The 60,948-nt window shown below is 41.4% G+C and overlaps 2 protein-coding genes across 3 annotated transcripts; one reads left to right on the forward strand and one right to left on the reverse strand.

Moving 5' to 3' along the window:
* Positions 1-37,077: 37,077 nt before the first annotated feature.
* On the reverse strand, positions 37,078-42,423 carry LOC110522078 (paired box protein Pax-1). Of its 2 annotated transcripts, none has more exons than XM_021600164.2 (5): positions 42,140-42,423; positions 40,984-41,610; positions 39,893-40,026; positions 39,517-39,718; positions 37,078-37,666 (listed from the first exon to the last, which is right to left on the reverse strand). In XM_021600164.2, exons 1-5 carry the CDS (start codon positions 42,141-42,143, stop codon positions 37,578-37,580), a joined length of 1,056 nt encoding a protein of 351 aa, XP_021455839.1. In that variant the 5' UTR covers positions 42,144-42,423; the 3' UTR covers positions 37,078-37,577. The 2 variants fall into 2 exon arrangements, with proteins under 2 accessions (XP_021455839.1, XP_021455838.1); XM_021600163.2 differs by lacking the exon at positions 42,140-42,423 and adding an exon at positions 41,739-42,126.
* A 13,175-nt stretch (positions 42,424-55,598) lies between these two features.
* On the forward strand, positions 55,599-58,114 carry LOC110522079 (homeobox protein Nkx-2.2a-like). The gene is made up of 2 exons (XM_021600165.2): positions 55,599-56,302; positions 56,793-58,114. The coding sequence occupies exons 1-2, from the start codon at positions 56,059-56,061 to the stop codon at positions 57,341-57,343; spliced, it is 795 nt and encodes a 264-aa protein (XP_021455840.2). The 5' UTR covers positions 55,599-56,058; the 3' UTR covers positions 57,344-58,114.
* The last annotated feature ends 2,834 nt before the right edge of the window (positions 58,115-60,948 follow it).

Raw genomic sequence — 60,948 nt, forward strand, 5'->3', positions numbered from 1 at the left:
GAAAATCAATAAGAATATAAAGAGAATAGGCTGTAAGATGAGAGCCTTCTATGCTACCCTCTCCGTCCCTCTGCTGTTCGTGCTCTACTGAGAGGTATGTCAATTGTGGAAACAGGACCGCCGGTTACCCCCCCCCCCCCCCCCCAAATGAATGATAGATGTGAAATGTTCCCTCTAAACACAAACATCTTCAGTGTTTTCAGCTGTAGACTATTCACCCGGGAGAAGTAGAGACCACCGCAACGGCCGAACAGGGACTTTTTTTTCCATCTATTTTTACAACTTCCATTTACTTCCCTCACGGATCGTTTGACTGCATGTGAAGAAAGGCCGCTCGGCCCTCACAAGATGTTCCCCTGCCCTGAAACTCTGTCTCTCTGCCTGGCTTTGCTGCAGGTGCCTTTTGTCAGTTAACTCATGTTATATGTCAGTAACAAACTGTGAAACACGTTAACAAGTTAGTAACAACCTTACTTCCGTTTAATAAGCTCAATCATCACAGTCCTCTTTCGAAGGAATGAAATAGTCCCTCCTGCACTGTGCTGACTGTTTTATGTTTTATTTATAGCATTCTGTGAATAGCAGAAATTGTACAAATGGGATCCTGTAATAGTGGGATAATACTTTCAATCATTTAAAGCAAAAAAAATATTCTCAGGAGTCTCGTCTACTCTCTATCTGTAAAAGTGGGAAGAAATAGGAATGAATACAAAAGTTTGAGCGCAGAGGTCTTTACCTTTGCCTTTGCCAGAGGGACATTAAGTGATTTTCCAGGAGCTTACCTGAGTTAATTGAGCATTTGCCTGGGAGAGTTCAAACCGACCAAGCATCAGGTCCCTTGGGAGTTTAGCCATGTCTTTTAAAGCATTAGAAACTCCAATAGAGCCTATCACTGCTGAAGCTCTGGACAAATAGTTATTGTCCACCACAGAGCTATCACATTGTCAGATCTAGGTTCCCACCAAAGTGTTACCAAACAAAAACATAAAGGCCTCTAACCAGGCATATGTTAACAGGATTTGTATTATTAGCTGGAATATATATATAGAATGTGTTCCATGATTTTCATCTCTCTTTCAAATATATGTATATATATATATATTTAATTTCTATCCGATGCATTTATATCATAAGATGTTGTGTACTGAATCTGTCTATCATTTGTCAAGTTTTTATATTTTCCGCACAATGCAGAGGATGATTTGAGATGGACAATCTGAAGCCATAACTTTAAACAGTAGATGGCAGTGTTGCAGAGGAATGACACACATCCCACCTAAGCGGGTGTTCAATTTAAATCACCCTGACACTCAGACCATAAAGAATGACACACATCCCACCTAAGTGGGCGTTCAATTTAAATCACCCTGACACTCTGACCATAAAGAATGACGCTTTGGCCAGATATGACCTTATATTACTTTTGAAATTGTGCTCATAGAAATGGCTGTTTAGAGCATGCTGTTGTAGTCTGGTTCAGGTCCTATTAGGACTGTTTGAGGGGTTGTCTGTCTGAAGTGCTGTCAGGAGGCTACGGTCCTCTGGAGCTGGGCTCAGTCTTCCAGTAGCAGCTCTGTGGTCATGTTGGTGTTGGCAGCAGGGCCTTCTTCTCACCTGCAGGGCTCTGACTGCGTCTCAAATGAAACTCTATTCCCTACACAGTGCACTAAAATTGGGAATAGGGTCCCATTTGGGATGCACCTATGGAGTTATGGTATGTGGAAAAAGGAGCTGCACTCTCCTCTCCTCCTGTGAAGTCATTTGTTTGTTGTTCAATGAAAAGATAAACAGCATTTTTTTTGAGAAAAGAAAAATCAGGTCAGGAGGAAGCATTAGTCAATTGGGGACTTTGAATTGTGGACCGCAAAGTAAAAGGTCACTGTCGAAATGCTCCTGTTGAAAAATGTGTTGTATTCCTTTGGAAACAGTATTTGCTTTCTGTGTAGTGTTGATGTGGTGTATGTATATTTGTGTCAATTAAATAATGTCTACCTTGATTATTTATTAGGCCTACATGTGTTTCGATGATGTGTTTTATAAAAAGGGTCAATCATATTAATATTGATTCCGTCGTTCACTGAAAATGTATTTGCATTTAAGGCATGCAATGTTACAAATGACAATTTAAGGGTAAAAAAAACAATATTTAGCATGTTTTACCATAGCCTTTTCACATGACAAACACTGTAAAAACTTCTCGTCTTATCCATTACACTTCTTCTGTGTGAGATTTGGGGGCAAGGATCAGATTATCCACATAGGGTGAAATGCTACATGCATGACTGTCCCTGAAAAATGGAAAAAGCATCTCCGCACCACGTCAAACAAAAGCCCTACATGTCCAGACCAAATGATTTGGAATCAAACCCTCATAAGAGATACATTCCTATCTCGCACGTCTACATACTTTACGACAAAATGGTCTTCTAATCCGGCCCTTTGAAAATAAACATACAGCCATATAAGGATGTAATAGTGATTTATCATTTGGCTGAAGTTTTGTGATGTATGGTAAAAGAACTAGGCTACAGAATTTCACCCAGAATAAATACTATAGAGCGAAATTATGTTCACATACTGAGTATAAATTCACTACATTTTTCATGAAATGATTCCTGAACGGTAACTGAAAAGGTTATTTAAAGTGTTTGTATCATTTCTGATGGGATGTAAGGCTCATTAGGATTTCTCAAACCTTTCTGTAACAGGATTTGGAAAGGCAACCCGTTTTCTCATTCACAATAGGTTTACAAAATACTTTTGAAGCACCCCAACGGAGCACCTAGAGAGATTGTTTTTATTTTGAGTCACCTTGCAGTTCTCTAAGTTTGGTTCCACATTTCAGTAGAGTGAGTGGCAGGCTAGGTGAGACGATGGTGGGGTTGGAGACAGAAGGCGCCAGTCCTGCTTCTGCTCAGCAGCTATTTGGCTGGGAGGAGCCTTTTAGCACAGGGAAATGTGGCCATTCACTGGTAGCCAAGCGTAGAAATGAGCAACATTAGCTGTCTCGCCATTGTTTTAAAAAATGGTTTCCTTTATCGTTGTCACGAAGGATGGACTGTCTGTGTCTGTGTGTCCGCCGAGGACAAGTGTCTGATCTAATGATATGACGTCACCTGGTTGACACTATCAATTAACTGCACATCTAGACCAGATATACGAATATATCAAATAAAACATCATTCAATTTAATACTACTGTAATAGACAATGCTGAAACTTTTCATCATGCTTCTGGTTAAGATTGTACTCTTATTTAACTATAGCAATGAAGCCATTCATGTTCTTATGGCCAGTTGAACTAAAAACACAATTTCTCTATGGATGACATCATTGTCTGCTCTTCGTCGTTTTAAAAAAAAAGTGCATTTTTCTCCACCCACCTATTGCCTTGAGCAAATCAAATGTGTCTTTTACAACAAGTTCATAGTATATTGCTTTTCGACTTTCTATTGATGTTGTGTGTGTGTGTGTGTGTGTGTGTGTGTGTGTGTGTGTGTGTGTGTGTGTGTGTGTGTGTGTGTGTGTGTGTGTGTGTGTGTGTGTGTGTGTGTGTGTGTGTGTGTGTGTGTGTGTGTGTGTGGGTGTGGGTATGTGTGTGTACGTACTCCCCTTGGACCAGGTGGCCATCAGTCACACTCCTGCCTTCAGCTCTGGCCACGTTCCCACTAGGTTAACTGACTCTGTGTGACTCCTATGATCTCTATCGGGAGCGCTGCAAGAGCAGATGTATATTTGCTTCATTCAGCTGGACTGGCAAATTATGTTTGCTTATTAAAAGGGAGAGTTCATCTTAAACCTATTAGAAACAGCGGGATCAGTTTTCCTTATAAAGCTCATGCTATGCCTTTGGTCATGCTAGTTATTGCGTATATCTTAATAAAAAATGAAGTGCTCTAAATCACAGGTGAATGTATTATCTAGATGTGAAAGTGTTGCAGCGCAAGCCTATATGTTCCAAGGTGTAACGGCCGTTGGTGGAAGAAGGTGAGGACCAATACAAAAACATAGAAAAAGGAACAGAATGCCCACCCTAGTCACACCCTGGCCTAACCAAAATAGAGAATAAAAGCCTCTCTATGGCCAGGGCGTGACAGTACCCCCCCCCCCCCCCTCCCACCAAAGGTTTGGACAAAACCTGACTCTAAAGGGGAGGGTCCGGGTGGGCCTTCCTTACGGCGACGGCTCGGGTGCGGGACGTCCCAGCGGGCCCCGGACTGAAGACACTCGTAGAGGGCGCCACTGGACTGAGGGGCGCCTCTGGACTGAGGGGCTGCGATTCTGGCAGCTCCGGAGTGAAGGGCGACTCTGGCAGCTCCGGAGTGAAGGGTGACTCTGGCAGCTCCGGAGTGAAGGGCGACTCTGGCGCCTCCGGAGTGACGTGTGGCTCTGGCGCCTCCGGACTGACGGGCGGCTCTGGCGCCTCCGGACTGACGGGCGGCTCTGGCGGCTCCGGACAGGAGGGCGGCTCTGGCGGCTCCGGACAGGAGGGCGGCTCTGGCGGCTCCGGACAGGAGGGCGACTCTGGCAGCTCCGGACAGGAGGGAGACTCTGGCAGCTCCGGACAGGAAGGAGACTATGGCAGCTCCGGACAGGAGGGAGACTCTGGCAGCTCCGGACAGGAGGGAGACTCTGGCAGCTCCGGACAGGAGGGAGACTCTGGCAGCTCCGGACAGGAGGGAGACTCTGGCAGCTCCGGACAGGAGGGAGACTCTGGCAGCTCCGGACAGGAGGGAGACTCTGGCAGCACCGGACAGGAGGGAGACTCTGGCAGCACCGGACAGGAGGGAGACTCTGGCAGCACCGGACAGGAGGGAGACTCTGGCAGCACCGGACAGGAGGGAGACTCTGGCAGCTCCGGACAAGAGGGAGACTCTGGCAGCTCCGGACAGGAGGGAGACTCTGGCAGCTCCGGACAGGAGGGAGACTCTGGCAGCTCCGGACAGGAGGGAGACTCTGGCAGCTCCGGGCTGGAGGGAGACAGAATGCCCACCCTAGTCACACCCTGGCCTAACCAAAATAGAGAATAAAAGCATCTCTATGGCCAGGGCGTGACAGTACCCCCCCAAAGGTGTGGACAAAACCTGACTCTAAAGGGGAGGGTCCGGGTGGGCCTTCCTTACGGCGGCGGCTCAGGTGCAGGACGTCCCAGCGGGCCCCGGACTGAAGACACTCGTAGAGGTCGCCACTGGACTGAGGGGTGCCTCTGGACTGTGGGGCTGCGATTCTGGCAGTGCCGGGTGACATACAGGCAACCTCTTCTTTGGCCGAGGCACGGGATACACAGGGCCGTGGAGGCGCACTGGCGGTCTTGACCGCATAGCTGGCCCCACCCATTCTGGCTGGATGCCAGCTTCCACCCGGCAAATGCAGGACGTTGGCACGGAGCACACCGGCCTGTGAATGCTCGGCCGAGAAACAGTGCGCATCACCCCATAGCACTTGGCCTGATCAGTCACATGCTCGACCCGGTAAGCACGGGGAGTGGGCTCAGGTCTCCAACCTGACTCTGCCACACTCCCTGTGTGCCCCCCCTAAAAAATGTTTGGTGCTGCCTCTCGGGCTTCCTCGCCAGCCGTGTTCCCTCGTAACGCTGGTTCCCTTCTCCTGCTGCCTCCACTCTCCTGGTTGCCTCTACCTGTTCCCATGGGAGGCGATCCCTTCCAGCCAGGATCTCCTCCCATGTGTAGGATCCCTTCCCGTCCAGAATGTCCTCCCATGTCCATTCCTCCTTTTCTCCACGCTGCTTGGTCCGTTTGTGGTGGGTAGTTCTGTAACGGCCGTTGGTGGAAGAAGGTGAGGACCAAAGCGCAGCGTGGTACGTGTTCGTCGTTTAATAAATAGAACTGAACACTAAATACAAAGTAACAAAAAGAACAACCGAAACAGCTCCGTCAGGTGCAAAACACAAAACAGAAAGCAATTACCCACAAAACCCATGTGAGCAAGAGCTACCTAAGTATGGTTCTCAATCAGAGACAACGATAGACAGCTGTCCCTGATTGAGAACCATACCGGCCAAAAACAAAGAAATTCAAAAACATAGAAAAGGGAACATAGAATGCCCACCCTAGTCACACAAGGTCTAAATATCTTTGGTTATAAATGTATTTCGTTTAGCATCGCTAGAGTGTGGACTATGTTTTTATTAAGCTGTGCAATGTTGTACTGTAAAACTGCAGTCTTCTCTTATGCTGAACCTCATCATTTTATCCTCAGTCGAAGCAACTGAAGACTTAGTATTAAATATGAATATCTCAAAGGTAGGACAAAAGGCATTCATTCACAATAAAATACAACTCCAAAAGGCTTAACATACCTTAAAGGTTTTCGGCCTGAAGAATACGGGGCACTGTCAATATGAAAACCAGTGGTGGTGAAAAGTAGTGCACTATATAGGGAACAGGGTGCCATTTGAGATGCAGTTATGGAAACTAAAGAGCTCTGCTCTTTATTCCAACTCTAAATCTAGTCTTGGAGTGAACAGTTTGAGGAGATCATGTATTATACAAGACACCAGACCTCTGTTTTATTAGGAATGACTGAACATCCAAAATAAATCATTTTCATTTGTTGAATGAGGACAGGATGTTCATCTTTAATTTACAGGTTGCTGTAAAATGCACGGTTTGTAACCAAATGCATAATGAGCATAGCCAAAGCATCCTACTCTGTATGAGTGTACAGCAAACATATCGAATACCCCATACTAATTTGTCCTTATACTACGTGCAGTGAGATCATCCGTGGGTGATTTGGATGTGCATACTCATCACATATAGCCGTCATGATGGTCTTCAGCTGTCATTGAGCACTGGGATTGATGTAGCTCTGTTCCAGGGCCTTGGTGTGGCTCGCTACTGCGGAGCCTAGCTCTGGACAAACTAACGCCCTGGACCAGAGCTAGGGTTGATTTAGCTAACCAAGATAATGTTGGAAGTTGAACGATTACAGTCATCAGGATAGAGGAATAGTCTGACTTGACAGTATCCCTTATGATTTTCATTTTCAAACGTTGCCTCTTACCTGAACACACCACTGCATGGCAATGAGAAACATGTGGATGTACCATGTATTCAACCATTATTCAAACATCATCAAATGAGTAGAAGTAGGACCCAGTCTTGATATACTGTAGATGGCTTTTTATGGGCCCCTTAAAAGTCATGGAATGCTTTAAATTCACACAGATTTGCAACATGTGTACATGTGACTCATACTGTAGTTGACTAAGGTCTTATTTTTTCTTCAAGCTTTATTTTAGCTACACACTTTCTTATTAGAGCAGGATAATATTTATATTGAAATTAGGGCTGTAACCGATTAAATAATTTAATCAAGTTAATCGCAGGATTTGCTATGATTAATCATGATTACTCGCAAATTCAGCTTTAATTTAAAGCAGCAATATGAAACTTTTTGGGCAACCGATCAAATTCACATAGAAATGTGAGTTATAGATCTGTCATTCTCAAATAAGTCAAGTCTAAGAAGCGGTAGATATGTTCTATGTGCGCTATTTCTATGCTTCCTGTTCTTAAGTTTCGTTTTTGCATCTTTTACTTTGTACACCAGTTTCAAACAGCTGAAAAATATAAGATTTGGTTATGGAAAACATATTTCACAGCAGTTGTGATGGTACAATGATACTCTACACAATGGCTGCTTGTTTTGTCACATAAAATTTTTGCAACCAGGAAATGCCGGTGTTATTTCTGCTTATTGCATCTTTAAGATTTTTTTGTACAAAAAGCATTACAAAAATATTGACGTCTTGATTTTGTCCAAAGTAACAGTTAGCAGAATAAAGCACACTTTCTTTAACCTCAATGTCAACTTGTTTTGACATTGCATTGTTGTTTTCAGCTGTATAGATGATATATTTTGGATGTTTCTATTGCATTTTGAACGCTTCAGCCAATGCAATTAATCACAATAAAAAAATGGGTACACTATAATTACTAAACATTAACTCGAGTTAACTGATTAAAGAAATATTTACCTGTTTTGAATATTATATCGTTCTTGCTCATCTCTGAGCGATTTTCAATCGATTTGCGGGGTCATTTCCGTTCGGTATGCCGATCGGCATACCGCATTACACAGGCTGTGACAATTAGCGTTTTGAAAGTTCTATATCTTGAAGATTTGATTGCTGACATGCACAACGTTTTGGGACTGTATGGAACAAATAGCAAAAAAAAAATCTAAACAGTTTTTGAGTGGATTATTCCTTAAACTCTGGCAGCCCTAGTAAATAGATATATTTGCTTTGGAAGCATATTTATATCTCCGCGTAATAATGCATTTATAATGGATGAGTGAATAGTTTATTCATCATTTATTAATCATTACTCTCACATGTTTAAATATTAGTAACCTAGTTATTCACACATTTATAAACAACTTTGAAAGTATTTAATAATTATCCATAAAACCATTTACTAATCATTAGTTAAGGCCTCATCTAAAGTGTGGTCTATTTATACGTTTTAAATACCTTGTGTTTTGAGTAACCAGTGTAATTTCTCACAAAAAGATGGACATGCCATTAGTAGACATTCCAGCAGTACCTGATGCTCCTTAATTAAGGTCTGACAATGGAGAGGCTGCGGTTACGGATTTTCTGGAACTAGACTTGCTGTTGCAGAAAATATGGAGATTACCTCCTTTCAGCTGCTGCTCAGTGCTCGGTCACTCCGTGACTCCGCTGCCACTTGTAAACAAAACAGTTCCAACGTAGTTCTATTACAAACATAAACACAAACCGGTTGTCTAGCCATTTCATGTTTGTTTTTATCAGAAGGGGAGTTACATGCAGCTATTTAGGCAAGCTACTGTATAGCATTCACAGCATATCATACAAGCAAGACACAGACAGGCGGTTAATAGCGATTTAATGTTCATTTTTAGTCATCGTTGCAAACATTGGCTAAACAGGAGGCAGACTGCTGGCTATATGGCAGCATAACAATAAACAATACATCGTCACACAAGACGCAAATCGTTTTGCGCAATTGCAATGTGAAAACAGCGTATTGCTTGTGCTATGGCAATATCCGTTACAACAGAGGTCGTTGCCTTCATATATTTTTTGGGAATGTTCGTTCAAATTGCAGCTGTTCAGAAATACGAGGCAGAGAGATAGGCCACAGAGGGTTCAGAACATGGAAGAGAAACACATGAATGTGGGTAAAATAACACATGCGCAGAACGTGATTCGAGACCAGAGGAGCGGGACTGGGGCGGGGGTGAAAACTCCGTATTCGTAGCCTCGGCCTAAACAATGAGCACACAATGCTGAGTTTAAGAAAAAAAAAATATAGATATTTATTTATTTATTTTAATTTTTAAAACAAAGTTTTATTTAAAAAAAAGTCACACTGTTCTAATACTTCAGACTCATTATGCTTAGTAAATTAAAGTTTTTAGTCCCGAAAATTTTAACATAAGCCTTTCTTGGCAGTGATTGTTCTACCAAAACCAAAAATGTGGATTGCAATTACTCCTTGGAACAGTCTAATTTCAGTTTAACCCTGAACTAAAATCATGCAAAATATTTTGGGACTATATCAGCAATTGACTAAAGAAACAAATACCAAAATATAGTTTTGTTGTGGAATTTTCACAGCAGTTTTTGTGAATAAAATGTTAAATAGATTTCCTTTAACATCCTGTATTGTGTGAGCAGTGGAAACGTGAGGTCCATGCAGAAAGGGTTTGTCGAGATCTGTGTGGAAGAACTTGATTGGCCTGTACAGAGCCCTGACCTCAACCCCATCGAACACCTTAGTCGTGAATTGGAACACCTACTGCGAGCCAGACCTAATCTCCCAACATCAGTGCCTGACCTCACTAATGCTCTTTTGCCTGAATGGAAGCATGTCCCCGCAGCAATGTTCCAACATCTAGTGGAAAGCCTTCCCAGAAGAGTGGAGGCTGTTATAGCAGCTAAGTGGGGACCAACTCCATATTAATGCCCATGGTTTTGGAATGATATGTTCAACGAGCAAGTGTCCACATACTTTTGGTCATGTAGTGTATGTTTTATTTTGAGACCTTAATAAGGAGTATCAGTTACTGCTGTTCACCAATGGCATGGCCATCTTTTTGTAAGAAATTACACTGGTCACTCAAAACATTTCTAAAGTATAAATAGCCCACACTTTAGATGAGGCCACGCAAAAAAAATGATGACTAATGATTAGTAAATGGTTTATAAGGACCTATATTAAACATCTTATCAATGGAGTAATGATTAATAAATGATCAGCAAGGATTTGCTAATCCATTATAAATACTTTATTACGTGGAGTTATTATACCTTTCTGTTTTTCCAAATAAAAATTATTCAACCATTGTTATTGGTAAAAGCTATTTTATCTATCAATTCCAATTTGTTTTATGTTAATCTTACCACCTTCACATATGCAAAACTGTTTTCTTTTTGGTATTTTTCAGACCAACTTCTCCTCTCACTTAAGCCATAACATGTTGTATATTTGTCCACTGTAATTTTCAAAGCGTTTGATACTGCTTCAATGAAAATAAACAGAGTTTTCAAATAACCCTATTACACATTTAAGTGGCCCGAATTAGTGAACTGCTGTGACCCACATGTAAGCCCTGGAGTAAACAATCCAAATAGCTGACTAGGTTATGTAAACAGGCTGGAAATTACCCTGCTGGAACTGCCCACCACTCTCTTTACAGTAGCTGCCTGCAGCCAATCCCAAGGGAACCCAATTTTAGATTATAAGATTACCAACACAGACCTGGGCAATAATAAACTTGAACTGCTGCTTTGTCTAAACTCACTCAAAATCATGCACAGTTGGATCATGGACATCAAATCAAATTGTGTTAGTCACATGCACCAAATACAACAGGTAAAACCTTACAGTGAAATGCTTACTTACAAGCCCTTAACCGACAGTGCAGTTTAAAAAAATACGGATAAGAATAAGAGATAAAAGTAACAAGCAATTAAAGAGCAGCAGTAAAAAAAAAAATATATATATATACAGGGGGGTGCCGGTACGGAGTCAATGTGCGGTGGCACTGGTTAGTTGAGGTAGTATGTACATGTAGGTAGAGTTAATTACAGTGACTATGCATAGATGACAACAGAGAGTGGCAGTGGTGTGGAGAGGGGGGGCAATGCGAGTAGTATGGGTAGCCATTTGACTAGATGTTCAGGAGACTTATGGCTTGGGGGTAGGAGCTGTTTAGAAGTCTCTTGTACCTAGACTTGGCGCTCCAGTACCGCTTGCTGTGTGGTATCAGAGAGATTGACTAGGGTGGCTGGAGTCTTTGACCATTTCTAGGGCCTTCCTCTGACACAGCCTGCTATAGAGGACCTTGGATGACAGGAAGCTTGGCCCCAGAGATGTACTGAGCCGTACGCACTACGCTCTGTAGTGCCTTGCAGTCTTAGGCCGAGCAGTTGCCTTACCAGGCAGTGATGCAACCCTTCAGGATGCTCTCGATGGTGCAGTTGCAGAACCTTTTGCGGATCTGATGACCCATGCCAAATCTTTTCAGTCTCCCGAGGGGGAATAGGTTTTGTCGTGCCCTTTTCACGACTGTCATGATGTGCTTGGACCATGTTAGTTTGTTTGTGATGTGGACACCAAGGAACTTGAAGCTCTCAACCTGCTCCACTGCAGACCCGTCGATGAGAATGGAGGCATGCTCGGTCCTCTTTTTCCCATAGTCCACAATCACCTCATTTGTCTTGATCACGTTGACTGAGAGGTTGTTGTCCTGGCACCACACATTTAACTAGCTCTTACGGTTCTCTGTGTTCTTTTGCTTATTCCTCTACACCATTCATTCTATTCAGATGGGCAAGGACTGAGGACAGAGGAAAGGCAATGGCATCAAGGGCAGAGGGGAAAGGCTAATGTTCAGTTTGGTATTAGACCTGGGCTGTGTCCTAAATGGTACCCTTTTCCTTTTATAGTGCACCACGATGTGGAATAGGATGCCATTTGGGATGCACACCTGGTCTATCAGGCGGTTGGTTATCTCTTCTGACTGCCTCTCCAGCTCTTACCCAGATTATGTGGTTATGTGCTCTGTGGTGTGGATCATCACTTCTGCCACCGTCTCTAGGCCATGTGGGTTTTGCTGCCAGGCTGCCAAATTTGTAGATGTCCTCACATGTTGAATGAGAGGTTTCCTGGAAGATCTTGAAAACTCAAACCCACGTTTGAAGTATGTACTTTGTGATGAAATTAGACTAAATTGCTGAGACAAAATGCTTTCTCCCCGGGTTATGGTGGGGCTATACATCATATTCCATGGTTCTCGCATCCTACAAGATGTTAACAACAGAGAGAGACGTACACACTATTTTCCATCAGGGTCTGGGTTAGTCAACATATTACAGATAGTGTTCAATCAAGACCACAATAGATCTTATGTTAGAGGTCATATAGAAGATTCACAGAAGGCATTGAGTTTATCAGCTAAGTCACTTATAACTTGCTATCCCAAAAACGGGGAAAACAAAGTTATTCTATTCTAATGTGTTCTATTCTAGTCTATTCTATTCTCTCTATTCTATGACATGCTTGCACAGCTATAATTTTCATCATTCATTTTTTAAATTAGTCAGTAATCTCCTGGCCACACAGTTAGTTCTCTGGCCTGTGTGGTAGTGTAGAGGACCGGCGCCTACCCAGACAGACTGCCATGGCAATTCTGCCCCTAATGGACCTCCGCCATTTTACAAAACAACAACATCAAAGTTGATTATTTAATGCCTTGCTCTTTTCAGGGTGGAGAGGGTGGGAAGATACTATCATGTAGCCACAGTTATTTAATTGCAGCAATTGGAACCATTTTGAATCAACTATTTGCTTTCATCTGTAACGATAGTGTTAATTATGAACTATGGCTTATGTAAAATGGCTGATGAGCTAAACAGTTAAAATGTCAGAGCTGATTGTGCTAGAACTGTGGGGGATTTGTTGATTTTTGGTTATGATTTTTTTTTCGTCCTTCAAGGGAGTGACTTGAAACTTCTAGACATGTTGGTATGTTCAGTCAGGGCCATTTCTAGTGTTTTGGGGGCCCTAAACAAGATTTGGTTGGGGGCCACGCCTCCCTCTTGGCGGCGAACAGAACATTTTTTAGTTAATATCGGAGGAAAGAAAATGCTGCAGTTTTAAGGCACATTTTCTGCAATTCCCAAAAATCTTCCATGGGGCAGAGAGAAAATGTAACAGTTTAATAACCAATTTCATGCTGTTTTACTCATTTTTCCATGGGACAGAGAGAGAAGAAATATGTTATAAAGTGTTATGTTATACAGTGGGGCAAAAAAGTATTTAGTCAGCCACCAATTGTGCAAGTTCTCCCACTTAAAAAGATGAGAGAGGCCTGTAATTTTCAGCATAGGTAACATTGACAGAGAAAATGAGAAAAAAAATCCAGAAAATCACATTGTAGGATTTTTTAATGAATTTATTTGCAAATTATGGTGAAAAATAAGTATTTGATCACCTACAAACAAGCAAGATTTCTGGCTCTCACAGACCTGTAACTTCTTCTTTAAGAGGCTCCTCTGTCCTCCACTCGTTACCTGTATTAATGGCACCTGTTTGAACTTGTTATCAGTATAAAAGACACCTGTCCACAACCTCAAACAGTCACACTCCAAACTCCACTATGGCCAAGACCAAAGAGCTGTCAAAGGACACCAGAAACAAAATTGTAGACCTGCACCAGGCTGGGAAGACTGAATCTGCAATAGGTAACAGCTTGGTTTGAAGAAATCAACTGTGGGAGCAATTATTAGGAAATGGAAGACATACAAGACCACTGATAATCTCCCTCGATCTGGGACTCCACGCAAGATCTCACCCTGTGGGGTCAAAATGATCACAAGAACGGTGAGCAAAAATCCCAGAACCACACGGGGGGACCTAGTGAATGACCTGCAGAGAGCTGGGACCAAAGTAACAAAGCCTACCATCAGTAACACACTACGCCGCCAGGGACTCAAATCCTGCAGTGCCAGACGTGTCCCCCTGCTTAAGCCAGTACATGTCCAGGCCCGTCTGAATTTTGCTAGAGAGAATTTGGATGATCCAAAAGAAGATTGGGAGAATGTCATATGGTCAGATGAAACCAAAATATAACTTTTTTGGTAAAAACCCAACTTGTCGTGTTTGGAGGACAAAGAATGCTGAGTTGCATCCAAAGAACACCATACTTACTGTGAAGCATGGGGGTGGAAACATCATGCTTTGGGGCTGTTTTTCTGCAAAGGGACCAGGACGACTGATCCGTGTAAAGGAAAGAACGAATGGGGCCATGTATCGTGAGATTTTGAGTGAAAACCTCCTTCCAATCAGCAAGGGCATTGAAGATGAAACATGGCTGGGTCTTTCAGCATGACAATGATCCCAAACACACCGCCCGGGCAACGAAGGAGTGTCTTCGTAAGAAGCATTTCAAGGTCCTGGAGTGGCCTAGCCAGTCTCCAGATCTCAACCCCATAGAAAATCTTTAGGGGGAGTTGAAAGTCCGTGTTGCCCAGCAACAGCCCCAAAACATCACTGCTCTAGAGGAGATCTACATGGAGGAATGGACCAAAATACCAGCAACAGTGTGTGAAAACCTTGTGAAGACTTACAGAAAACGTTTGACCTCTGTCATTGCCAACAAAGGGTATATAACAAAGTATTGAGATAAACTTTTGTTATTGACCAAATACTTATTTTCCACCATAATTTGCAAATAAATTCATAAAAAATCCTACAATGTGATTTTCTGGATTTTTTCTTCTCATTTTGTCTGTCATAGTTTAAGTGTACCTATGATGAAAATTACAGGCCTCTCTCATCTTTTTAAGTGGGAGAACTTGCACAATTGGTGGCTGACTAAATACTTTTTTGCCCCACTGTACATTTTCTGCAGTCTATACATTTTGCCGTGGGAAGGAGAGAACATTATTCCATGTTGTGAGAATTACTCACAAAATTAATGGGGGGCCCCCTGAAGGTCAGGGTCCCTGGGCACGTGCCTTGCGTGCCTGTTCAATAATTTGGCCGTGTATACTACAAGGTTTAGATCGCTGGCTGGACTAACTTACCTAGAAATCTGTACAACTGAGTGACTGTCAGTGACTAACAAAGAGGAGAACTGATAATTCACTACTACATTTCCAAATTGCATGTTGTGTATTCTATTTTCCTAACCAACAGTAGGCTAAATTGAAATCTGACTGAATATATATTTTTTGAAATACAATTGGTTTAGGGACCCACTAGTGGCTGCAGGGCCCTAAGCTGCCGCGTATGTCATTTATGGCTAGAAACCACACTGTGTTCAGTAAATATTAGTATGATGCCTACAACCTTGCTCAGAGTGGTCAGGTACACCATATTGCCTTAGATACAAAACACAAAGTGGCTTGACCCCAGTTAAGTTTGTAAAGGTTCAGTGGTACCAAGAGACTGTCTCCCAAGTGAAGAACTATTCTTAATGTGTACATGTATATTGTTTTAACCCTTAAGTCAACCAGACTTATTTCAGATGTATCACTTCATACATGATACATATTTCCAGCACTTTCTCAACTTCAGGAGGAGGAGGAGGAGGAAGAGTGGAGGTGGTTTTGACAAGGGTTATCTCTCTCATCTGCAAGTAATTTATAGCAGCCCCTAGTTCTCAGGGACAGATTATCTGTCTGCTGCTCACTGTGCTTACAAACAAGACAGAGATGCTGGTGGCTCACCTCCTCCTTTTCTCACCTCCACCTGAAAAAAGGGAGGGAAAGGGCCCATTTACGTCACCACCTCACCCCCTAGTGCGGGCTGTATCTACCAAACATGCCCTGTTCTGCACTGTACCTTCAACCCTACTGGTAAGATACAAAGATTTTGGGTTGGTTCCAAATAATGTCTCAATCCCAAATGGCACCCCTTTCCCTATTTAGTGCACTACTTTTGACACTGGTCAAAAGTATGGCACTATTTAGGGGATACGGCACCATTTGGGACACACAATATCCCATTTGGGATATTTACATCAGAGTTTGGGTTGAGTGCCACAATTGAATGATGAATCATGCAGCATCTGGTTTAAACGTGTGAAACCAGGACACACAATTCATTGGTCTGGAGGTTGAGCACACCTGTTACAAACCATCTGCACAGCAGGCAGCACAGGTAGCTCATGTTTTCTGAGAGCCGATTCTCAATGCAAGTAGACTGTGAATATACCGTATGTGGTACAACTCGCTATGCGGCATTACTCTCACGTTGACTTCTTATCACATGCTTATCGGCCATTGCAGTCACACGATGAGTTGATGGGTGTCAGATTGTGTGCAGGGATAGGGATTGAGGACCGTGGGAATCCTGTATTTTAAACGGGGCCTGTAAATGAACTCTCCTTTCCCAAGCCCATAGTGTTCATTTTGTTGATTTGTGACAATTCCAATGGTCCATTTCACTGTGTAGGCACAATTTAAAAGATCAAATCAAATCAGTGTATCAGCCTCCCATTACTTTCTGTGCAATTGAGAGCCATATACTATTGTCAACTGAATTTAGTGCCGTTTGATATTTCAGTCACATTTTGTTTATTCAATGCAGTTCAGTATGTGGGTGTAAAGCAGACACTGAGGAGAAAGAGAGACAGGAATGCCTGGTTGCATCGTGACAAATGACCGACAATGACACTGCAAATGTTGACAGACTTGACACAACAATACCTGGCACCATTGTTGGAGGCATTTCGGGAGGTTTTGCTGTATGAAACAACACACTGCCACAGGCCGTAAGTGTTTTCTGTGAGGATTAACCATAGATGGAAGGTAAACAACAGTGACTCCTTTGTCTAGGCTATGGTTTCACACAAGTCTGCCAATAAAGGACCATTTAAATATTGCAGCAAACGTCAATTGATGGTTCCAGCAGGGAGTTAGAGGTGTTTGGTAAACCTATACCCCTAAAAGCCACAGTTCTTTCTCACTTCTTCTTATTTGTGCTGAAGAAAGAGATGAAGGGAGAGAGGAGAGCGTGACTGGCGTCACCAGTATTCCAGTGTGATGTAATGAGCTGGGTTCCACCCATGTGTGTTACTACTGTCTGCTAGCTGAGTGGCCCAGCGGGTGAGAGCTGCACTGCAGTCTCTTTGATCCCAGTTATAACAATGTGCCGCTGCTCGCCCTGGCCCGTGACCACACCCTCTCCGCCTACGTCAACCACTGAGCGGCCAGTCACTGATGTCTGTGTGTGAGGAGGATCTTATCCAAAACAAGAGGGGTGAGAAATCCCCTCAGTGCGAGGCCAGCCCTTCAGATCTGTCACTGTCTCTGTCTCGCCCCCTCACCTCTGGCTTCGTGCTCAACACAGAACACGCACAGGACCTAGAACTGCGGAAGTAAGAAACACCATGAGAATTTGGAAGCCATCTTGTTTTTACAGTTCTTGAGTCTAGGCTACATCTGCTACACTGTTGCAACACTGCCGAATGCCCAGTGGATTTGAACACAGGCAGTCACCTTTAGTCTTGGCGGTATAAAACTCTCTCTCCTCTCTCACGGAGGGAAGGTCATGGTGTTTAGAGAAATGCTCAGTGGGACTGTTTTTTCTGTTGGATATTTTCTATAAAGGATGGAGGATAGGGGAGAGTAGTTATCTGAAGCTATTTTCACATGCCATCTCTGTCCAGCAATCCCTTGTCCCTGAACTATAGTAACTAATCTCTGTGTTCTACATAGCTGATATTAATGGGTCTGTGCTGCCACTCACAGACTACATCCAAAAACGGCACCATATTCCCTATTTCGTGCACTACTTTGGACCAGGGCCTAGAGGGTAGTGCATTATGTTGGAAATAGGGCACCATTTAAGATGCAACCAGTCACAGTTTGGATTAGAACAGGATTAGAGCTACTAAAACAGTTTACAGAAATAACTGAAAAATATGCCTCACGCAAGATTGGATTTTAAAACAGCATAGGAACTTTACTAATAAACTCTGTCCCTCAGATTGACATAGGGAAGGAGATAAAACTGAGTGCATTCAACCGAAATGTCTTCCACATTTAACCCAACCCCTCTGTGGGAGCAGTTGTTGGGGGTTAACTGCCTTGCGCAATAACGGCAGATTTTACCACCTTGCTGGCTCTGGGATTCAAACCAGCGACCTTTCAGTTATTGGCCCAACGCTCTTCACCCCTAAGCTTCCTGCCACTCTGTACATGAATATGTAAAGTGTCATTTGACATAATAAATGGTCCTGGCCTGACCACTCTGAAAGGCCCAGTTTATCCTGAATCCACACAGGGATCATTCACACATAGGGAACATGAGAGGAGATGACTGAATAATGTTCACTAGCTCATTAGTGAGACACTATGTGGTCTATGAAGCCGTCGTAATACCGACAGAAATATCACTGGCCCGTGTTTCTCAGGCTGCATCCCAAATGGAACCCTATTCCCCATATACGGTGCACTACTTTGGACCAGGGCCTTGCTGAAAAGTAGTGTACTATGTAGGGAGTAGGGTGCCATTTGGGAATGGATGCTCAGTGTCGGCCTGGTGTTCTTGGATCTTCGCCAGCGGGGTCCCCCACATACCCCTCTTCCCCAAGTTCACAACTTTAATAAGTCGGACTTGAGTGACCCGGGGAAACAGCTTAATTGCCCTCTGTGGACCCTGTTTCAACACGGCTGGGGTGGGTGGTCTCTGTCTGCCCCCGACTCTCCAATACATATCATTGCAATGAGCGCAATGTGTATCATAAATGCAGAGAAATGTAGGCAGCAAATCTGTCTGTCCTTGGATAGATGCTCCTCTAAAGAGCTTATTCATGTTGCCCAGTTGCAAAGGTGAAGCCTTTATATTAGCATTTTATTCTCTCTCGCCATCGTTTGGTGATTCACCATCTACAGGTGATGATGGAATTATTACAAACAACTGGGAAAATGTAAAGAAACATTTGTACAGATATTTTGTATCGTCACAATACATCATATACTTTCATGTTGTGTTATATTTTGTATTTATTCAGCCATGCTACCTCACAGCCTTTTCTTTTGAATGTTTTTCTATGCTTTTAGGCACTGTCCCGTTTGAGGGAGTTTCCACGGCACCGCAATCAGTATGGTTAAATGTTCACCCCCTCTTTGAGTTTGTAGATGCCTCGCTGCCGACAGCACATACATTGCTACCTACACACACGTCCAGTGGTTAATCAATGCCCTGTGGTTTTATGAGATAAATGGCGCCATATCACTGCGCTTCACCCACCTATTTAAAACCAGTGACATGCAACATCGGACCAGAGTGTCACTCTTCTCATCTGCTGTTAATCTGCCCTCTCTTTTAATGTCTGACGGTATGTTTTACTGCTCGTTCCCCCGCTGAGTTTCAGGGAGTCAGGTTCAGGTATATTTGTGTTGTAAAGACGTTGGTAAATGTCCAGTTAACGCTCGTTATAAGGCATACTGTCTCACCTGTCTGTCTCTCATTGTGTGTCGGGAACACTAGCTCTTCCACTGTCTCTGGCAGTACATAAAGTCATTGGCAAAACTGGTCAATAGAGTCTGGACTAACTCGAAACCCACCTTAAAGACAGCAGGAATCACAGGCTTTAATGTCGTTCGTGTCTATTTTCTGTTCCAGTTAGTGCTTTTTCATAATCAAGCCCACTGTACATTGGAACGTTTTGTCAGCTAGATTCAGTCTCCCCGTTGACATGATCACAGAGTAACTTTCTAGGAGTTGTTTCAAGGAACTCTCAGAATTAATTTAGTCCAAGTAGGAGGGCTATCAAACCCAGTCTAAAAGGCTGTAAAGATACTTCAGCATCACTACATTCCATGTCCAGTTCAAATGTTGATTGAAGACACTCTTAGGCAGCCCAGGGTTGTGCATCCCAAATGGCACCCTATTCCCTATATAGTGCACTACTTTTGACCGGGGGGGGGCTCTGATCAAAAGTAGTGTACTATGTATGGAATAGGGTGCCATTTTGGACACAGTTACAGGACTCGTAGCATCGAAGAACAAAGAGGGACAAGTTGTAGTAAGTGGGATAGATATATCGTCAGGTTCTGTTTAACTGTACTTGAATGATTTGCTAACGAGTGCCTCTGTACCCTTTACTGTAGGTGAGGAATTTTTATGACCTTTCCACCCTTTCGATCAGGTGACGTTTTCATGCTGAGGCGAGGGGAAAGATACGCAATAGTTTCGCTTTGCCTTGTGTGTAAAGTGCAATAATAACAGCAATAAGTAATGGTCATTAACAAGTTATGACGTACGGCTGAACAACATGGGCTGCTCTTACTCAGATTGAAATAGACTTCGGAAGGGCGGAGTTCGCTCTAATGTCTGTTGGAGCAGGAAAGAATGACTGAAAACACCGCTGTTTGTACAAAAAAATGATTAGTTATGACTCATGAACTTGAGCATATGGATGAATTCATTCCTGTTCTCGTAAACCAGGACTATTTGCATTGTGTGTCCCACCACCCGCCAACCCCTCTTTTACGCTGCTGCCACTCTCTGTTTATCTTATATGCATAGTCACGTTAACTATACATTCATGTACATACTACCTCAATTGGGCCGACCAACCAGTGCCCCCGCACAGTGGCTAACCGGGCTATCTGCATTGTGTCCCACCCACCACCCACCACCCGCCAACCCCTCTTTTTACGCTTCTGTTACTCTTTGTTCATCATATATGCAGTCATTTACCTACATGTACATACTACCTCAATAAGCCTGACCAACAGGCCAATAATTTTGCACGCCCAATTTTTCAGTTTTTGATTTGTTAAAAAAGTTTGAAATATCCAATAAATGTCGTTCCACTTCATGATTGTGTCCCACTTGTTGTTGATTCTTCACAAAAAAATACAGTTTTATATCTTTATGTTTGAAGCCTGAAATGTGGCAAAAGGTCGCAAAGTTCAAGGGGGCCGAATACTTTCGCAAGGCACTGTAGCCTTGCTACTCTTTTTTCAAATGTATTTTTACTGTTGTTTTATTTCTTTACTTACCAACACACACACACACACACCTTTTTTTTCTTCGCACCATTGGTTAGAGCCTGTAAGTAAGCATTTCACTGTAAGGTCTACTACACCTGTTGTATTCGGCGCACGTGACAAATAAACTTTGATTTGATTTGATTCTCTGCTCGTGCGTACACACACAAAGATTTGGTGCTCTGGAGCTGCTAAGCTGAGGTATCCCTGCCTCCACTGACATCCAAACACCTTGGACAGACAGAGTTGTGAACGGCACCGAGGAACTTCTGAAAACAAACAGACAATGTTAAACATGAGTTTAGGGACCTGGTCGTCCACACTGAGACTCATAAAGAAGGGCGGTTACATCTGTTTTCTCTCCCCTGGTGACCCCTGAGAGGGCAGCGCAGGGCCGTGGACATGACCAGGGTTGAGTCCCAAATGGCAATCTATTCCCTTTATAGTGCACTACTTTTGACCATGGTCAATATGACTTTGGTCAAAAGTAGTGCACTATTTAAGGAGTAGGGTGCCACTTAGGGCGCTACCCAGAGGGCACGTGGAGGGAAACATATTGCCCCACTAACAGTGACCAATGGCAGACCAGACCACCAATGGTGGCATGGGGTTAAGTCAGCAGAAGAAATCAGATATATGCGAAAGCAAATAGCATAACACCTTGTTAGAACGTTATCCACTAGAGAAACACCCCCCCCCCAGTGAGTGCCGGAGGGCCCATGGACAGACACCCCCCCCCAGCCTCATGGCAAAATGTGTAGAATAGCATGAAATTAGCTATAAAACTGCACATTTTTCTCTCAGCCTCATGGCAATATGTGTAGAGTTGCAGGAAATTGGCTTTAAAATAGCAACATTTTCTCTAATTTCTCTCAGCCTCATGGCAATATGTGTGTGTGGTAACATCATGGTTTGATGATTTTAGAAGTAAACAGTGCTCTCTACTCTGTTGACTAGAACTCTTATCTGACGCCGGTATTGTTTAATACAAGATGATTGCTGTGGTTCAAAGGAGACCACCCTTTGAGGCGAAGTGAAGGCAGTGCTTAAGTGGTGAGGTTAGTTCATTTTTGGTGAAAACAATTTATGTGGAAATGAACAGGACACATTTGTACACATTTGTCACAGACCCTCTGAAGGTTGTCACGTTTTTGACAGTAGCAATACGTCTTGTTGTCTTACTGTTTTTCTCAGTCGTTTTGGATCAAAATTTCTTAGATCAAAAGTGCAATTCTTGATACTACTTGTACAAATTCCAAATCATCTAGTCACTTGTGCACATCATTAAAGCAATTTCTTATTCCATTGAACAAATTGCAATTGGTAATGTACAAGTGTCAGCTTTTTTCCACATTCCACTATCAATTGCTCATGTCATGTTGATCAAAATATAGTAGATGGTTCTCTGTTGAATAGTCTTACCCCTCAAAACATCTAGGCATTAGTTCCTTGCATAAGCCATTACATGCAAAATTGTTGAACTATTTGTCATAAACTGTCAAGCATAGTTTTACACATTTCTATTAGACCTTTTGTACAAAAACGTGAATTGATGAATCGTGCAGGTGAAATTGACCCTCACTCATGAAGGAATGTAAAGTGTTAGTTCAACCAACAATCAACCAGTTGTCTAAATTGCTCAAAGGTGCATCTCATGAAGAATCAATTGGCAAGCATATATAGACAGACCACAACACAGAGTTGCAATGTTTTACAGTAAAATGTGTGTTCGCATAGTTTTTGTGTGTTCGCATAGTTTTTGTCTATGTGAAAGTGTGCGATGCATCACTGCATTTTTCCCCACATAGGACTGCAAGATTACCTCAAACCGGTGGCAAAGGACGCCTTTTCACACCTCAACAGGAGGAGGCTATTTGCACCATGGTCCTAGCAAACAATGCCATGAGACTCAGGGAAATACAAAGGACCATTATAGAAGACAACGATGTCTTTGAAAATATCCATACGGTTAGCATCTCAACCATCGACAGGGTGCTGCAATGAAACCAGATGAGTATGAAACAGCTGTTCCGTGTACCATTCCAAAGGAATGAGGACAGAGTTAAGGAGCTACGGTACCAGTATGCACAGGTAAAACATATATCTATGTAACTACTTTACAGCAACATTTTATAGTGATACATAGTACAGTAAGCATAAACTGCACACATTTCCATTGCTGTGGAAGGAACATGCAATATATGTGCATTTTATGTCACTCTTCCTTACCAAAACAAATTCAACTGTCTGTTCTGGGATATAGCGTATAATGGAGTTGGAATCAAGTGAACCCTCTCACAACGTTGTATATGTGGATGAGGCTGGCTTCAACCTGACCAAATGCAGAAGGAATATCGGAATATATCGGAATATCATCGGTCACAGAGCTACTATGGATTTGCCAGGCCAACGAGGAGGAAATATCTCCATGTGTGCTGCTATTTCGGAGCATGGTGTCCTAACCCATATCCCCCTTATAGGGCCATACAACACCCAGCATCTACTCAACTTTTTAGATACTCTCTACAGGGCTCTCATCCCTGATGATGAGAGGGTCTGTTTAGAGAGGATTTGCCAAAGTATGTGGTCATTTGTGATAATGTGAGTTTCCATCAATCAAACATCATAAGGCAATGGTTTGTGACCCACCCGAGGATGCTCGTAGAATTCCTCCCACCTTATTCACCATTCCTTAACCCAATTGAGGAGTTATTTTCAGCATGGAGGTGGAAGGTGTACGATCGTCAGCCACTCACACAGATGACCCTGCTGGCTGCAATGGATGCAGCATGTGAGGACATCACAGTAGACGCCTGCAGAGGATGGATAAGGCATTCCAAAAGATTCTTTCCACGTTGCATTGGAAGGGAAAATATCCGGTGTGATGTGGATGAGAATATGTGGGCCGACAGACAGGAACGTCTGGATGTGTAGAGACAGCACAACAGTGCTGCGGGCAAAGTTGTGCCTTAGGGGTGGTTTCCTGTGTTTCTTTCTAATTTAGTTTTTTTTTCCTTTGTGCCACTTGGGTTGTCCAGTCTCTTTCAATCAATAACCCACATACAGTAATATGTAAATAGTACTGTTGAAATTGATATATGCCATAGAAGTGCAGCCTTGTGCATTTTCAATACAGTAACTGTCATCCAAACTGTAGCCTAAGTTTACATCAGGTAATACTGTCAAAGTACACAGTTACATTGACAACATGCCTAAACATTTTGACGACCTTGTTCGTGAACAATGACTCAATGACTTATCATTCTGATGACACTGACATGATCATTGGCATGAATATTTACTTTTGAGAGATGTACTAAGGATTTTTAGTGACTGACTAGCTTTAGAAACATATCTATTGTATATTGCAGTTTGTACAAATTGTTCTGAGAAGTGCACTTATTATTTTGCACATGTTAGGGATGATGTGAAAAATGCACCAAAGCGACTGAGAGAAACTGTAACAGCTCTTTACACTTCAGTGGCAACTAAACAGTACATTTTAGCACTACAGTGAATCATATTGTCCTTTCGCAGTCCTTTTTGCAATTTAAAAGAACCGTTTGCAATCAACAACGAAGTTATCCCAACAAGTGCATGACGTAATGGAATCCCCAGTGGATGTGAAGGGACTAAGACAGCGGGAAGACACTATGGCCACATGGAAGTCTCCCCTGCAGCGGAGGGAGGGCACTTCCCTCTGTCTGCAGCCAGCTGTGGATATCCAGGGTCTGGCCTCCCTGATCGCGCTCACTTCCCACGCACCACGAGGGCACGTCGGGCCTGCGTCCCAAATGGCACCATATATTCCCTACATAGTGCACTACTTTTGACAAGTAGGGGCAATAGGGTGAGCTGTCACTGTATTATGTGAGTCCTATGTATGGGTGTTGGGAAGATCTCCCTCTGATCATGTCACACACTTTCTCTATCGGCAGCAAGGCCACTGTAACACTCCCCCCCCCCCTATCTAGCAAACTGACTTACTGATCATCGCCTGACTCTTTTACAGGTTGTTTTGACTGCCGTTAACAACCTGTAAGAACTTCATAGAGACAGACATGATAGAAGCCTCAGCGCCATTATGAAGACTGTTGTTGTTTTGGATACATTAGTGCTCCATCACCCTGTCACATATTCTGAAAATACTGTATGGCTCATCTGTGCTCCGGGTCTGACCTTATGACCCCACTTCCTCTGGGGAGCGTTGAAAATGTAAGTTAGACAGAATCACAGTGGTGAAGACAGTCTGCTTTGACCTGTGTGGTCCAAATATGGGATATGGTGTGTGTGTGTGTGTGTGTGTGTGTGTGTGTGTGTGTGTGTGTGTGTGTGTGTGTGTGTGTGTGTGTGTGTGTGTGTGTGTGTGTGTGTGTGTGTGTGTGTGTGTGTGTGTGTGTGTGTGTGTGTGTGTGTGTGTGTGTGTGTGTGTGTGTGTGTGTGAGTAAGCCTTTAGCATGAGGGTCTGCTCTACTAAACCGCCTCATATTGCACGTCATAACAGCAAATTAATAGAAGGCTTGGAAAGAGAAGTGCAAAAACACTCCTTTATGTTTTCATCAAGACACCCTCTCCTACTTCCTAACTTACTTTTGTAGCATGCTACCTTTTCAAACTCACAATGCTATCTCATCTAGTGCTTCCCACTGTACCACCCAAGTGGGATGGCTTGGAGATGAAAACATCCTAATCCTCTCCCCACATCTTAAATGGACCCTCATTCAGATAAGTCAGCCTTTTTCCTCAGTCTGTACACAATGTCCATTCAGTTCTGGTGATCTGTGAGGAAACGTTCACACACTGTGGCTTCACATCTCTGTTAATAGATAGATAGATAGATAGATAGATAGATAGATAGATAGATAGATAGATAGATAGATAGATAGATAGATAGATAGATAGATAGATAGATAGATAGATAGATAGATAGATAGATAGATTATGTCTGAGTATTGGAGCGTGCCCCTGGCTATCTGTACATTTTAAAAAAAAACAAGAAAATGGTGCCGTCTGGTTTGCTTAATATAAAGAATTTGAAATGGTTTATACTTTGACTTTTGATACGTAATTATATTTTAGCAATTACATTTCGTTTTGATACTTAAGTGTATTTAAAACCAAATACTTTTAGACTTTAACTCAAGTTGTATTTTACTGGGTGACTTTCACTTTTACTTGAGCCTATTAAGCATCTTTACTTTTACTCAAGTATGACAATTGGGTTCTTTTTCCACCACTGTTCTGGAGCATAAAGTGTTTAGCTTAGGAACCATTGTGATACAGTACCTGTTTTTTTTTGAGGAATCAAGAAACATGGCATGAAGATCGATCAAACAACAGAGATCTGTATCACCGCCAGATTGTCTTTTACAAAGCTCTGCACCTGCAATGAAGCTCTCGAACTTAAGATGAATGTAAACAGAGTAGATCCAGCCTGTCATTTATTGTCATGTTTGGCTATGGGATTGGTCGATCTTCAGTCCTGACCTCTGTCCAATAGGACCACCAAATCATTGTCCTGGGCTGTTGATCTTTTAACCCGCCCATAGGATCGACTGGAGGATCTCGGCTTTGTGGCATCACAAAAGCTGTAATATGTGGCTTGGGGATTAGGAGCGCAAAGCTTTTAAAATAGTTGAGGATGAGGATCGGTTCTTCCGGCCACGTGAAGCTCTCAGGTTTCTTGACACAGGTAACGCAAAGCCCCTGTCTGTGTCCCAAATGGCTACCTATTCCCCAACGTTGTGGACATTTCTAGGGTCTATCCCTAATCTCCCCCAAGGTCCGATAACTCAGCCATCTCCAGCGAAGCACTTCTTACAGGCCAAACAAAGCGTGAGGAGTTATCGCTGTGCAGCTCATTCTCATCGGGCATGTAGCTGCTGGTATCGTTGTCATACACCATGAGGAGATCTACCTCCCAAATTGCACTCTATGCCCTATATAGTGCACTACTTTTGACCAGGGCCCATAGGGACACTATGCTCTATGTAGGGAATACGCTGCCACTTGGGACGCAGACAAGATCTGCCTTTCAGCTGATGTTCACTAATCACCATGGTTATCATTCACTTTCTTTCTTTCTTTCTCTCTCGCTCGCTCTCTCGCTCTCTCTCTCTCTCTCTCTCTCTCTCTCTCTCTCTCTCTCTCTCTCTCTCTCTCTCTCTCTCTCTCTCTCTCTCTCTCTCTCTCTCTCTATCTTTTCTGCAATTGGCCAAATCCTTTAACTCTGTCATAACAGCTCTGGTTCTATCACTGACTTCAAGCATCATCCAGGAAGCAGAATGTTCGGCTAATACATTTCTGTAGAAGTCCGTGAAGAAATATTGTGCTAGCTATGCTACTGCCATAGCTGTAAGAGCCTCTGTTTTCCTCTGCCTGATGATTAAGGTGACATACAAAATGCTGACTCTGGTTCCAGTTCTCTTTCTGCCGTGAACATTAGAGAAACTCAAAGCTCACAGCTATTATGCTCCATTTACAATGTCATTGTAGTATTGGGCTAATTGTTCACAGTCTCTCGCTCCAGTCAGTGATAATGTCCTCTTGGGAGAGTGTTAAATGGTCTACACTGTTGAGTTGGTATGCATCCCAAATTGACCCTATTCTCAATATAGTGCACTATCGGCCCTATGGGCCTTGGTCAAAAGTAGTGTACTATAAAGGGAATAGGGTGCCATCTGGAGCACAGCCTTGGAGACACGACTCGTGTGCCAGCTGTGTACCATGGTTGTGTGTACCCTATGGTGATCTAGCCATGGGGGGCTAGCCACTGACACAGCACTATCTCCAACTGCTATCGGCATGGAAACAAAGAGGTGCTGATAGCAGAAAATAAGGATCTTTCTCTTTTTGGCGGGCGAACACTGGGTGGTGGCTCCTGGCTCTGAATGATTTGGGGAGTTTTGAGGTCAATTACGGGGGCACTGGCAGGGCGTGTGGCAATGTGGAAGACATCCAGATAGTTAAGATGGAATTTGTGATTGTCCTTAAAATGTGAACTCTTTCCCCTCCCTCTCGTGTGATGGCTATCAGTCAGCACTTTGTGTACATGCATCTATTCATTAAAGATGCTATCAGACGGCAGAGGCATTTGAGAGGGTTTTCAGGGGAAGTCAGCAAGGCGAGATCAATGGACACCATCTCCGATCTTGTGTTTGCACACAAGAAGAGTAACTTCAGTCGAGCTACCAAAGTCTGCCATGTATATGTGATTTGAACAGCCGGAAAAACAAGTTGGGCTTGGTTTGTTCATGCAACAAGTATTTGCAAAGGTTATGTCCTCCTGAATGAAAAACAAAGCTGATTAAACATAATCAAATAGCAACTTGACTATAATCAAAATAATATAATGAATCTAGGTTTTAGTTTTTGTGTGGTTTTATTTAGATTCCCTCTAAGGGGAACTTCAGGATCAACTTCAGCTATTTTTCATAATTTAGTGACTTTCTTATCATACGTCTTGTTGAGAGATCAGATTAAACCACATTGTTGGAACAAAAGAAGAATGATTTCATTCATTGTGTACTTAAAGGGGCAGTGCAGTTAAACGTGATTTTCAATTTTTTTATGATATTTGTACACTATGGGGTCAAAATAACACTCTGAAATTGAGAAAATTATGATGCCATTTTGTGTAAGAGATGTTTGAAAAAAATGTGTTGGAATTTCAGCCTGTTCAAGTGGGATGGAACTTTGGGCCCACAGCATGACGTTGCAATGTGACCTGATTATACAAGACTAAGACTAAGACTAATTACCCAGACTGTTCATCTGGGTAAGGGGGTGGGCTTTAGCCTATTCTATCAGCCAATCAGATCTGTGTATGTAAAAATCTTCCAATTTGTTTTCTAACGCCCACACGATCAAACTGAGCATTTCAAGGGCCAAGGGAGGCTCAGGGAAATATATGATAAAAAAATATATTTTGAGGTTGTTTTCGTTAAATAAACACACGGTGATTGATTAAACATACAGTGATGCAATTATAAAGACTGCATGGGGGCTTGAACCGCATTATTGTAACCTCATGATGCATGAGAATTCAAGTTGCTTCTCTTGGAAATATCAATACTGTGGTAAAATTCTACTTTTATGAAGCATATCTCTATGTAGAGGGTGTTTAAGCTCGCAATGCGTTATCACTGAAAGTAAAGTTTGCATTTTTGGTGAACAACGTACAGTGCCTTTAGAAAGTATTCATACCCCTTGACTTATTCCACATTTTGTTGTGTTACAGCCTGAATTCAAAATTTATGAAATACCCCATCATGACAAAGTGAAAACATGTTTTTAGAAATGTTAGCAAGTATATTGAAAATTAAATACAGGAATATCTCATTTACCTAAGTATTCACACCCTTGTGTCAATACTTTGTAGAAGCACCTTTTGGCGGCGATTACAGCTTTGAGTCATATTGGGTATGTCTGTAACAAATTTGCACATCTGGATTTGGGGATTTTCTTTCATTATTCCTTGCAGATTTTCTCAAGCTCTGTTAAGTTAGATGGGGAGTGGTGGTGAACAGCAATCTTCAAGTCTTTCCACAGATTTTCAATGGGATTCAAGTCTGGGCTTTGGCTGGGCCACTCAAGGACTTTCACATTCTTGTTCGGGAAGTCATTCCAGCATTGCTTTGGCTGTATGCTTGGGGTCATTGTCCTGTTGGAATTTACATTTTTGCCCCAGTCTAAGGTCGTTTGTACTCTGAAGCAGGTTTCTCATCAAGGATTTTCCTGTATTTGGCTCAGTTCATTGTTCCCTCTCCTTACCAGTCTCCCAGTCCTTGCTGCTGAAAAGCATTGCCATAGCATGATGCTGTCATCACCATGCTTCATGGAAGGGATGTGTTAGACGGGTGATGTGCTGTGCCTGGTTTTCTCCAGACATAGCACTTTGCATTCAGAACAAATAGTTCAATTTCTGTCTCATCAGACCACAGAATATTTTGCCTTACGCACTCAGAGTCTATCACATGCCTTTTGCAAACTCCAGGCATGCTGTCATGTGCCTTTTTCTCAGGAGTGTCTTCCGTCTGGCCACTCTCCCATAAAGCCCCGATAGGTGTATAGATTGTTGTCCTTCTGGCAAGTTCTCCCATCTCAGACCACTGTGATCTTGGGAACATTCAACATTCTAGAAATGGTTTTATACCCTTCCTCAGATATGCGCCTCATTACAATTCTCTCTCAGAGATCTACAGACAGTTCCTTATGGTATAGTTTCTGCTCTGACGTGCACTGGAAACTGTGGGAGCTTCTATAGAAAGGTGTGTTTCTTTCTAAATCATGTCCAAACAATTGAATTGGCCATAGGTGGATTCCAATCAAGTTGTAGTGACATCTCCAGGAGGATCAAAGGAAAGTGGATGCATTTTATTTCATTTTTAATACATTTGCAAAAATGTCTAAAAAACATGTTTTCTCTGTCATTTTGGGGTATTGTGTGTGTAGATGGGTGAGATAAAAAATATATATTAAATTCATTTTGAATTCAGGCTGAAAAACAACAAAATGAGGAATAAGGGGTATGAAAACAAGGGGTATGAAAACTTTCTGAAAGCACTGTATTTCCCTCTTTAGTTCTGAATCTGTAATAAACCTAATCTAAGTTTAATGTTTGATACTTCATTATAAATACAGTTCATTTTAGATTCCAGAAACCCATAGGTTTCTAATTAAGATTTCTTTGGAAATTGTCTTAGTATTTTCACCAAATATTTAAAAGGTCAAAAATGAGATCCTGAACTGTAAGATACTTACTTAACCTATGAAATTGGATTATGTAGTTTCATTATCTCCTGGTTAGTTGTGCGTTCATTCTTCTTTTAATAAATTGCTTAGGCCTTCTTTCTTAAAATAGTTCAGGCTCTTTTCTTAAATGTGTCTTGTTATGTTCATTAGATAAGGAAAAGCCCTGGTAGGAAAGTACCAACACTGGCGCATCTTTAACTGGACGGACGTTGGTATCTGAACAAGAGATCAGAGGACTCTCTGAGACTGCTGAGAGGAAATGATGTCATGCATGGAACCCAGAAGTGGGGCCAGTCATTGGAGGGAGGGAGAGGGAGGTGTAGTGCAGTGGGTGGTGCTCGACTCGGTGTTCGACTAGACTAAACTGTCAGATGTAAAAACGCTGAGAGAATTGTTGGACAAAGTCACAGTCGTCTCAGAGCATAAACTCTCGTTTCTTACATACTGTATCACAGGTCTAAAAACGCAAATTCAAATAGGATTCATGCCCTTGTTTGTTCCATAAGAAAGCTGATATTATGTGTAAATGTCTAGAGGTGGTGGGTGAACACTTCTGAGATCCTCTGGTATTGTAGCCAGGCAATGCGATATATTTCAAGAAACTAAGATGGCGTCATCTGTGGAGAACAAAAGTGTGAGAGTTGCCTTTTGTCTGACAGGTTAAGCGGTCATAATTGATACCTGATGCTCTGAGGTTGCAACACAAAATGATGTTGCCATTTCAGAGTAATTACTTGGAGAGGTGTTTGGTCGTGGATACGGAACTCTGGGGTAGATTCATCTCTTGAGTGGTATTCTAGTTCTGACTGAGAAGCAGCCATGCATTCAGACAGAACTACGTACCATTTAGTCACGCACCTATCATTCACTACAAGCAAGTACATCATCCCCCCTAGACAAACTAGCTCTGCCGTCTGTCTACAGTAGACACTACAAATTGAGCAATTCTGCTGAGTATGGTAGTGATATAGGAGTGACACACAAGCACACACTCCAAAACGTTCACACACACAGCGCCGAACGGTGAGAGCGTTGGGCCAGTAACTGAGAGGTCGCTAGTTTGAATCCTCAAGCCGACAATGTGCCCTTGAGCAAGGCACTTAACCCCAATTGCTCCAGGGTCGTCGTTGATATTGGCAGACCCTGGCCGTGACCCCACTCACCGAAGGTGTCACAGGGGGAGTGGGATGTACAAAAAACACATTTCCAATTCACACATGCGTATTAATACACACTTTTGTGAAACAGGACAGATATAAGTACCCACCAACTTATTATTACAGACACATGGTTAAAACGTCCAGATTCCCCATTTGCTTTTTTTTATTTATCGGATGCTAATGTTAGGATAGTGATATTTTAACAGATTATCCAAAAATAGGGATAATTCATGAGGGAGATGGGGTGGGACAACCTTGTATCTCAAGCACCAGTCAAAATGCTGACCGCTGGTTTCAGGATTTCTGTCAGTAATCATTTATTTGTGTTGATCTGCTCTCTCCTGAAATCTCTGCGGTAAAATAAGAAAAGAGGGGCTAGTCAGGGCTGACTTTGAGAGTCGGGCATCTTCTGAAAGGGACTCCGGATGAGGTGGACAGACAGCAGAGCACTTCCTCAGCTCTCCTGACACTTTTGTTCAGGGCTGAGAATGAAGGAGGTAATCCAAGCCGAGCCATGGTCACTTGCGGAAGGTGGGGGCTGGCTGGCGGTATGCTGCTAGCCTTTCCCATGAAGAAGCTCTTTTTGCGTCTGAGTGTGTTTGCTTCAAAAGTCTTGACCCTCAGATAGATATCGCTTTAGGTTTACCACTTTTTAACGCAAAGGACACAACACACTTAGAAATATCAATGTTTTGTGTGCAAGTGAATGTACACCGTCTTTTATGTCAGTATACTGAAACAAATGAAATTTGAATTCATTTGCTTTTGTTCAAATTATATTACTTTCTACTTTTGACTAATAACTCAAGTCGGACCCATGCGTGCAGATTGAGAGTAGCATGTACATCACTCTGCGTCTTCTAGCGTGGAGCAGAAGGTCGCTTGTGGTTTCCTTCTCTGCCTCCAGTCTTAGTCCTGGCGCCTTGATTCCGTGCTGCTGAGAGGGTGACATTTAGACGGTGTGTCTTGGAATGGAGGTGTGTTCTGTACTATAATACATGTTTGACACGGCAGAGATGAATGTGGCCCTGCCTCAGGGCGTGTGGAGAAAAACTGATTGTTGGGGAAGTCATAACAAGTTTCCTTACAACCGTACATAAAGGTACATGGTAATTGATATGACAGCAGGCAAAACATAACAAGTTACTTCACAAGCTAGTGAATTAACTTATATTATATAGCTATTAATCATCTTTAGACAAGCTTTTAGATGTACTCACATGATACATTCATTTGGACTGTGTGTACAATACAAACGTGTGTGTGTGTGTGTGTGTGTGTGTGTGTGTGTGTGTGTGTGTGTGTGTGTGTGTGTGTGTGTGTGTGGAGGGGGAGGGTGCGAGCAGATTGATGTGGGCCTGTTCTCAGAATAACCGCCAGTGATGATGTGATCAGTTGTGCGGGCTATCAGTCAGTCAGTCAGTCAGTCAGCCGTCAGTCAGCCGTCAGTCAGTCCAGGTGGTAGGCCATCAAACTGAAGGCTCATTTTAGGCCCAGTGTTTGCTCTGTCAGACTTGTGCTCAGTAAGGCTTAGACTTGTCCCAGTAATGGCACATCTCCATTCAGCAGTAGCTGTTTGCTAGAGGATCACCTTACATTGCTCATTATCTGTCTGCAGCAGACCTCAGCAAACAAACAGTCCAATAGCCTTTGAATGGTGAGAAAATGTTGAATATATAGGTCCAAAGTCAAACAGTTTTCTCCTGCCGTCGAGGCTATTGGGGCTCACGGAGTGTTGTAGACACACACTTCCAGTAAAAATGCTATTGCAAATGGGGCTAATCGTTCCGTAAATATTTGTTGTATTTTTGCAGAATTACTACTTGTTAGCCAAATAAACATTATGATCAGGAAATGATAATGTTAGATAATATTCATTTTCATTTCGTCTGTACTAACCTCAACACTGGCGATGACAACAGTTGCACTTTTCTAGTTCAGCTTAGCAGAAATTAAATACTAACATGCAAATTGAGAACTGTCCCTCAGGTCAAGGTGCTGCATAAATTATGATAGGCCTACTTCAGGTTCAGATAATTTGGTTAATGAATTTTAAGCACATGTAGATTTAAAGGAGATATAGACTCTCAGTATTATATATCCTGTAGAATCCCATATTCTATCAATTCTATAAGTAATGTATTGAATCTCTGTGTAGACTCTCACCGTAACACACCGAGTGTGGACGGGTTTTCGCTCCACCCTTGTACTTGATTAAAGAATTAAGGTCACTAATTAGTAGGGAACTCTCCTCACCTGGTTGTCTAGGTCTTACTTGAAAGGAAAAGACAGAAGCCTGCAGAAACTAGGCCCTCCATGGAATGAGTTTGACAACCCTGCTCTAACACATAATACTAATGACTATAAGGACAGGACACACCCTATATTTTGGCCTCCGCCTGTCTCAGCAGTCCTATGTGTGTGTCTCAAATGGCACTAGGTAGTGCACTAAATAGAAAATAGGGTGCCGTTTGGTACGCAGTCCTATCCCACTGGGCACACACTGGTTGAACCAACGTCGTTTCCAAGCCATTTCAATGAAATCACGTGGACTAGGCGTTGAACTGACGTCTGCGCCCCGTGGGATGTGTCTCGGGCAGGGTTTTAAAGTACATGGTGGGGGGGGGGGGGGGTCGTTTGCAGAGGAGACACACTGAACTGTGTGATGGAGGAAGCTGCATGCTGCAGCTCCCCGTCCCTTTGTTGATGTCCATCACCAGGTGTCCATGGTAACCCTACCACACACATCCCTCTCTCTGCTGCATGCTCCTGCTTTTAACAACTTCCTGGCTGTGTCCCAGATGGCAACCTATTCACTAAAAAGTGCACTACTTTTGACCAGAGCCCAGTGACACCTGGTCAAAAGTAGTGCAATATGGGAATAGGGAGCAATTTGAGACGCAACCCTGTCTTTCTGACTACAAACCTGCGCAACCCTGAGTAGAACGTCCTCCAAAACCTTTTGTTAAAGTCAGTTTCTTATACACGATCTTCAGCACATCTATCTCAATCCAATATCAATGTTTTGGAGTGCATTTGGCCTACATGTGGTCATTTGGATAATGAAAACTGCATTTCACAAAATATGGATAGTGTAAGGATAAAACAAAAAACTCAAACAACAAAAGCTGAACTACCAGTATCTGTATTGTGTTTAGAATGTTCTGTTTATTTCTGTTGAGAAAGTCCCACGTGTCCTCATCTGAGAGAGAGGTCCGTGGCTTGGCTGGGTTATATCCACCACACAGGCAAACTGTACTCTGAGGATTGTTAAACGTAAGCGCTTAACCAAACTATGTTTTCCACTTCCACTAACTGTATTTTCATAAGGTTTCCTTGGTTAGTATTTTTAGTCCTTTATGCAGATATAAAAATTCCTAAATTGCTCTTTGTTTACGCCTCAAAAACCCCCCAAATAGGCCTCTGTATTCATCCTGAAATGTTGTCTACTCCCTTGCCTTAAACAAGTATAATTTTTAGAGACACTCAATACTTCTATCTAATGCAGCATTATATAACCAGATAATAATGAATATCTGTTTAGCATTGTACAATAATTTTCTATAATAATAATAATTTAAAAAATATGTAGTGACAATTTTTTATAGGTATTCTGAATTTATGTATTAGGTCATTCTAGAATGCAGCAGGCGAATAACGTATAGGCTGTCTTAAATAAGACTAAATAATATATATAATAACAATAATAAATAATAAATAATAATGAATAAATTATATTTAAGCAATAAGACCCGAGGGTGTGTGGTATATTGCCCATATACAACAAACCCCTGAGATGTCTTATTGCTATTATAAACTGTCTTCCAACATAGTTAGAAGAGTACAAATAAATGTTTTGTCATACCCGTGGTATATGGTCTGATATAACACGGCTTTTAGCCAATCAGCATTCAAGGCTCGAACCACGCATTTTATAATATAGATTCTAAAATGAATACAGAAATATCAACATATAAGCATTATCTTAATACATAGTGTACATTCATGTTCGTGTTCATATTCATAATTCCTTATTGTAGTTAGAATGAATTACAGTAGCTTTGTAGTATTTCAAGAAGGGTTTGAGTGGATTAATTTCAATACACTACATATGAAAATATATTCTGTCCAAGGTCGCCTATCATTCATACTAGTATAATATAATATCATAAATATAATCTAACTATAATCTAATTTCGATTAGGCACATGATCTCTACACTTCCAAGGCAAATATTTGGATGGGCGAATACCCATTCGATCAGAATTCAGTTGAACATACGTAAACTGTAAACTGAAATAAACAATGATCAAAAACAAAGGTGCAGAGAGGGAAAAATTGTAGCTGTGACTGTGGGCAGTCTGGTTTAATCGATCAGTGATAGTTTGCTCACGGTCAACAATTGATCAAGCCCAAGCTCGAATGTTTTCTGAAGGTCAACACGATATGCAGTCCCAAATGGAGGTACATTTACAATATATCACTTTTAAAGCGTCGTTTAATGCTCCTCTCGGCATAGCATTATTCGCGTTAGCTTTACAACACTGTCTGTCTTGTATCCTTCTATGATTATTGACGCAAACGGTGCGCATGACTTGCGTCTATCTCTGCGTGATGTTTGGATTGATCAGGGGCTCCAGAGGTTTGTGTACAGTCGGTTCTGATACTGTATGTTGGATTATCGGGTGTTTCGTGTTTGTCTTGGAATAGGCTATCCAATAGATGTGTCATTGTATGATTTTTGTCATGGTCTGGAGCCTATATCAAATAAGGGCGTGTCTTTATTCTTGGCTGATTGTTGGGTAGCTATTGCGGCCAGCCTCCTTACCCAGATGGGGGGGGGGGGGGGGGGGGGGGGGCAAGCCTGGCGGTGGCATCTGGCCAAAGGTATCGGCCTACAGAGATACCATCTTGCAAGGCGCCGAAAAGTGCGAAGCATCATTAACTCCAGAAAAGCTTGGTTTGCACGAATTTGAAGGGAGGCATGGTGAGTGACACATCAGGGGGAAAAAAGCTGTTATACTGAATCATTATACGAAGTTATTTTACCAACTGCAAATGTATCATTTTCATTTTACCAGGAGCCAACAACATGAACCTGCAGGAATTAGGCAAATCCAAAAATATGAACGAGGCATTTCCCGTTTAGCATGCCTTTATTAAGCACAGTTAGGCTATAAAAATATATAATACAGCTTCTGCAGATATCATTTACAAAATTACAAATAGGCCTACATGATATTGTTAACATTTTTTAAATGTCCCTTTTAGGACATAGGCCCTAACAAATAGAGATGGTTCATGTTTGTTTGAACCCAGAGAGCATGCAGGATTATCATCGGTTGTGAGAAACAATGCGTTGGAACTGTCGAGATTTGTAGGCTGGCTACATAATTCGTGTTACACAATTTCGATTGGGATGAGTTTTGAATGAGTGGAATTTTAAATATATAATAATGATGTCCTAATCAACCCAACACCGCTGCATTGGTGCAGGTGAACAAGACTGCACCACCATTCATGTCGACATTCGATTATTCTACTAGTGGATTATGCATTTTTTGAAATCTTTTAATTTTACGCATTTTCTTTCGGCTACATTGCCTGTGATCTTGACGGTCCGTTGGTTTCGTTGGGTTATGAAGCGGAGGTCGGGAGAGATAGTCCGTGTACGCTCAACGCCTCGTGCTGGTGCTTGCTCAAGGGACCGGGAGGTTTTCTGTCTCCTGCGAAAAACAAACAAGAGATACGTTCATGGAACAAATAAATCGTCATTCTATCCATCATCAGAACAGTGAGAACACAAAGGCGTGTTAGATGTAGGTCCCAAAGCCGTGGCAAGAACAGCAGATATCGCAACACAATCTCCAAAGAAAACGCCAAACAATACCTCACCATAAGTGCAGCAACAGAGATATGGCATGGGCTGGCCGTTTTAATTATTGAGATATCTAGACAGAGTAGTCTTTGATGTCTCATCTGACATAGATCAAGGTTATTGGACTGTCAATAGTAGCCTATGTGTCCATTGTATTGTAGACCAAATATACTACTGAACACAAATATAAACGCAGCTGTTGGTCCCATGAGCTGAAATAAAAGATCCTAGAAATATTCCATATGCACAAAAAGGTTATTTCTCTCAAATGTTGTGCGCAAATTTGTTTACATCCCTGTTAGTGAGTATTTCTCATTTCCCAAGATAATCCATCCACCTGACAGGTGTGGCATATCAAGAAACTGATAAAACAGCAGGATCATTACAAAGGTGCACCTTGTGCTGGGGGGGTCAATAAAATACCACTCTAAGATGTGCCGTTTTGTCCCACATGCCACAGATGTCTCAAGTTTTGAGGGAGCATGCAATTGGCATGCTGACTGCAGGAATGTCCACCAGAGCCGTTGCCAGAGAATTGAAGGTTCATCTTTCTACCACAAGCCACCTCCTTTTCTAGAATTTGGCAGTATGTCCAATCCGTCTCACAACCACAGACCACGTTTATCCACGCCAGCCCCAGAACCTCCACGTCAGGCTTTTTCACCTGCGGCATCTTCTTAGATCACCCACCAGGACAGTTGATTAAACTTTAATTAAGCAATCTTTTGTGGGGAAAAACTGAATCGTTGAAATTGTTGCATGTTGCTTTTATATTTTTGTTCAGCATATGTAGCAATCTTTCTTCACAAAAATATAATAGGGACATAGGCCAAGACATCAAAATGATTGGATAAACAGCAGCATCGATTTTCCAACATAGTATGGATCATGTAGACCTCCTCAAGTATTTAATGTAGAATGGTGCTCATTGGTGTTACATGAATTAGCTTATCAGGCTATATCTTCATGACGTATTTTTTAATAAGTCGATTGAATGAATTGACATCGCTAATTTCATGGTTGTTCTCAATTATATTAAATTACCTCAATGACATTTGTATCTGTGAAAATAAAAACCTTCCAAATCGGCCTACTCGTCAAGCAAACGCACTAAAAGCTTGCAAATAGGAACATAAGATAGCCTAACATTTCTTCGCAAATTGAATAAACATAATTTGAACGTCATAACTGCAACTTTATATTTTGAAGAATATGTAGGCCTAAACGTTTTGAAGAGTACGGTCGAAATCGTTATAGTAATCATATAGGCCTGTTCAAATATTATTAATGTGTTCTTCAAGATAACCTATCATCACCTGAGTGGGTTCTGCTGTGCTATACCTATAGACCAAAACGACTTGCACAGTAAATAAAGTAGCCTACACTTCCAATGCCTTCTCCCAGAGGACTTAATGGTTTCCTTATGAGTCGCACAACGCAGCGCCTGCTCTGTTCAGACATTCTCTAAATGTCAACTGTTGTCTTCCTAGACCCCCTAATTGGGCACCTACTGTTGGGTCGTTAGCTTTCGACCCACAAAGCCCTAATCTTTTTTTTTTTGACGAGTGCATTTACAAATTGCTGGTGTTTGATTGACAGCTGCCTTAAGCCGCGCCTGCCACTGTTCTGCATTCAAATATCACCTGCATATTTGAAATGTAAAAACGTGTAGCTAAGTACAGAGACTGCATGGCTTACCTTCTCGTGCTGAGTGTTTGAAGGACATCGCCATGTGGAGGTCTCCACCTTGCATCGTTGCTTCGCTGTTAGGGTGGGCAAGACTTGTGCTTTGAGACTGCCAGTGGTGTCCCGTTGTCATATAGTTTGCTGGTCCACCATACACCCCGTATTGGTTTGGGGGAGAGTAGGCACAAGCATAACTAGATAGGTTTGAAGAAGACTGGAGAGGAAAATAAGAAAATAAAGCATTTTAAGCACAGAGAAGCAAAACGCCTGAACACTTGTATGCGTGCATTGTATTTACAGGGGAAATGTAGTGGAAACGGATTTCTGATCAAACTATGAACATATTCGTTGTTTGTGTATTGTTTCTGTATTTGATTCATAAATGTACCTGAGGAAACTTGATGTCTGCCTCTAGGGAGGATTTCTCTATTCCGTTGACACCATGCGCAGAGGAAAACGTCGCTCTGTTTACGCTCGCCCACTCCTCCATTTTTGATGGGTACCCCTCAGCTCCAGCGATGGCTGTGGGAAATGTTTCAGTGTAGAATGTAACATTATTAAGTCTACAAACCAGTTTAGGTTTTATTCGATTTGTATCGATATTTTCAGATACACCTCTGCTGATGACAACATTCCTCTTGCACAAAGACATGCCATGATGAACATTGTTTTTGATTTAGGTAAATTCGTGTGGAAATTCTTCGTTAAACACACACTTCAACCAATCTTTATTTTCTAAAATCAGATCGAATGTTTGTGGCCACAATGTGTTCAATGCCATGTTTTTGTAAGATCAACATTTCTATGAAATTTTAGAACAACATTTAATATTTTAAACATTCTTGTTTATTTGACACCTACAGTGTTTGCCTCTTCGAATTATAGAGGCCTGGTTACATTATAACGCATGTTCTGAAGGGAAACAATGATATCTCAACTAAAATAAGACGTTACATTAACGTTCACAATGGGCTACGGGTTCGATGTAGAACTATGAGTAGGCCGACGAATAGCCAAACCACAAAGTAGTCCTCACACCGATAGGCTAGCCTTATTTGACCATTGACACATTTCAAGAGGATTTAGCGTCCATATTTATATCAGATGTGTAATTTGGCTCCTTTATCAATAGGCATTTTTTTTTAAATTAACTTTCGTTGTATGACTAACATATAGGGCTATTTTAGGCCTAGCCTATTAGGCCCATAATACCGTTTCACTATTTTACAGTTAAACCTATAATGTTATTTTATTTATCAATCTATGTCGTTTAATATAAGTTGGTTGTTTTACGTTGTTCCTCATTCATATGGAATTGTATGATATATATGTTTGATTGACAAGAAACACTAATTCGTAAATATTGAACTATTATGCATCTGGAAATATTGCCAATTTGAGAACTGTGTATGCACTCAGTAATGCCGTTTCTGAAGAAACAACTGAGCTGCAAGAGTCAAATTCAATTTTGCCACCAACCTGCAGGGTCCATGAAGGCTCGGATGCCCAAAATGTTGCTGACTGTGTGCACGGAAGGCCAACCATGGCGGGAGAGGCTAACATGGCCCGGCGTGACCGGTATACCGGGACCGCTGCCAATTTTTGTCCCAGTGGGCGACATTGCGCTGGGGTATGAGTACGGGTACATGTGGTTGTAGGAGAGCTGAGGATGGATTGGCTTGCTGTTCTCATACTGGCCCGGCTGGGAAAGATTTCCTATTTTGTTGCGTAAAATACGGCTTATGGAGCTGACGGAGGGAACGTTATACTTATCACACACTGCATCTGCAAGAAGCCTGTCCCTGATCTCCCAAGCAAATATTCCAGGGTCTCCTTGTTTGTAATCCCTTATGCTTTTCACCACGTTGGGTGTTGTGACCCGGGGTTTACTTCCTCCTATGGCACCGGGCAGTATCGAACCCGTCTCGTTGTATCTCGCTAGTATCTTGCTCACACAGCCATGAGAGACTCGAAGCTGTCTACTGATGTCACACGGTCGTATTCCAAGTTGAGCTAATTCCACGATTCTGATCCGAATCGAATTTGGAAGTGGTCGTCCGTTGACAAATACCCCGCCAAGCTGGTTTACTTCTCCATATGTATGATCTGCAAGAAACAAATAAGGAATTGCATTGAGGTGCATAGACTCGACAGATCAGTGTAACCGTGTTTTAAACATATAGCATACCCACAATAGCCTGTAGTTTATAGCGTAATGCACAGTGCGCACTCACGTTTCCAAAGCACCATTCCCCATCCTTGATCTAACCTATATCATTAGTATTATTATGGCCTTCAAATACAATTTCCAATAACGTATAATGATCTCAAACTTTGGAAAGCAGCTCAATCCAAATGTGGGTTAAAAATAAATGGAAACAAAGACATGGACTGGAATAGAATGATACATGGGTGCACGCATTTGAGAATAGGATAGTGCAATATAATGGTAAAACCTCTAAATCTCTTTTTATGCAAATATTTTCTCTTGAGGAGTCCATGCCAAATTATCCACGGCCCACTGGGCACAGAACTCAGTTGAACGTCTTTTCCGCGTTAGTTCAACGTAATTCCATTGAAATTACGTGTAAACTACGTTGATTCAACCAGTGTGTACCCAGTAGGGAGAGCTTACCCATTGCCTTTGGTGTGAGATGTTGTCCTTTAGCAGTTAAGAATGGGCGAAAAGTGCGGTCTCTCCCCACTGCACATGAGATGGGGGAAATGGTTTTGCTGTGCGTTTTTCTTTTAGCTCTGCCCTTTCATTTCTGGTAAGATGATCGAAGACGGCGAGTTTGGGCAAAGGTACTGAAGTGATTTTTGTCCCATAAGGGAAAATTTGTCCATCCAGAAGGCTCAAGTGTGCGGAGATTCATTTGACGCGTCCATTACGTCAATCTCGTTGGCTGCGGCTCAAGACTATTTCCCCATTTCATTGGTCTCCTCCTTCGCGTGTATGTTAGCCCAGGCTACTTCACCGAATCTTTTCCGGGTTTTAGAGTTGAACTTCAGTCAAGAGGGCCTTTGTCACACCGACGAGAACTCTTGGTAATCGGAGCAAACAGCGCTTGGAAATTAAAATCTAACGAAAGCTATTCTCTATGACAAGGACGTCTCTGTTTAAATATATTTCATTAATAATGTCTAGAATTAACTTGCCATTAGGAGCAGTTATTTTTAATGCATTTAATGCACATTTTCGGCCGTGATATAGGTTTGCAATATAACGTTAATTTGCAAGGGTATTCGCATTGTTATCCATCCGAATAGTTACCTGCAGTCATTGAAACGTGGACTGGAAGGCATGAACCTATAGACATGTGCTAAAAACGCCGAAAATCTGCCAATTGCGCTTGAATATACCTACTCTATCATTATTGCTAATAATTTAATCTGCATGTGCACAATGACCATATGGAAACCATACTCAATTCATAATATTTCTAGTTTAATAGAATACAAACCATTTCTAACAATGACTTTTGAGGGATCCCTGGTGTGCTTGATTAAGGGAGTGATGATTACTTTGATTACGCATGGCTAAGGCTAGTTTATACATTGACGGCATGGCTGATGGATTATTTTCATGCGGAGCCTTTTAGTTTCTGTAGTATTTAAAGACTATTGATTGCATGCTTAATGACGTTGGACCCTTTCATTTTCCAAACAAATTGTATAGCTATTGATTGTGATAGGTCTATACCTATCAGACACACGTAGGCCTACGAAGAATGTACTCCTCACACCAACAAAATAATTCAAATTATTTAGACGTTTTTGAATCCACAGAAGTTGACCAAACATCTGTACAAAAAAAAAAAAAATACTGTAAGAGTCTCTTTTTAAAGCTCAGAAGCTATTCATACCCATTGACTTAATCCATATTTTGTTGTGTTACAGCCTGAATTCAAAATGGATTAAATGGGTTTTCCTCTCACGTATCTACCTACACACAATACCCCATAATCACAAAGTGAAAACATTTTTGCAACATTTTTGCAAATTTATTGAAAATTAAATAAATATGTAATTTATATAAGTATTCACACCCTTGAGTCAATACTTTGTTGGAACCACCTTTGGCAGCAATTACATCTGTGAGTCTTTTGTAAGTCCAAGAGTTTTCCTCACCTGGATTGTGCAACATTTGCCCATTTATTATTTTCATAATTCTTCAACCTCTGTCAAAATTGGTTGTTGATCATTGCTGGACAACCATTTTCAGGTCTTGCCATAGATTGTCAAGTATAATTAAGTCAAAGCTGTAACTCGGCCACTCAGGAACATTCACTGTCTTCTTGGTAAGCAACTCCAGTGTAGATTTGGCCTTGTCTTTTACGTTATTGTCCTGCTGAAAAGTGAAGTTATTTCCCAATGTCTGGTGGAAAGCAGACCGAACCGGTTTTCCTCTAGACTTTTGCCTGTGCTTAGTTCCATTCCATTTCTTTTTTTATCCTGAAATACTCCACAGTCCTTAACGATTGCAAGCATACCCATAACATGATGCAGTCACCACCATGTTTTAAAATATGTAGAGTGGTACTCAGTATTCTATTGGATATACCCTAAACATAACAGTTTGTTTTCAGGACAAAACGTGAATTGCTTTGCAAATTATTTTATTACTTTAGTGCCTTGTTGCAAACAGGATGGATGTTTTTGAATATTTTTATTCTGTACAGGCTTCCTTCTTTTCACTCTGTCAGTCAGGTTAGTATTGTGGAGTAACTACAATGTTGTTGATCCATCCTCAGTTTTCTCCTATCCCCCATTGAACTCTGCAGCTGTTTTAAAGTCACGATTGGCCTCATGGTGAAATCTCTGAGTGGTTTCCTTCCTCTCTGGCAACTGAGTTAGGAAGGACGCCTGTATCTTTGTAGTGACTGGGTGTACTGATACAACATCCAAAGTTTAATTAATAACTTCACCACGCTCAAGGGAATATTCAATGTCTATTTTTTTTTTACCCATCTACCAATAGGTGCTCTTTTTTTTCGAGGCATTGGTGGAAAAGCTCCCTGGTCTCTGTGGTTGAATCTCTGTTGGAAATTCACTGCTTGATTGAGGACCTTACATATACTTGTATGTGTGGGGTACAGAGTTGAGGTAGTTATTACTTAAATCATGTTAACACTATTATTTCACAGAGAGTGAGTCCATGCAACTTATATGTGACTTGTTAAGCACATTTTTACTCCTGAACTTCTTTAGGCTTGTCATAGTAAAGGGGTTGAATACTTATTGACTCAAGACATTTTCGTTTTTCATTTGTAATTAATATGTGAACATTTCGAAAAACATAATTCCACTTTGATATTATGGGGTATTGAGTGTAGGCCAGTGACAAAAAAAATCTACATTTAATCCATTTGAATTGCAGGCTGTAACACAGCAAAATGTGTAAAAGGTCAGAGGGTGTGAATACTTTCTGATTGCTGTTCTGCTTGTTACAGTGGTTGCATTATACGTATTTGGCATGCAGGCATACTGTGTATTTTGGTCTTTGCCACTCTTTTTCTCTGAAGAATTATGTTAATAGTTTATTGGTCCACACTATTTCTTATTTGCCTATAAACAAATGCAACATTTCTTTCGTTATAGCCATAATATCAGCAAGAAGGTGTTTGGGTGTTGTTTTATTCACTACATGTATATTGTTTTACATATTCATTAAAATTGATTACAAATGATCTGCACTAATATGTTTCCATTAAAATTTACAATATTAAACTTTTGTTGTGCTGCGAGGTGACTACTTCTTTATTTAAATGAAAGTATAGGTTTATACCCTTTAAACTGGTAGAATCTTGTTTCAATTTTCTTTCTTGCTTTCTTTTATTGAGAATATTTCTGTGTTTGCTTTTTTTGATTGAATGTTTGTGAGGATAATGATCTCATCGTTCAGTCAGAGGACTTGAACAAGACAAGGCTCGTGCAAGGCAAGGTGTCACTGAAAATATTATAGACTACAGTGCATATCCACACCTGCATGTGCATAACATATTTTTTTGATAAGCATTTGATATAGGCAGCCTGCTGTATTTATTGCACATAGATCATAAAAAGACACCTGGTTTTGTGATTTAATAATCATTTGGTGTCCTATTTCATACATGTAGACTTACATGTAGACTTGTAGACTTACAACCCAGCTAGCACATAATGTTGTGAGAACCATAGAGCTTAGTGAGAGCGTGGTGGTCTTATAGTTTGCATACAACCTTCCCACAACTTTGTGGGAATGATGCAGAATAGTAACTTGGCTTTGGGACATTCTCAGCATATTTAAGGAACTTGAAAAAAAACAACACTGTTAATACTTCCAACAGAACATTTCCTAAAAGCTTGAGGCCCTGGGTCTGAACCCCACCCTGTGCAACTGGGTCCTGGACTTCCTGACGGGCCACCCCCAGGTGGTGAAGGTAGGAAAAATCACCTCCACTTTGCTGATCCTCAACACTGGGGCCCCACAAGGGTGTGTGTTCAGCCCCCTCCTGTACTCCCTGTTCACCCATGACTGCGTGGCCAACCACCCGAGCCACTGCCTGTTCCCCCCGCTATCACCCAAAAGGCAAGCGTCAGTACAGGTGCATCAAAGCTGACCGAGAGACTGAAAAACAGCTTCTATCTCAAGGCCATCAGGACTGTTAAAGGACTGTCACTAGCACATCACTAGCACATTAGAGCCTGCTGTCTATAGGCACAGACTAGGAATCATTGGTCACTTTAAGGAATGGAACACTAGTCACTTTAATAATGTTTACATATCTGGCATTACTCATCTCATATGTATATACTGTATTCTATACTATTCTACGGTATCTTAGTCACTTAATAATGTTTACATATCTTGCATTACTCATATCATATGTATATACTGTATTCTATACTATTCTACTGTCCGTTCTGATGTCGCTTGTCCATATGTACTGTATATAGTCTTAATTCATTCCTACTTAGATTTGTGTGTATTGGGTATATGTTGTGTAATTTGTTAGATATTACTGCAATGTCGGAGCTAGAAGCACAAGCATTTCGCTACACCCGCAATAACATCTGCCAATCACGTGTATGTGACCAATAAAAATTGATTTGATTTGAAGACATCAAAACGATCAGTTGTGTTGTGACAAGTTAAGGGGGTATACAGAAGATAGCCCTATTTGGTAAAAGACCATGTCCATATTATGGCAAGAACGGCTCAAATAAGCAAAGGGAAACAACAGTTCATCATGAAGGTCAGTCAGTACGGAACATTTCAAGAATTTCGAAAGTTTCTTCAAGTGCAGTTGCAAAAACTATGATCTATGATGAAACTGTCTCTCATGAGGACGGCCACAGGAAAGAAAGACCCAGAGGTACCTCTGTTGCACAGCATCACTTCATTAGAGTTACCAGCTTCAGAAAATGCAGCCCAAAATAAATGCTTCACGGAGTTCAAGTAACATCTCAACATTAACTGTTCAGAAGAGATTGTGTGAATCAGGCCTTCATGGTTGAATTCCTCCAAAGAAACCACTACTAAAGGACACCATTAAGAAGAGACTTACTTGGGCCAAGAAACACGAGCAATGGACATTAGACCGGTGGAAATCTGTCCTTTGGTCTGATGGTTCCAAATTTGAGATGTTGTCTTTGTGAGACGCGGAGTAGGTGAACAAATGATCTCCGCATGTGTGGTTCCCACCGTGAAGCATTGAGGAGGAGGTGTGATGTTGTAGGGGTGCTTTACTGGTGACACTGTCTGTGATTTATTTAGAATTCAAGGCACACTTAACCAGCATGGCTACCACAGCATTCTGCAGCGATACGCCATCCCTTCTGGTTTGCGCTTAGTGGGACTATCATTTGTTTTTCAACATGACAATGACCCAACACACCTCCAAGCTTTGTAAGGGCTATTTGACCAAGAAAGAGAGTGATGGAGTGCTGCATCAGATGACCTGGCCTCAACAATCACCTGACCTCAACCCAATTGAGATGGTTTGGGATGAGTTGGACCGCAGAGTGAAGGAAAAACAGCCAACAGGTGCTCAGCATATGTGGGAGCTCCTTCAAGACTGTTGGAAAATCATTCCTCATGAAGCTGGTTGAGAGAATGCCAAGAGTGTGCAAAGCTGTCATCAAGGCAAAGGGTGGCTAATTTTAAGAATTTAAAACATTTTATATTTGTTTAACACTTTTCTGGTTACTACATGATTCCATATGTGTTATTTCATAGTTTTGATGTCGTCACTATAATTCTAAAATGTAGAAAATAGTACAAATAAAGAAAAACCCTTGAATGGGTAGGTGTGTCCAAACTTTTGACTGGTACTGTATATGTTTCGTTCTCAGCATCAACAAAAAAGGCCCAGTACAGTCAAAATTCAGTTTTTCAGTTTTTTTATATCATATTTTACAACAGCTAATGGAACTAACACTGTAAAAGTGTGAAAACCTGGATCAGTGTTATCTCTTGATAGTTTCTGGTTGAAAATACAATCTACACAGGACGTTCTTATCAGAAGGTTTGCATGGGTGGGAGTTTTGGCTTTCCATGGTGACATCACCATGCATTCAACTGGTTAATAGACCAATAACAAAGAGAGTTCCAAACTTTTCTGCCAATAACATAGTTTTCCCCTCCCTCCCCACTCAGACCACTCCGAGACACTACTAGTAGAATTCTTGCTTTTTTTGCTATAAAGCTACTTTTGTCCATTTCAATGGAAATCTATTACAGGAGGGTACCTAATTTTTTACCCAGAATTGATTTGTTATTGATATAAAAACGGTTGCGTTGAGATTTTAGGTGTGTTCAGGTGTGTTGGCCCTGCCCAATAATTGGCTAGACCTGGTCTTAATTAGTTATTATTTCCTTTGAAATGGGTTCTGTTTGAATAGACTAGAAGGAATAGCTTTGTATTGCGTAAAATAAAAACCTGGCATGCTAGCTCCATCCTGGTGGCGCAGTGGATTAACTCCATGATGCCGAATAGAAGATGATAGTTTTGAATCTCACTGTCACAATAATAAATGCATGTGTTTTCATGATTATTGCCTAAGGAAATTAATTTCCATATGTCCTATTCGTGCTTCGAGTTTAAAAAAAAAGTTAACTCAGCAGTGTTATTAAGAATCTTATTGAAACATTCAGTGAAAGTTTTAAGGAAGTTATTTAGATAACTCAAAATCATTTCAGTTCTTAAAACTTTCAAGGAACCAGAGTAAAACATTCTCAGAACCTCTCTGCAACCTAGAAATAAACATTCCCAGAACAGGCAACATTTTCACTTCTGTTCTCAGAACGTTTAAAAAACGTTCAGTTTTACTGGACAGGAAAAGTATGGCTTCGTTTCCACAACCAATAACAGACGTTCTCCCAACTTCCAAGGAACCAAATGTTCTAGCTTGGTAGGGTGTATTATAAGCATGTGTCCCTTGGAAATGTGTTTTAATAACACTGCTAACTTATTTTGGGTTAACTTTTTTGAACTCCAAGCACAGATAGAGTGTCTCTGGAAGAGTTGCGATTTGCAAAAAACACATTTCCAATTCTTGCATATACAGTAATACACACTTCCCAGCTAGCACATTTGCTTCCTTGGAAGTTGTTGGAACATATGTTACCGGTTGTGGGAATGAAACCATCTGTTTCCGGACTGGTAAAACTGATTTTTTTAAACTCTGTTCCTTGAAAGTTTTCCTGTGAGGTTTTATTAAAGCTCTGAGAAAGGAAATTATAATTTATTTTGAGTTTTTTGAATAACATCCTTAAAACTTTCACTGAATGTTTCAATAGCAAACCTGGAACAACTAAGATTATGTGTCTTGCTTAAGGGCACATCAACAGATTTTTCCACCTTATCAGTTCTGGGATTGGCCAATTTGAACTAGTGGCCTTTTGTTTACAGGCCCAACGCTACACCACTAGGCTGCCTGCCAAGCACATGTGACTTGGTTGTAGTGTTCTGTAAATCGATATGCTGATCACAGTTGAGAGCACATCCATGTCCTTGGCTTGATCTGATATGGGTTTGGAGATGAGGTGTGATGCATTCAGTAGAGAAATGTAGCTTCTGCAAGATATTCATTTTTCAAGTCTATTTTCTCAAGAAAATATTTCAATAATATTGACAATTCCACATAAATATCCTACACTAATTCGCATGCAGTCTACAAAACGAAAGACAGTCAATGTTTCCTTTCTGGATATTCTGTTGTTAGATGTGAGCTCCATCTCGTGTTTTCCCTGTTGCATTAGCCTGTCTGTGGGGCCCCTGGCTGGATCACCCTGCTGCCAGGACTTGGCTGTGCAGTTCTCTGCATCCTCCAGATGAGGCTGTGCGCATCATAGAATTACATGTATATAGAACACAGTCATTTATATGTTCTCTATGGTGCCCATGCTATGGATGGTTTAGACTCTATGGGACAGTTTCCCGGACATAGATTAAGCCTTTTCCTGGACTAAGAATAACAAGCACTTTTAATAGAGAGTCTCCATTGAGAATTATTTATTATTTCTGCATTAAAGTTAAGTTACCATGTTCCTACAGGGCCAGTTACCTGGACACAGATTAGGCCAGGTCTTAGACTAAGTGTAAATTATAGCTGCCCAGACACTTCAACCTTGTTAATCTCACAACTTGTTCAATTCTCTTTTGTAGATGTCAGTTATATCCATATGCACAATAAGCCCACATGAGTGTTACGCCTATTTCTATTATTGGATGGCCATGTTGTTCTCTCATATAGTAACATCTGACCGTTAAAGAGCCTGTAAGGAACAATTCAAGTCACAGTCTTGAAAGTCGTCACTGAAGAATAGTTCTTACACTGACATGAATAACGTACATAATTAATTACGCTGTAATGGGAAGAAAAAGGATGGACATTTAAGTCTGTCATTACAGAATCATTTTGCATACTGCTGGATCCTCACTTAGATACACACTCCTCATGAACCAGCGTAGGTGGCACCTATTTTTCTGCAACGGTAGTTATTCTATCAGTACCATGACCTTAGCTGGTCCCTGTGCACTACTAGTACAACACAAAAGCACATGTGTTTTGGGTGGAACTGCATAAACCACAGAAGAGGTCATTTATATAAATAAAACAGTTTTTTTTTTTTTTTTTAATCATAATAATGGAGGTCTGACTTTTGACATGACTCTTTATTAAGTTCCCTTACAAGAAAAATAAATTATATTATATTCTCAAGAGCAGCAGCTTTGCAGTCTCTCCAGTCCCGCAGAACTGCATGGTGGCCATTGTGCATTATATCAACACTTACTGTAAGAGACAGCTGGTTAGCGGTGAGTATAGTAAAGCCCTATCCTACTCTACAGGCCAGAGACAATGCACTCTCATACTCAGTTGACTGCAAATCCTGGAAATGTATATTTATAGACGATGCAAAAATACTTGAGGCAAATATATATAGTATCAGTATGACTGTTAGTATGTATGTATTGTAGTTGTAGAGTAGCTCAAAAGAAGAAAGGCATCCCACTAAGGGGGGGGGGGGGGAATTGGGGGGGGGGGGGGGAATTGGGGGGGGGGGGGGGGAGCTGAGAAGTCAGTGAATTCTAGAGTGAAATCAATTCATATCCATTGATAATCTCTGTTTGTTCGGATTCAAATTCACGTCATTTGGAACTTGGCACCTTCACAAACGGGTTTTGTTCCTTTTCCAGTCTATGTGCTCTTGTCATTCATGGTCGTGAGAACCTGAGGGCAGTCTCAAATCCGGTGGATATGGAAGAGTGAAGTGATGACGCTGTTGCCGTGCATGCGGGATGTATAGGACAGGTTCTTTAACAGTGGTCAAACAAGCTCCTCTCTTGTCTTGTATGAACCTCTCTATCCTGAGGCCAAAGCTGTCAAACTTGCTGTTAGAATGTCATTATTCAATAAACAATATTTGCTGGTCTGCATTATTGCAGGGATATTTCACATACTGTCTGTGTGAATTGAACTTGTTTTTCGACAATCTGAAAGCAATTTACTGCAGTCTTTCGCTTCAGACCTTTGACTGCTGTGCAGTCCTCTTGAGAGCAAACCGTTTTCTTCCTGTTGATGAACGCCTCTAACCTCTGTTGTCAGCTTGATTACTGATGCAAAGGCGCCATCATCTGGACAAACATGTACATTACAGTCCTTATCCAGCAGCGTGACCTATTGTTTTGGATTGAACACGCTATTGGAGGCTCATTTGCATACCTTCATGCTTCGCAGACGTGGCAGGTTGAACTGCAGGTGCAGTGTTCGTATTTCAAGTGTGCTGACTTTTATTATGCCTGACACATCTCCTATTGATGGCACTTGTGCTGTCACCAATTTGGTCACTTTATCAGTGACCTCATATACTTTTCATCTCATGTCATCTTCAAATTAGTGATTGAAATGTTGACATGTAGAACATGTTCTAGTCTAGTTAAATGATGCCATCTGCTAACTCAAATGGAACACAGTTTGATGGGGAATACTCCTAGTAGATGTAAGCCAGTGTCAGTGAGTGCCAGTAGGTGACACTCTTGGCGAAGAAGTACTTCAGAGAGCAATGATGGGATTGGTTGAGGCTTTTTGTGTGGGTGTGTGTGTGTGTGTGCGTGTGTTTACCTGTGTATGCTTACTCCTCCCTCGTGCCGCCACTTACCAATGTTGTGGTAACAGTGTGACAGCTCCACCTAGGTGCTCTGCACCCTGGCACCACTTCATACTGGTTCTCTTCTCTCAATATTCTGTCTGGGCTGATTTCATTTTGAAACAGGGATCTGCCTGCATAAAGAATGATTAGTAAAGAATGATTCCCCTTGACCTAAGAATTATTTATGTGATTATTTATGCCTCACAATTCTCTATGTAGCCTATTGCAAATCGATTCTGTAATAGGGTGGAACTAAGGGTTTTTGTAATGCATTTGGAATACTATGGTACTAAAGTATTTTAAATATGTCCAGAAAGTAAACTTTTTGCCTAATTAATCTGCTTACAACTCCTTAACAAATCTTCTTAGGGATAGGGGGCAGTATTTTCACGTCTGGATGAAAAGCGTGCCCAAAGTAAACAGCCTGTTACTCAGGCGCAGGATATGGATATGCATATAATTGGTATATTTGGATAGAAAACACTCTAAAGTTTCTAGAACTGTTAAAATAATGTCTGTGAGTATAACAGAACTGATTTGGCAGGTGAAACTCTGAGGACAAACCATCCAGGGAGAAAAAAATTGAGGTCATAATATTTCCCATTGGTTTTCTATTGAAAGCCCTATTTAAGAGGAACCTGGTTGCAGTTCCCATGGACTGTCAACAGTCTTTAGAAATTGGTTGATGTTTTTCTTTTGAGAAATGAAGACGCACAACTGTTCTTTGTGAGTGTCAAGCCAAGTGGACTCTACTGTTTGGTGCGCGTGAACTGGAATGCGCTTCACGTTGTTTTTATCCGATATTGAACACAGTATATCCCGTCTTAAATTGTATCGATTATTTACGTTTTAGGATACCTTAGGTTGGAATAGGAACATTGTTTGAAGTGTTTGGATCAAGTTTACAGGTAACTTATTAGATACTTTGTAGGTATGTTGGGCGAGTTGAAACCGGTGTATTTCTGAATCAAACGTGCCAAATAAATTGACATTTTGGGGATATAAAGAAGGACATTATCGAACAAAAGGACCATTTGTGATGTTTCTGGGACATTTTGCAGTGCCAACATAAGAAGATCTTCAAAGGTAAAGCATTTATTATATCGTTATTTCTAACTTTTGTGTCGCCACCTGCCTGGTTGAAAAATAATTTTCATGTATTTGTATGCGGGGCGCTGTCCTCAGATCGCATGGTCTGCTTTCGCCGTAAAGCCTTTTAAAAATCTGACACTATGGCTGGATTAACAAGAGGTTAAGCTTTATTTTGATGTATTACACTTATATTTTCAGTTATTGTGAATATTGATATTTCTGTCGTTTGAATTTGGCGCTCTGCAATTTCACTGGATGTTGTCAAATCGATCCCGATAAAGGGATTGGCGCACGAAGGGATCACTAACAGGTTTTAATGTCAGAATATATCTGATATATAATTTAGCTGTTGAATCTATACAGTATTGCATAAAGAAATAGCAAAATCATCACAATATAGTTTTTTCCCCTTGCCCTAAGAATTATGTTTATTGTGTGTCCAATGTCCAGGATTGTTGGGGTGCTCGGACCCTAAAGGTTAGAATAAACCAACACCGCTCTATCTGAGAACCTGCTGGGAATGGACATGTGGGATGTTTCTTTGTTTGCTCCTTTAAGAAAGCAGAGAAGCTTCTGCTTGGCCATGTCATGATTTCTCTCTCTTGGACTGAGCCCAATTGATTATGCTGAAAATTGATCCGTAGTTGCCAAATTCAAGTAGCATCATGATGTGTTGATAATAACGACAAATAAGGTTCACAATCTGGCAAACATTGCCTTTGGGCAACAAAGCTTTGGGCTACAAAGTGTGCTTTAATAAGCCATTAATCCATCGTATATCAATTACAGAAACGTCATATTTGTCCAGAAATAAAGCAGCGTACATTTGAAGGAAGGACCCTTCATGGAGTGATTATATCTCAAGAAGCAGGCAATCAGAACGTGCATGGGCACAATGAGAGGTGATTCGACTCTTTAGGCCATATAGGCAGCAGTGTGTACCATAGAGATTGTAATTCTATGGTGTGTACACTGTGAGTGAGAGAGTAAACATGTAAATATCAGTGAAGTGGTCTTGTAAGCGATAGCCTCTCGCCCTGTCTAAATGTGTTTGAGAACCGCTTTACTGGTCAAACAAATACGCAAGTGCTACCAAAGTAATAATACAATAATAATAATAATGTGTGTGTGTGTGTGTGTGTGTGTGTGTGTGTGTGTGTGTGTGTGTGTGTGTGTGTGTGTGTGTGTGTGTGTGTGTGTGTGTGTGTGTGTGTGTGTGTGTGTGTGAGGTAGAGGCTGCTGGGGTCAGAGATGAATGAAGAGATAGTTCATTGAAAGCAGTTGAACACCATGACAACCAGGAGGAACCACGGATTTATTCCAAACAGTTACGGCGCATTGTAAGGGGGGCGTCAATCATCTATTATCTTGCCCCCGAAATAAATGCTAAATCTCAGCCTGCACAAAAACTTCCAAAAGAAGCAGGACATTTGTCTACATTTCCTTCATTGTCCGCAGCTTAGCAATCGGTTTGTACGTGTGTTTGCTTAGTACGACCACCCAGGACGCCCGGAGGATTCGCTGAGAACGAGAATCATTGTCACCCACATCACATACTAGATGAGGGCATTGGAGCATAGAGAAAGGGAGAATAAAAACATCTAAAAAGAAATATTATGAACATGATAGTCAGCGTCTTATGTTGACCCAAGAGCTTATCATTCGATTTCCCACGTGAATTAAACACGACCAATTGCTGCAATAAAATAATTGTTATTGTTATAAAGAAATTGTAAGCTAATATTCCCAAGGGATATACTTGTATTACATTGTGTTGCAATGGGCATGCCAGGTGATGCATGGACGGATGGAGGCTGCGCTGCAACCTGGTCTCAGAGCATTTCATATGATTCTTTAAATTCATCTGAGACAATCCATTTTGTATGAAATGTTGTGTTTCATATGGTATGTAATTACTTTAGCGTTATACGTCCACCCATCCACCCTGACCAACGACCCTACTTTTTTTTGCCTTTAAGTTATCATCTGTCTTATGTAAAACTACCAAACGTAACATATCATACTAATTTGAGTGTGGCGGATTTCCGTTTGCAATGTTACGTCTAATCTATGAGTAGGGCCTATGCGCTACTTGAGTTAAGCCTGAACCAAAATATTGACCTAAATGGATTTCATGAATTAGCCTACCCATATTACACCCCCAAAATTCACATTTCGATCTTTAGGGTAATAAAATACATCTCAAAATGATGTTTTTGCTCTTAAATAAATATTATTTGTATGACGCTTTGAAGCAATATATTTTAATGGTTTGTATGGAAATTACATGCACAAATGTCCCTCCCCATCTCGGTGATTAACTGTCCCATAATACCAGTCATCACATTTCTGAAGAACCAATGACAGAGATTCGGATGTCCCCAAACCCGAGCATTTCACACCCACAGTCTTCATCCACTTGACTCCAAGGACCCGCCTACACGCGTTGTCTTTCTCCTTTATTCCGATTCATTTTCCATTGCCGATTCAGTGTTTCAACGAACCTTATATGGACCAATCCGTCTGGCGATAGCTTCCTTTATGCCAGTGCTCCTAGCCATGCTTTATCCATGAGCCTCTCCTCTCCACCAATTCCTGCGCTCCTCCATGACCAGCACATTGGAGTCCTCTCTACGAGCCAACGGTGAACTACTGCATGCCAATTAAGTCTCCGTTTAGCTTAACCCAAAGGACACAACCCTGAACATCTAAAAAACCTCATATATAAATACTGTACTCTTATTCATTTAAACTGGTTCAGAACAGTAGCAGGGGGGAAAAAACGAACTCTTGTTTACAGTGCGCACCACATACTTTCTCACGCCATGTCGTTCAGCAACACAAAGACGGGCTTCTCTGTAAAGGACATTCTGGATCTTCCTGACACCAATGGAGGTTCTGAAACGGAGGAGACTGAAGATGAGAACGAGGTGGAAACGACTGAGACTTTGACGCAAAATCCATCTTCTGAAAACACTGGAAATGTGCCCTACAAGAGCCTTTTGTGTGATGGTGGTGGTAATCCCTACTCAAGATGGCTTGCCTCCTCCAGCACCATCCAATATTCATGTGAGTAGCTTAAAAAAAGTTAGTTTCGTAAACATCGAGGTATAGAACTCATTAATTTGCCTAATTCCTAGTCATAGCTCATCCGTTAAGTTATAGGCCTATGTCATTATTAAAAACATTTGCCTTCATGTTTTGGTTTCTAATGCAAAACGTCACGATTTCATTTATTTCATTTAAACATGTATTGTTTTAACTTATTAGGTTACCATTAAAGTATTAGTCTATCCATGTCCAATCAGAATTTAGAAAATGATCCGTTCGTAATGCCATTTTAATTAGCCTATCTATGCGTAGAGCCTGATCAAAATATTTAAATTGTTGTCACCAATAGACCATTGTTTTCGATTGTTAGTAGTCTCTTCAATATTTTTTAGATTCAACAAATTGCTATACGATGAAGATTTGTTTTTAGAAATGAATGTACCCCCCCCCCCCCGTTTGTTGTCAACCCTAGTTGATTACCAGATCCACTTTGTTTCCTTCCAAACAGTGCATAGTTTGTCCGTTGATTCTCGAAACGAACCGAAATATCCAGAGCTGTCCGCCGACGAATCCCAAGATATCGACAGGGACGCCACAGGTGACAGCAGCGACTCGGGTAAGAAGAGGAAAAGGAGAGTGCTGTTTTCCAAAGCTCAAACCTACGAACTTGAGCGACGATTCCGACAACAGAGATATCTCTCGGCGCCGGAGAGGGAGCGCCTTGCAAATGCACTACTACTGACACCGACTCAGGTGAAGATCTGGTTCCAGAATCACCGGTATAAAATGAAGAGAGCACGCGCTGAGAAGGGTATGGAGATGGTTAATCTCGTGTCCCCAAGACGGGTGGCCATTCCGGTTTTGGTTCGGGATGGAAAGCCATGTGACACTAACAAAACTCAGGATCTCGAGGCCTCATTCAGTGCTGGAATACCTCTGTCGGCGTATAGCGCCTATTCTCTCCATCACATGCATATGCGCTCTCACTACAGCCCCGACGCCATCTCACAGCTGCCTAGTGTGCATCACATGGCGCAAATGTACCAATGGACTTGGTAGACGATGGATACTCAAAATAACTTTGATTCAACAAAAATACGATCTGAAGAAAGGGATTGAAATTGTATCGATATTATGAACTCTATTTTACCCATATCAGAGCTAATTATTATGTGGCCCATGGGGTCTGGACAATGTTAGGGTTCTTGAAATTCCGTTCTTTTTATAATGTTTGCCAAATGAATGTTATAAATGAATGTTATTTCTGTTGTAAAGTGCGCAAAATGCTCATATTATGAATTAATTTATGTTTTTGGGTGGACTGTTGATTGATCTTGAATATTTATGGCCGTGAATAAACTTCTGTCAGTTTGATGTGGTTATTATTCCTTTATTAACCTACATTAAATTACTTTTATACCGGCCCAGTAAGGGGAATCGAACAGAACCTCGGATATAAATGTTTCGTTATTCGTAAAAATCGCTACATACATATACATGCCATTATGCACAGAACTAGATGAAAACGAGTTCCCTTTTTAAAGTAGAAGATCGTGCAAAACCTGTTTAATGACTTCCTGTATCTAATTCGGTTCAGGGTTTACGTTGGATCACAAAGCAAAACATGGAAGCAAATAACTCTGAAGAGAATATCTTGCAAACACAGTCTGGACAATTTCGTTCATATCGAAAGTAAAAAGGGCTTTTTCGAGTTATGCAAAGGCCTACAACAAATATATATATGTTTTGTGATGTTTTCCTTACATTTCCTAATTGAAAAGCATGCATGGCTTATTACAGCACTCCAAAAGACCAATTAAGCTAGAACAAAAATATATTCTCAGTTCTCAATAACAATATTTGCTAAAACATCAAATGAATTATAGTCAATATAAACCATTTTTTTTTTTAAATGTCTCACTCTGTTTTTCACAGAGCAGCATTGCTTATCAATTCACAAAGAAACCCCAAATATAGAATTGAGTGCAGCTGTGGATCTTTAGGGGTTTGCACATGCAGAATAGAACAGAGAGGGGATGTTGTGGCAGTGGTGGATGGAGAGCTGTGGACGTTTTTGTTTCTATTCAGCTGTCAGTTGGGTCAGCTCATCTCAGAGTAAGGATGAGGAGTAAGTATCTCTGGGGTTTTGTAAAGGCTGTCACTTGGCTCTTTTGTGACCCTTGTTGGACACGTTGTATCCCATATGGGCAGCTGGCCTCGTGAAGGGGATCGCTAATAAAACTCAACTTGTTCTGCTTTCAAACATGCCATTGTTTCCTCCCAATGGGAAAAAAATCATTACAAATTCATGCGGTATCCTTTCTGAGCAAAGACACCCCATTCACATATTATAACAGGGAGGTCTTATCCTGAGGTTTTTCTGTGCAACCCCTCACGCGTTCTCTCTATTTCTCACTCCATTTCGCCCCGCTCTATTTCTCATACTCTCTCTAAATATTTGAAACCAGTTTTACAAATACTTTGCTCAAAAAAATATCTGTACTCACTCTAGTCATCTAAAACACGGGTCAGTGGACACCTGTACTCACCATGTACTTCAAGCAAATGTTGAAGTGATAAATAATAAACTATAACGTTACTCGCATTCCTTATTGGGTCAATCAGCAACTGAGCGTCAAACAACTTTCTCACCACAAGATGGCAGTATATACCTTGATGAAGAAGGATCTGTATTATCCTGGACAGCCCATAACAGCTCCCAGTTCCAAAATCACAAATGGTTTATAATTTAAGCAGTTTATAACTTGTTTATTCTGCATTGAGCATTTTAGACAAATGTTTTTTATGTTCAGTTAGTGTTACAAGGCATGTGTAGGTATTTAATCGAGATGATTTTAATAGAAAATGCGTCATATCTATATAAATCCATTTATGTTTAGAGGTTAAGAGTTTGAATATTAATTGATTAGTTGCATAGACAAATAATGGTTCCACTAGGGTGTCTCTGTCAAAAGCTAATTTTGCTGAACAATCACCTTATTCAGACCAGGGCAGGCAGCAAGGGCACGTGGGACAGCAGTGAAGTGAGTGGTTTGTCCACAGAGCGGAGCAGTTGGGCTACGAACGTTTTTGGATGAGGACACGAACGTTCTCATTTACTAGCGATATTGTAACCTGCTTGAGGTCATGGTGGGGGGTAATAGTGACATGCAGTAACAACCTCTGTATGTGAATTTGTGTCTTTCAGAGCGGTTGGCGTTTTTTATCAACTTGCTTCTATCACTTTCTAGCACATCCGGCTGGTTTACGGAGCAGTTTACAGAATGGTTAGCTGCTCCCGAGTGGCTTCAGCGTCAGGTGTCACTACCGTTCCTGGTTCGAATCCAGGCTGTATCACATCTGGCCGTGATTGGCAGTCACATAGTGGGTGCACAATTGGCCCAGGTTTGGCTGGGGTAGGCTGTCATTGTAAATATGAATGTGTTATTGGCTGAATTGCCTAGTTAAATAAAGGTTTAAAAAAAACAAGCCAGTTAGCTTTGTGGCCATGGACTGTGCACCTTCCATTGTTTAGCTAGCTGGTTGATGTTTTCCTTTGGAAACCAGGGCAGATGAAGGAAACATTCCACAAATGCCGTTGATATCTATACTGAATGAAGCCGTTAAGGGACCTCATGGGCACCTTTTTCACTTAATTTAAGGAGGGAATTTACCTGTTTTGTGCAACTTATTTACATTTAAGGAACTTTAAGGGAGAAGATAAGTGGAAAATGTACCTGTGGTGTTTCATGCAACCGGGCCCTGATCCTCTGGAAGCATTATGAGTCATCATCCAACCCCTCCTGGACAATGGCTACACCCCCCATGTTTACTCAGTGCCCTCTCCACCTCTGTCATACCCACAGCACGGTGGCGCTCTGGAAGTCTTGTCTACTTGTCTAAGCGTGGCCTCGCTTGGCTGCTTGTCGCCCACACACTCTCAAGAGCTCTTCACTAGGGATCCGACCGACGCCGCAGTCCAAGCACACAGCCAAACTGGGGGTGGGTGTCCCAAACGGCACCTCTATAGTGCACAATTTTTTTACCAGGGCCCATAGGGAATGGTGTGTTATTTGGGACATACCCTATGGGTAGAATGCATGTGTACGCTACTTGGCTTCTCAACCACAGCTGTCCTTGGGGTAACGTGATGCGAAAGTGACAATGTCTGTGGTAAACAAAACCAAAAAAAGTATGCATTTTGACTATTGTATGGAGCGAGACATTGTGGCGTAGTCTTGACCTCGGACCTGAGCGATGGAGGGATTGTATAATATAATGTTTACATACCCTACATTACTCCTCTCATATGTATATGTATATACTGTACTCTATATCATCTACTGCATCTTTATGTAATACATGTATCACTAGCCACTTCAAACTATGCCACTTTGTTTACATACCCTACATTACTCATCTCATATGTATATACTGTACTCGATACCATCTACTGCATCTTGCCTATGCCGTTCTGTACCATCCCTCATTCATATATCTTTATGTACATATTCTTTATCCCTTTACACTTGTGTGTATAAGGTAGTCGTTTTGGAATTGTTAGGTTAGATTACTCGTTGGTTATTACTGCATTGTCGGAACTAGAAGCACAAGCATTTCGCTACACTCGCATTAACATCTGCTAACCATGTGTATGTGACTAA

The sequence above is a fragment of the Oncorhynchus mykiss genome, chromosome 4 (genome assembly GCF_013265735.2).
Source record: "Oncorhynchus mykiss isolate Arlee chromosome 4, USDA_OmykA_1.1, whole genome shotgun sequence".
NCBI classification, from domain to species: Eukaryota; Metazoa; Chordata; class Actinopteri; order Salmoniformes; family Salmonidae; genus Oncorhynchus; species Oncorhynchus mykiss.

What these genes read in the sequence shown, in the direction of transcription:
- LOC110522078 (XM_021600163.2), bottom strand. An exon ending in AGCCTTCATGGACCCTGCAG is followed by an intron (nt 40,027 to 40,983) that starts GTTGGTGGCAAA and finishes CATTTCCCACAG; the next exon opens with CCATCGCTGGAGCTGAGGGG. An exon ending in CAAACACTCAGCACGAGAAG is followed by an intron (nt 37,667 to 39,516) that starts GTAAGCCATGCA and finishes TGTTTTTCGCAG; the next exon opens with GAGACAGAAAACCTCCCGGT.
- LOC110522079 (XM_021600165.2), top strand. Translation starts at nt 56,059, where the DNA reads ATGTCGTTCAGCAACACAAAGACGGGCTTCTCTGTAAAGGACATTCTG. An exon ending in CAGCACCATCCAATATTCAT is followed by an intron (nt 56,303 to 56,792) that starts GTGAGTAGCTTA and finishes CCTTCCAAACAG; the next exon opens with TGCATAGTTTGTCCGTTGAT.